Source organism: Hemitrygon akajei, unplaced genomic scaffold (assembly GCF_048418815.1).
Source record: "Hemitrygon akajei unplaced genomic scaffold, sHemAka1.3 Scf000215, whole genome shotgun sequence".
Lineage (NCBI taxonomy): Eukaryota > Metazoa > Chordata > Chondrichthyes > Myliobatiformes > Dasyatidae > Hemitrygon > Hemitrygon akajei.
Window position 1 is genome coordinate 292,323 of NW_027332099.1, and position 72,089 is coordinate 364,411.

The 72,089-nt window shown below is 45.5% G+C and overlaps 2 protein-coding genes and 1 long non-coding RNA gene across 3 annotated transcripts; 1 reads left to right on the forward strand and 2 right to left on the reverse strand.

The window, feature by feature from the left end:
* Positions 1-11,697: 11,697 nt before the first annotated feature.
* On the forward strand, positions 11,698-22,472 carry LOC140724426 (E3 ubiquitin-protein ligase TRIM39-like). The gene is made up of 5 exons (XM_073038874.1): positions 11,698-11,778; positions 13,215-13,237; positions 13,325-13,443; positions 19,947-20,078; positions 20,948-22,472. Exons 1-5 carry the CDS (start codon positions 11,746-11,748, stop codon positions 21,499-21,501), a joined length of 861 nt encoding a protein of 286 aa, XP_072894975.1. The 5' UTR covers positions 11,698-11,745; the 3' UTR covers positions 21,502-22,472.
* On the reverse strand, positions 15,594-36,427 carry LOC140724427 (uncharacterized). The gene is made up of 2 exons (XR_012098130.1): positions 36,193-36,427; positions 15,594-15,920 (listed from the first exon to the last, which is right to left on the reverse strand). It is a non-coding gene; the product is annotated as an uncharacterized lncRNA (long non-coding RNA).
* A 27,777-nt stretch (positions 36,428-64,204) lies between these two features.
* On the reverse strand, positions 64,205-71,832 carry LOC140724425 (endogenous retrovirus group 3 member 1 Env polyprotein-like). Its single transcript, XM_073038873.1, has 2 exons — positions 71,232-71,832; positions 64,205-66,347 (listed from the first exon to the last, which is right to left on the reverse strand). The coding sequence occupies exon 2, from the start codon at positions 65,944-65,946 to the stop codon at positions 64,759-64,761; it is 1,188 nt and encodes a 395-aa protein (XP_072894974.1). The 5' UTR covers positions 65,947-66,347; positions 71,232-71,832; the 3' UTR covers positions 64,205-64,758.
* Positions 71,833-72,089: the final 257 nt, after the last annotated feature.

Consider the following 72,089-nt stretch of genomic DNA (forward strand, 5'->3'; position numbering starts at 1 on the left):
AATTTTCTCCACAAGGTTTCTAATTCGAATGACAAATTTTGGGGCTCTGCGATGCAGGGAACGTTGCGCTAAAGTGGCGCTGAGGTCAAAGATCAGGCATGTTCTGAGTGAAAGGCAGAACAGGCGCAAAAGGCCGAATGGCCTGCTCCTGTTTCCTTTTTCTAAAGTCCGAGTTTATCTTTGTGCCTGGTTCTCCCTTGACCTTCAGCCTGTCCTTTTGCACAGGGGAGCGCTCACAGCACCGGAGTTCCATCGGCAGCCGCTGCGGCCCAGCTCCCGTATGCCAGCAGCAGGAGACAGGGCTGGGAGGAAACTCCGGACAATAGGCCCCGATCCACGGCGGGGAAAGACCGGGCTCCCCCTGTGTGACTGAAACATCTCACGGACTCTCCCCCCGAATCTTCACCTCCGCCATCGGAAGGGTTCAAAACTCCGGCCGCTGTTGCAGCCTTTACCCGGGGAGCTGCTCCCAATCTCGTGTCTCTCACCGGGTCCACTCGTTCCCGATTCCAAACTTCGGTCCGCTCAGCGTCCCGCCCACTGACACTCCTCAGTCAATAGAGGCAAGAGTCTCCCAGTGGTGTCCTCTGATTGGTTGTGAGTGTGTCCGAGGGCGGGCTGCTGCCGGAAGCCGGAGATGTCAGTCACAGTTTGTTCTCAGAATCAAAGCAAGTTCCCCGAGGCTCAAAGTTCAAAGTAAATTTTATTAATTTTTTAAAATATTTAAAATTTTTATTGAACACAAACAAAAACAGAAACACTAAACATATGCTAACAAAGCCAGGGAATCACACAAAAGCAGCAACGAATATATAACTATTAACTTTAAATATACAAATAAACAAGGAAATCCGCTCTAAATATTGTTGGACAGAAGGAACCGTATCTAAGAGGAGTCACAAAACAGGAACATTTACAGAGATAACCCAAAACGTCGACAGATTTGTACAGTCTTTACAGCTCTCTGGTTATGGGAAGTTTTCAGAGTATAAATGTATAGTTTGAAGTCTGAGGTAAAAATCTAAATGAAGGTTTCTTATTGTTGTGTTTGCATTTATGGATATAAAATTTGCTGTAAAATAACAAAAGATTTATGATAAAGAAATGAACCCTATGAAATTTGGTGTTATTAGTAAACCCAATTAAGACATTTTGAAAACAAAAAGTAAAATCCACATTAATATATTGATCTATAAATTGACAAACATCGATGCAATGCTCCTCAGACAGGATGAAGAGGTCAATACTCCCCAATGCCATTAGGCTTTACAATTCAACTGCCAGGACTTAAGAACTTTTTTTAAAGCTATTATTAATGCTTTTTTGAGTTAGTGATTTAGATGCATATCATATTATTACTGAGTTAAGTATTGTATGTAATGAGTTTTTGCTACAACAAGTGTATGGGACATTGGAAAAAATGTTGAATTTCCCCATGGGGATGAATAAAGTATCTATCTATCTATCTCTCTATCTATCTATCAAAATGTTTTAACATATTTACAATCCCAAAACAGATGAAATAAATCCTCTGGATGTAAACGACAAAAAGAACAGTTAGTTTCAATATCAGAATTAACCCTTGTCAAATAAACATTGGTTGGATAATATCTATGTCTAATTTTAAATAAGCCCCAAATACTCCTCCACCTCAGATTCCCCAAGTGACTAATCCAAAAACTGACAGAGTACGTATAAGTCACCACCTACAACTCCTACAAACATACAGAGCAAAGATACAGAATGGTAACTATATCTGGATCACTGAAAGATCAACCAGAGTGCAGAAGACAACAAACTTCGCCAATGCAAATAAACAACGAGAACATGAAATAACCGCAGCGGCTGCCGATAGATGTCCGGTGCACTCAGCGCTCCCTGTTCAATCTGACAGTACAAGAAACAGTGAGGCGCAAAGGTAAACTCGTGTTTCAGAAAATAAGAAATAGAGAAAGCGTGGACATTCGGCCCCTTGTGCCTCTTCTGCCCTTCACTCAGAACATGCTTGACTTTTGACCTCAGCACCACTTTCCTGCAACTTCCCATCACCGCTGAGCCCCAGGATATGTCCATTCAATTTAGAAACCTTGTGGAGATAATTGCAATGATTCACTGCACTCTGGGTGAGGAAATTTCTCCTCATCTCAGTCCTGCTGAGTTGTCCTCGCATTTTGAGTCTGTGACCGTTGGTTCCACACCTTATAGGAAACATCATTCCAGCCCTTACAATATCCTGTGAGATTGTATTTCTCTAATTCTAAGACAGGAATGTGATCTGTCTCAGACAAACCACCTCTTATTTCACTCATTTTGAGACAGTCCCAGTACGATGATTTGTTGTGGGAGCATCTCTATGGACAGCAGTTGAGTGCAGTTATCCTGTGTTGTTCCACAGCCTGATGGCTGAGGGGTAGTAACTGTTCCTGACCCTGGTGGGGCGAGTCCTGAGGCTCTTGTACCTTCTACCTGATTACAGCAGTGAGAAAAGAGCCTGCCTGTGTGGTGAGCCTGATCACAGCCGCCTGTATCACCGTCCCTTCTGGCCTGCCCTATCCGGGACCAAAGGGATTGTGGAGAGTAAATGTGGTACTCTGTCGAGTATCACTGTGATCCGTCCCCTCTGGCCTGCCCTATCCGGGACCAAAGGCATTCTGGAGAGTAAATGTGGTACTCTGTCGAGTATCACTGTGATTCGTCCCCTCTGGCCTGCCCTATCCGGGACCAAAGGGATTTTGGAGAGTAAATGTGGAACTCTGTCGAGTATCACTGTGATCCGTCCCCTCTGGCCTGCCCAATCCGGGACCAAAGGGATTGTGGAGATTAAATGTGGTACTCTGTCGAGTATCACTGTGATCCGTCCCCTCTGGTCTGCCCTATCCGGGACCAAAGGGATTTTGGAGAGTAAATGTGGAACTCTGTCGAGTATCACTGTGATCCGTCCCCTCTGGTCTGCCCTATCCGGGATCAAACGGATTGTGGAGAGTAAATGTGGTACTCTGTCGAGTATCACTGTGATTCGTCCCCTCTGGGCTGCCCTATCCGGGATCAAACGGATTGTGGAGAGTAAATGTGGTACTCTGTCGAGTATCACTGTGATCCGTCCCCTCTGGCCTGCCCTATCCGGGACCAAAGGGATTGTGGAGAGTAAATGTGGTACTCTGTCGAGTATCACTGTGATCCGTCCCCTCTGGGCTGCCTCTGATTATTCTTGTTTGTGATTGCTGTGCGACAATCTCTGGCCCAAATTCCCCTCTTTCTACAAACCCCTTTTCTCTCCTTAGCCGAGTGTCCTCTTCATCTGCACCGTCCGCACGATCCTGCCACCGGTTCTGGGTTCTTCGTCGGGACCCGAACTCCATCTCCTCACTACCGGTTCTATGTGCACACTCTCGCTTTTCCCCAGTCCCTTTAAAGAGACAATTGCGCTCCATATTCATCAGCATTTATGTCACCCTTGGGCCAGGTCTGACACAACAAATTGAGATTAGTGAACTTAAAGGAGTGGGCAGGCTTGGGTCTGAGACAGTTTAGAAAAGTCTGCACTGCCAGCTGGACATACTGATCTGTCCAGGGGTTTGCCGGCATTGGACACTCACGTATCCTTAAAACGAGCAATAAAGTACGCAAGGGATTCTCCTTTTTTCTGTAGTTATCGGGCAAATTCACCAAAGTCCACATGCAATCGGGCTGTCATTCAAATGGGTTCCTTTACCTCAGCGACCCACCGTGCCATGGCTTGTATTACATCAGCCCCTCTGGTGGCTCCTGGTCACCTTCGGGCATCTGCCTGGAAAAGGGGAAACCAATCCCTGTCCCTGCCTGAGTGTTTCCATATATAACAGTGAGGAGTGGCACAAGTCCGCGGACAGGGTCTGGAAAGGGGAACCCACTCCCTGTCCCTGTCCGAGAGGTTCCATATATAATGCTGAGGAGTGGTACAAGTCCCCGGTCAGGGTCTGGAAAGGGGAACCCACTCCGTGTCCCTGTCCGAGAGGTTCCATATATAACCCTAGGAGTGGCACAAGTCCCCGGGCAGGGTCTGGAAAGGGGAACCCTCTCCCTGTCGCTGTCTGAGAGGTTCCATATGTAACCCGAAGGAGAGCCCGCAAGTCCCCGGGCAGGTTCTGTAAAGGGGAACCCACTCCCTGTCCCTGTCCGAGAGGTTCCATATATAACTCTGAGGAGTTCAGACAAGTCCCCGGGCAGGGTCTGGAAAGGGGAACCCACTCCCTTTTTCAATGAATTCAGGTAAAGCCCCTGGTCCAGACGGTTATACTGCTGAATGTTTAAAATCCTTTTCTTCTATACTCGCTCCTTGGCTTTGTAAAATTTTTAATGATGCGTTAACTGTAGGTAACTAACCACAATTTTTTTATGATGCCTCCATTTCTCCAATTCTTAAAAAAGTAAAGACCCCACTGAATGTGCATCCTATCGGCAAATATCCTTGCTGAATACGGATTCTAAGATTGTTACCAAAATTTTGGCATCTAGATTAGAAAATGTATTACCTCAAATTATCTCTGAAGATCAGAACGGATTTATTAAGAACTGTTATTCATCTTTTAACATTAGAAAATTAATTAATATAATTTATACTTCTTCATCTAAAATACCAGAATGTCATTTCCTTAGATGCTGAAAAAGCGTTCGATAGAGTTGAATGGCTATATTAATTTAATACGTTGCAGAATTTTAATTTTAGCTTGAAATTTATATCATGGATTAAATTAATGTATTGTAACCTTTGGATGCGGTTCTAACCAATAATCAAAGATCTTTTTTTATCAGTTGTCCCGTGGTACGAGGCAAGTCTGACCTTTAAGTCCTCTATTATTTGACATTGATTTGGAACCTTTAGCCGTTGCCATTCGTGAATCACCTAATATTTTTGGAATTACCCGTAGGGAAGGGACTTATAAGTTATCATTGTATGCTGATGATTTGTTACTATACATATCTGACCCTGAGAGATCTATTCCTGCTATTTCATCCTTGTTTGCTCAGTTTAGTAGCTTTTCTGGCTACAAACTGAATTTTAATAAGAGTGAATCATTTCCATTAAATATGCAAGTTTCAATCTATAAACACTTACCATTTAAAGTTGTCACTGATCATTTTACTTATTTGGGTATTAAAATTACCAGAAAACATAAAGGTTTATTTAAAGTTAATTTTTTACCTTTAATTGAACAAATCAAGCAAATTGTTACCAGGTGGTCCCCATGATCTCTGTCATTGGTTGGTCGAATTAATACTATCAAGATGATAGTATTACCCAAATTTTTATATTTATTCCAAACATTACCAATTTTTATTCCTAAATCTTTTTTTGATATTATTCTCTCGTATGTGTGGCAGAATAAAAATTCTAGATTAAGTAAAAAATATTTACAGAATCCTAAGAAGGAAGGTGGTTTTGCTTTGCCAAACTTGAGATTTTACTATTGGCCAGTTAATATTCAATATTTAATATTTTGGACACAAGAATTGGTCATAGTGCCCTGTCCACAATGGGTAAATTTGGAGTGTAAATCTGTACAAGACTTCTCATTGTTTTCTATTTTAGGATCTTCTCTTCCTTTTGCTTTATCTAAACCGAATAAACAAATAACTAATCTTATAGTTAAACATACATTAAGAATATGGTTTCAATTTCGTAAATTCTTTGGCTTGAATAATCAAACCCTATTATATCTAACTTCTTTTTCCAGCCCTCTTTTATGGAACAAGCCTTTGTGTTATGGAAAACAAAATGTATAACATGTTTTTGTGATCTATTTTTAGATAACAGTTTTATGTCCTTTGAACAGCTACCCAGCCTAAAACTCATTTTTTTTATATACTAGCAAGTTAGAAATTTCCTGAATGTTAGTATTTTCTGAAATTATGTCCAAATGGATATTACAGAAAAAAATTCTAGCTCTGAATCCTTGCCAGAAGGGTTAAGTAGCCATCATTTATCATATGATCATGAAAATACAGCCAGGAGTATCAGAAATAATTAAGAAGGAATGGGAAAAAGAACTTCACTGTCTTATACCCACAGAGCAGTGGGAGAAATTTTTACAATCAGTCAATTCTTCTTCTATTTGTGCTAAACATGCCTAATACAATTTAAGGTTGTTCATAGGGCTCACATGTCCAAGGATAAACTCGCTCAATTTTTTTCTTATGTTAATCCAACCTGTGACAGATGTCGTTCTGAAGTCGCTTCATTGACCCACATGTTCTGGTCTTGGCCCTGTTTGCAAAATTATTGGAAAGATATTTTTGGTAGTATTTCAACAGTTCTGAATATCAAATTGCAACCGCGTCCTATTACTGCAATTTTCGGTTTACCAATGGTGGATAATAGTCGTTTATCCCCCCCTCAGCCCGGCGGATGATTGCATTTATTACATTAATGGATAGAAGATCTATCCTATTGAACTGGAAATAAATTAATCCTCCAACTATATTTCAGTGATTTTCTCAAACTATTTCTTGTTCGAGTTTAGAAAAAAATTACAAGTGTTGTCTTTGACCCTTCAGCTAAATGTGCAGAAACTTGGAGACCATTTAATCAACATTTTCCTATAAGCTAAACTGACTTTTCTTAAACCTTACTTTTATTATCCTTAATTATTTGGATGGAGGTGCTGAGTTATTGACGCTACTGTGTAAAATTGATATAATGCAATGGCCCATGTCAGTTAGGATTTTTTTTTTCATTTTTTGAGGGGGGAGTTCTTATTTCTCCATTTTTGTAACCACTATGAGTTTGGGAGATTATTATCATCTATTTGTATTTATACCTTAACCTATTAATTATGTACTCTCAAGCTCGATGTATTCATGTTTCATTTATTTTTGTTTAAAATCAATAAAAAGATTTAAAAAGAAAGGACTATTCTGAGGAAAGGGTGGAATAGGCGCAACGGGCCGAATGGCCAGGCACGCTCCTGTTACTTATTTTCTAAAGCACGAGTTTACCTTTGCGCCTTGTTCACCCTTGGTTTTCAGCCGTTCGGATTGCACAGGGGAGCGGTGAGAGCTCCGGAGATTCATCGGCAGCCGCTGCGGGGCAGCTCCCGTCTCCCAGCAGGAAGGGACGGGTCTGGGAGAGAACTCCAGACAACAGGCCCCGATCCTCGGCGGGGAAAGGCCGAGCGCCCTCCGTGTAGCTGAAACATCTCACGGAATCTCCGCCGGTCTCTTCAGCTCTGCCTTCGGAAGGATTCACGACCCGCCGGTGGTGCAGCCGAAACCCGAGGCTCAGCTCCCGGTCTCCGGCCTCACTCGGTCCCGGTTCCAAACACAGGCCCGGCCGGGCGCTCAGCGTCCCGCCCACTGACTCCCCTCAGCCAATGAGAGCATCCCTCTCCCAGCACCGGTCGCTGATTGGCTGTGAGTGTGTGAGGACGGGCTGCTACTGGGAGCTGGAGATGTCAGTCACAGTTTGTTCTCAGAATTAAAGCAAGTTTCCCGAAACTCAAATTTCAAAATAAATTTTATTTTCAGAGTCCAGATAAGTCACCACATACAACCCCGAGAAGCATTTTCCTGCAGGCATACTTAGAAAAAGTATAGAATAGTAACCACAACAGAAGCAGGCAGTGAAAGATCAGCCAGAGTGCTGATCTGTGCAAATGCAAATACAAAAATAATGATAAAGAACAAGAACATAAAATAACCGCAGCGGCTGCTGATGGATCTCCGGAGCTCTCACCGCTCCCCTGTGCAATCCGACAGGCTGAAGGCCAAGGGAGAACAAGGCGCAAAGGTAACCTCGTGATTTAGAAAATAAGAAACAGGAACAGACGTTGCCATTCGGCCCGTTGCGCTGTTCTGTCCCTCACTCAGAACATGGCTGATCTTTGCCCTCAGCACCACTTTCCTGCATCGCCGAGCCCCGAAATATGTCGGTTTAATTTAGAAAACCTGTGGAGAAAACTCCAAATATTCACTGCACTGTGGGTGGGGAAATTTCTCCTCATCTCAGTCCTGCTGAGGTGACCTCGGATTTTGAGTCTGAGATCCCCGGTTCCACTGCCCAGCCAGGAGAAACATCATTCCTGCCCCTACCCTGTAAATACCCTGTGAGACTGTGTCTGTCTCAATCAGGAAACTTCTCCATGTGAACCTTGTGTTAATGAAATTGGTGACAGTTCTTTCAGACCAGCAGCTTTGACCACAAGAACACCAGACAGTGGTCAGCACGGAATGTCCTGCAGTTACTGCAGGAGAAAGACTGGATGGACACAGTGGAGTGGTTCCCTGAGCAGACAGTCCAGACCATCTGGCAGAATGCCTCATCACCAGATCTCACCAACGGGCAGCAAGACCTCGCCTGTCTGGCGGCGAGAGGGGCCCTCCCAGTCTGATCCTTGCTGCATGCCCGGATATCACTCCCACAGCGCGCTGCCCCGAGATTACTGCAGTGGAGACGAGAGGGCCCCTCCCAGTCTGATCCTTGCTGCATGCCCGGAGATCACTCCCACAACGCGCTGCCCCGAGATTACTGCAGTGGAGACGAGAGAGCCCCTCCCAGTCTGATCCTTGCTGCATGCCCGGAGATCACTCCCACAGCGCGCTGTCCCGAGATTACTGCCGTGGAGACGAGACGGTCACTCACCTCTTTGCGGACTGTGGGCTGGCGAAGATATGTGGAGAAAGATGCAAGAGCCTGTGTCACAGCAGCTGCGTGACAGAAGGCTCACTGATCCTCGGGCTGTTCCCAGGACGCGCAGGAAAACGGACAGCAAGTGCTCCTGGAATATCATCAACTCGGGGAAAGACGCTCGAAACTTGTTGGCCTGCCATCACACCGAGATGTCCGGAGAGCAGCGGTTCCCAACCAGGGGTCCACGGTTACTGGTACTGGTGTTTAGCACAAAATGCTGGGAACCCCTGTCGTACAGGAATGCTGCCGACTGACACATTCCAGACTACAGGAACACCATTGGAACTATCGGGTCTATCTACTGCTAGACTGGGAGAGGCCGTGTTGGCTGAGAAAGCCTCTCAATTATTGTTCACCACCCCAGGGGGCACATGGGCGACAACAGACAACAGAATACCCAATAGAGAATGAATGTAAATTCTTTGGATAAAGGTATTGGCACGTTTTATCATTCTGAATAAAGAGTATAAAGTTTATTTTGATACAAAAAAAGTATCAACATCTGATCTGTATCCAGAGTGAAGGAGACCAGGGCTTCTATTGGAGACAGGACAGACATGGGTCAAGTCATGAAGTTTTTCTCACGAAGGGCTGTTGAAATCAGGACCTTACCGAAAAATTAACATTTTCCACCCTATGACGTAGAAAGTCCAGTCCTGTGCTTTTTCCTGCAACCACAGGTCGGTCATCACCACTGCATCTCTCCCCTCACAGCACAATATTCTCTCCACACCCCCAGTTTAATGGCATGTTTTCACTGTTTACTTATTCACCGTTTTACACTCCACTCTGACTCTCTTCGACCTGGAGAAAGATAAAAAAACGAGCTGCTGGAGGAACTCAGGGGGTCGGGCAGCATCTGTGGAGGGAAATGGACAATCGGCATTTCGGGTTGAGACAGTTCAGATGAAGGATCTCGATCCGGAAAGGTCCTTCCGATCGGAGCGATGGGGCCTTTGGGCATTCAGCTAACGTTTTTTGTCGCTCTAGGTGTTTACGAGAATGGGGTTGCTGGGCATATGGCCAACTCACCTACGCTCGTCGCCGGGCTTAGACAGTCCATTGGGCGTTTTCTTATCTTTTCCCTGATTAATTTGTTTTTGATCCCACAGTAACATGGAAATAGCTAGAATTTCCACTGAACATATCCAGCAGCAGAATGTTCATTCCCTGAGTCTGCAGCGCGTGTAGTGGACTATCGCGGTACTGCAGGGGATCAGCAACTCCCCGAAAGTGAAAGCATTCTGAATCAGGAAGTGCTGGGAGTTAAAATGGCTTCGAAAAGACAGGTCGAGAGTTTGAGCGAGGAGGCAATTTGTCCCGTCTGCCTGGATTTCTTCACCGATCCGGTTATACTGGAGTGCGGACACAACTTCTGTCGCTCTTGTATCACACTGTGTTGGGAAAGGGAGGAGAGAAACTCCTGCCCGGAATGTAGAGAGGAGTTTGCTGACCAAACCCTCAGGGTGAATCGGGCCTTAGCAAATCTGGCTGAAAAAGCTCGAAATCTAAACCTGAATCCGAAAGGGAAGGAAAGTAAACTTCACTGCGAGGAACATGAGGAAGAACTGAAGCTGTTTTGCGAAACGGACAAGACACTGATCTGTGTGATCTGTAGAGACGCGCAGGAACACAGAGAGCACCGCTTCATGCCGATTAAAGAAGCTGTTAAAATCTACAAGGTAAAAACTAACGTTAGTTCAATACTTAAAATATTTCCTTTGTCCTACATATCATCGCACGAGCCTCTATAACTAACACATCACTCTCTGCAACTTTCGCCATCTCCAACGGGATTCTAGCATCTCTCCGTCCCACAACCCACCTCCTCACCCCGCAACTCTCCGCTCTCTATACGGATCGCTCCCCGTACTGTATCGCCCTGATCCACTCGCTCCTCCCCACTGATCTCCCTCCTGGCACCGACACCTGCAAGCGGGACAAGTGCTACACCTGACTCCTAACCTCCTCCCTCGTCACCATTCAGGGCCGCAAACAGCCCAGTTCCTCCTGTTTCTCCCATGCTCGATTGTCCTCTCGTATTAGATTCCTTCTTCTCCAGCCCTTTACTTCTTCCACCTGTCCCCTCCCAGCTTCTCACTTCATCACCCTCCCCCACGTTCCCCCTCACGTTGTCTCACCCGTCACCTGTCAGCTGGTTCTCATCCCCAACCTTTTTATTCTGGCTTCTGTCCCATTCCTTCCCAGTCCTAATGAAGGGTCTCATCCCGGAACACCGACTGTTTATTTCCCCTGAATAGATGCTGCCTGACTCACTGAGTTCCTCCGGGCATTTTGTGTGATAATCGGGTTTGATCACCTGTTTCTTTTGATGCATCTTTGTTTCTATTTCCTTCACTCTCTGACTTCCAGGATCAGCTAAAATCTTCCTTAGACTCTCTCACAAAAAAGAAATCAGACTTCCAGGAAAAGGAGCAGCAACAGAAAGAGAAGATTTCCGGAGTTCGGGTGAGGCTTCATGAGCGGAATTTCTGATATTACTGTCGAATTTTGCTCCATTTAATGCAGAATAGCAGAGTATCGCAGCTCCAGTGACCTGGGTTCGATCCTGACCTCTGCTGCTGTCTGTGTGGAGTTTGCATGCTCTCCCTGTGGTCATGACAGTTTCAGACACATTCCAAGGACATGCTGGATGAATGGTTAATTACAATTAACCCTGTAAAGGTGGGGAGGGTGTGTGTGAATCAGATGGGAGTTTATGGGTCAATAAGTGAGAATAGGTTTCAGGAAAACGTGAGGGAATGGTGTTGACGGGAATGCACTCAGAAGTAGCATGGACTCCAATAGACCGAACTTAACGACAAAAGGAAACAGAGCACAGCAATGCAGTATATTAATCTTCACCTTTCATTCGACAGGAACAGTCACACAGCCTTCAGTCCCACATCACATCCCAGTTTGCTGAACTGCGCCAGATTATCACTGAGAAAGAGCAGAGCTTACTCAGGGATCTCAGGGAAGAAGAGAAGAGGATTCTCAACCCAATGGAGAAAAATCTTCGGGAGATTCAAGAGAATATAAGGTTTATTCAGGAGGAAATCACTAAATTAAAGGAACAGATGTATCAAAAAGACAGTGTGATGTTTCTCAAGGTGAGGGATTATATTTCAATTTGTTTCTGTCAAAGGGCACTAAATGAACAGAGGTATATTTGAAATAAACACAGCACAGCGGCCACTTCTAACAAATCAATTGTCGCTGCTGGCGACCTCACACAAGTTGTTATATTTGCATGATGCGCCCTCCCATCACTCCAATAATGACATTTCAAAATGTCCAAGATACGCTTTCAGTCGTTCATTAGCAAAATACAATCTTGAAGCGATGAAACTTCAGGGTAATTCATTGTAAAGTAAGCTGCATCACAGCGGTCAAGAACAGAATGACATCCGCCCGTCCCCAGCTCAAAACTGCCCAGAACAAAGTACGGATACATAACTTTTTCCCTTCGTTTTTACCACGTCCCCACTCACAAGACTGGTTATCGTAATAACCACGTAACACAGAATACAATGCAGACAGAAAACAGATGCATTGCTCCTACACACAGCATTTACAAATGTCAGTAAACTGTTTCTCACCAGACAATTGATGCATCTATTCAGGGTTGTTGTTGTCCCAAAACTGGACTTCCACAACTTCTGTACATCCCAGGATAGAATGCAAATTTCTCTGAAATTATTTACTCTGATCATAACACAGAGCTGCTGACTGTGTCCTTAATTCTGCATTAAATATCCCCTAAAACTCTCATTAACTCCCGGTTCCAGTCACTGGCTGTGAGTGTGTCTGGTGCGGTTGGTGTGAGGGTCTCTTTGTCAATCAGTGAGAACAAAGAATTTGACCCACACATCAGACTTATCTTCTATATCCGGTTTCTGCCAGATTAGGGAAACTATTACTGTCTCTTTACTTTTACAGATAACATTCAAATGAACGTTCAATCATTCAAAACATAACCAGGCCATTCGGCCCATTTCCTCCTCTCAATTTCCCCTCTGCACAATCCTCCTGCCACCTACTCACCACAACCAGCAACAGTGTCCCGAAATCTCTGGTCCCTCATGTGTTTATCCAGCCTCCGCATTACAGTCAGTCTCTGCTGTTCCATTTCACCCACTCCTGTGGCACTGAGTTCCACATCCTCTTCACTAAATTTCTAGTGGAATTTGTTAAAATCCATCTGGAATTACATCTCCCCACGAGTCTCCCCATAAATAGAGGTACTTCACCCACCCGCACACAATCACAGACATCACTGATCTTAAATTCCTCCATCCTATCAGCCTGACGTCATATCCAGATGAAAATGCACAGCCTGTCCTGTCTTCCCTGTAAGTTTCATCCTCTCAGTAATGGTCTGACATTCAGAAACTTTCCTTGTAAGTTACCCAGTGGTTCTGTATTGTCCGTGTGTGTGAGTGACTGCGGGAGTGGGAATTTTCAACACCTGGTAATGATTTGGAAGAAATTCAGGATATGGACAGTAAGTCCAAGTCTAATCGGATTTGTGTTTTATTTATTTCAGGAGGAAGCTCGTCGGAACAGAAGGTAGGACAGGCTCTTTACTGAAACCCTGAATGGATTTGTAAAATAGTTCAGAATAGCAATTTATAACCAGCTGTTTAATATTTACAGGATTAATGACGATGTCCAGGAATTGTCAGTGACAGATGAGACCCTACCGGTTGAAAAATTCGATCACCTCTACTTGTTGAACACAGTGCTGAGAGAAACACTTGATGCTATTAATCGAGGTAAAACTTACAAAGATTCATTTCCCCTTGTTTTATGAAGCTCAATTTAGTTCCAATTTGAGGCAAAGATTGTCTGTAATACTGGGCTGAAGGGGAACTGAAGTTTATTCCACATCAACCCCACCGTCTGGGAGGCATCACTGTCACATAGTCAGCTGGAGATGTCAGACCCCTGAACACACCAGCACAGGGTCACAATACAACCAATACACGGGACTGGCAGATGAACCACTGTGTTCCAATCCCAGGCAAATGCACTAACACACCAGGACATGAGTTAGGATCTACCAGAGGAACTGGGAATTAAATACTGACGGTAATATTATAAGGAATAAAAGCAGGTATCAGTGTGGTGACAGGGATTGTCAGGAAAATACACAAGTCCTTCATGTGCCCTGTGAGTGCAGACTCTGATTGACGCAGGTCTTCCCCCTTCCGGATCAGCATCTCTCACTGTTGTTAGAGGCAGAAGAGGGGAGTGGTTGTGATCCGGGACTGAATCGCCAGGGGAACAGACAGGAGAATCTATTGATGTGAACGGGACACCCGAATGGTATGTTGCCTCCTGGGTGCCAGGGTCAGGGATGCCTCGAATCGTGTCCGCAGCATTTTAGAGAAGGAGGGAAAAGAGCCAGATATCTTGGTAAATTTTGGGACAATGACATTGGAAGTAAAAGAAAAGGGGTCCTGAAAATAGAATTTGGAGAGCTTGGTAAAAAGCTCAGAAGCAGCACCCCCAGGGTTGTAATTCCTGGATTGCTGCCTGTGCCACGTGCTGGTGAGGGTAGAAACAGGATAATTTGGCAGATAAACATGGCTGAGAAGATGGTGCTGGGGACAGGGATTCAGGTTCTTGGATCATTGGGATCTGTTCTGGTGGAGGAATGACCTGCTCAAAAGGGACCCGAGGGAGAACAATATTCTCACAGAGAGGTTTGATAGAGCTGTTGGGGAGGGTCTGAACTAATTTGGTGGTGGGGGGGGGGGGGTGCTCGGGAACTGGAGTGAAGGGATAGGACTGATGGTAAAATGCAATGATAGCATGCAGTCAGACTGTCAGATAGGGCGGACAGATGCGAAGAGAAAATTCCAGCCGGCAGGGTTAGTATCAGAACATTGGGGATGCAGAATTAAAAAGGGTAGCAGATACAGTACACAAAGTGTTATATCTCAAAGCATGGAGTATGAGAAATAAGGTGGATGATCTTGTTGCACTATTACAGATTGTCAGGTATGATGTTGTGGCCATCACGGAAACGTGGCTGAAGGATGGTTGTAGTTGGGAGCTGAATGTCCAAGGTTACACAATGTATCGGAGGAAGGAAGGAAGGCCGATGGGGTGGTGTGGCTCTGTTGGTAAATCAGCAGCAAGATGCGACATAGGATTGGAAGATGTTGAATCTTGTGGGTTGAGGTAAGGAACTGCAAAAGTAAAAATGACACTGACAGCAGTCATATACAGGCCTCCCAACAGTCAGTGGGTTGAGGCCCACAGATTACAACTAGAAATAGAAAAGGCTGATGAAAAGGACAATGTTATGATAATCATGGGAGATTTCAACATGCAGGGCAATTGGGAAAATCAGGTTGGTAAAGGATCTCAAGAGAGTGAGTTTGTCGAATGCAATGTGATGGCTTTCTGGAGCAGTTTGCCGTTGAGCCTACTCGCGGAACAGCTCTACTGGATTGGCTGTTATGTATTGAACCAGAGCTGAGTAGTTAAAAGAACCCTTAGGAGGCAGTGCTCACAACGTGACTGAGTTCAACTTGAAATTTGATAAGGAGAAAGTGAAGTCTGACATTGTAGTATTTCAGAGAAGTAAAAGAAATTACAGTGGTCTGAGAGAGAAGTTGGCCAAAGCAAATTGGAAGGAGATGCTGGCAGGGATCAGAGCAGAGCAGAAATGGTGTCAGTTTCTGGGAAAATGAGGAAGGTGAAGGATAGATGTATTCCAAAAATAAATAAATACTAAAATGGCAAAATAGTAAAACCGTGGCTGACAAGGGAAGACAAGTTAATGCAAAAGCAAAAGAGAGGGCATACAACTAAACAAAAATTAGTAGGAAGACAAAGGATTGGGAAGCTTTTAAATATCTACAGAGAGAAACTAAAAGGATGATTGGGTGGGAAAAAATAAACAAGAAATTGATTTGAATTGAATTGACTTTATTACATACATGTTCATATACATGAGGATTAAAAATCTTTACGTTACGTCTCCATGTAAATGTGCAATGTGCAATTTATAGTAATTTATGATGAATTATATGTATAACATGCTGGTCAATATAACATAGAAATACAGTTGTGTCAGCACGAGTTAATCAGTCTGCTGGCCTGTTTGAAGAAGCTGTCCCGGAGCCTGTTGCTCCTGGCTTTTAATCTGTGGTACCGTATCCCGGATGGTAGCAGCTGGTACAGTTTGTGGTTGGGGTGACTCTGGTCTCCAATGATCCTTCAGGCCCTTTTTACACACCTGTCATTGTAAAACAAGTTAGCAAACAATATCAAATTGTTTTTCAAGTATTGTAAAAAAATAAAACAGAGATGAGAGTGGATATAGGACCAGTAGAAAATGAGGCTGGATAAATAATAACGCGGGATAAAGAGATGGCAGCTAAACCAAATATTTTGCACCAGTCTTCACCGTGGAGGACACTAGCAGTGTGCCCGGTGTTGAATGGTGCGAGGGAAGAGAAGTGAGTGCAGTTACTGTTACAAGGGAGAAGGTGGAGGACACTCGCACTGTGCCCGGTGTTGAAGGGTGCGAGGAAAGAGAAGTGAGTGCAGTTACTGTTACAAAGGAGAAGGTGGAGGACACTCGCACTGTGCCCGGTGTTGAAGAGTGCGAGGGAAGAGAAGTGAGTGCAGTTACTGTTACAAAGGAGAAGGTGGAGGACACTCGCACTGTGCCCGGTGTTGAATGGTGCGAGGAAAGAGAAGTGAGTGCAGTTACTGTTACAAAGGAGAAGGTGGAGGACACTCGCACTGTGCCCGGTGTTGAAGAGTGCGAGGGAAGAGAAGTGAGTGCAGTTACTGTTACAAAGGAGAAGGTGGAGGACACTCGCACTGTGCCCGGTGTTGAAGAGTGCGAGGGAAGAGAAGTGAGTGCAGTTACTGTTACAAAGGAGAAGGTGCTCAGTGGCTGGAGTTTATGCGTGATGTGAGGAATGTGCAAGACAGGTATATTCCAAAAAAGAAGAAATTTTCAAATGGAAAAAGGATGCAACCGTGGCTGACAAGAGAAGTGAAAGCCAAAGTAAAAGCAAAGGAGAGGGCATTCAAGGAAGCAAAAATTAGTGGGAAGACAGAGGATTGGGAAGTTTTTAAAAGCTTACAAAAGGAAACTAAGAAGGCCATTAAGAGGGAAAAGATGAACTATAAAAGGAAGCTAGCAAATAACATCAAAGAAGATACTAAAAGCTTTTTCAAGTATATAAAGAGTAAAAAACAGGTGAGACTGGATATAGGACAGATAGAAAATGATGCTGGAGAAATTGTAATGGGAGATAAGGAGATGGCTGAGGAACTGAATGAGTATTTGCATCAGTCCTCACTGAGGAAGATATCAGCAGTATTCCGGACACTCAAGGGTGTCAGGGAAGAGAAGTGTGCGCAGTCACAATTACGACAGAGAAAGTTCTCAGGAAGCTGAATAGTCTAAGGGTAGATAAATCTCCAGGTCCAGATGGAATGCACCCTTGTGTTTTGAAGGAAGTAGCTGTGGAGATCGCGGAGCAATGATCTTTCAAAAGTCAATAGATTCTGGCATGGTTCCGGAGGAGTGGAAGATTGCAAATGCCACTCTGGTATTTAAGAAGGGGGCAAGGAAGCAAAAAGTGAATTATAGACCTGTTAGCTTGAGAAATGGTTGGGAAGTTTCTGGAGTCAATTGTCAAGGATGAGGCTACCGAGTACCTGGAGGCATATGACAAGATAGGCCAAACTCAGCATGGTTTCCTTAAAGGAAAATCCTGCCTGACAAACCCATTGAAATTTTTTGAGGAGATTACAAGTAGGCTAGACAAGGGAGATGCAGTGGATGTTGTGTATTTGGATTTTCAGAAGGCCTTTGACAAGGTGCCGCACATGAGGCTGCTAAACAAGATAAGAGCCCATGGAATTACGGGAAAGTTACATATGTGGATAGAGCGTTGGCTGATTGGCAGGAAACAGAGAGTGGGAATAAAGGGATCCCATTCTGGTTGGCAGCCAGTTACCAGTGGTGTTCCACAGGGGTCCGTGTTGGGGCCGCATCTTTTTACGTTGTATATCAACGATTTGGATGATGGAATAGATGGCTTTGTAGCTAAGTTTGCTGATGATACAAAGACAAGTGGAGGGGACGGTAGTGCTGAGGAAACAGAGAGTTTGCAGAGAGACTTGGATAGATTATGAGAATGGTCAAAGAAGTGGCAAATGAAATACAATGTTGAAAAGTGTATGGTCATGCACGTTGGTAGAAGAAATAAATCGGCAGACTATTATTTAAATGTAGAGAGAATTCAAAGTTCTGAGATGCAATGGGACTTGGGAGTACTCGTGCAGGATACCCTTAAGGTTAACCTCCAGGTTGAGTTGGTGGTGAAGAAGGTGAATGCAATGCTGACATTAATTTCTAGAGGAATATAGTATAGGAGCAGGGATGTGATGTTGAGGCTCTATAAGGAACTGGTAAGACCTTTCTTGGAATACTGTGTGCAGTTTTGGACTCCTTCTTTAAGAAAGGATGTTCTGACATTGGAGAGGGTTCAGAGAAGATTCGCTAGAATGATTCCGGGAATGAGAGGGTTAACATACGAGGAACATTTGACCGCTCTTGGACTGTACTCCATGGAGTTTAAAAGAATGAGGGGGAACCTCACAGAAACATGTCGAATGTTAAAAGGCATAGACAGAGTGGATGTGGCAAAGTTGTTTCCCATGATGGTGGAGTCTAGTACGAGGGAGCATGACTTAAAGATTGAAGGGCGCCCATTCAGAACGGAGATGCGAAGAATTTTTTTTAGCCAGAGGGTGGTGAATCTGTGAATTTCTTGCGGCAGTGGAGGCCAGGTCATTGGGTGTATTTAAAGCAGAGATTGATAGGTATATGAGTAGCCAGGGCATCAAAGGTCATGGTGAAAAGGTGGGGGGTGGGACTAAATGGGAGAATGGATCAGCTCATGATTAAATGGTGGAGCTGATTCGAAGGGCCGAATGGCCGGCTTCTGCTGCTTTGTCTTATGGTCTTATTTGAATGCACCAGTATACGGAATAAGGATCTTGTAGCACAGGTAGAGTTTGGCAGGTACAAACTTAGGCAGGTACGACTTTGGTCGAAGGAATAAAAGCATAGACAATTCTGTAAACAGGGTGAAATTCAAAAATCTGAGTTGCAAAGGGACATGGGTGTCATTGTGCAGGATTCCCTGAAGGTTAACTTGCAGTTTGTGTCAGTGATAAGTTTGGCAAACTCAATGTGTGCTTTCATTTCGAGAGAATTAGAGTACAAGAGCAAGGATGTAATTCTGAGGTTTTAATAAGGCATTGGTCAGACCACACTTGGAGTATTGTGAGCAGTTTTGGGTCCCTTCTATTGGAAAACATGTGCTGGCATTGGAGGGGGTCCAGAAGATTCACAAGAATAATTCCGGGAATGAAAGAGTTAACATATGAGGAGTGTTTGATGGTTCTGGGCCTGTACTCACGCGAGTTTAGAAGAATAGCTGATTTATTATCCCTCTCAACCCTATTCTCCTGCCTCCTTCCCATAACTTTTGAGACTCTGACTAATCAAGAAGTTTACTTATTAACTTCTGCTTTAAAAATCAAACGGGAGAAAATCTGCAGATGCTGGTAATCCAAGCTACACAGGTCCTGATGAAGGGTCTCACCAGATCTTTCTGACTCCTGTCTGGAGAGAGTTGATGTTGGGAGGATGTGGGTGGGTCGAGAACGGTAAGCACAGGCTCCGACTATAGGGATGTCCATTTAGGACAGAGATGACGAGGAATTCCTTTATCCACAGGATAGTGAATCTGCCACAGGCAACTGTGGATGCCAAATAATTGAGTATATTTAAAGCAGAGTAACACACACAAATTGTTGGGGGAACAGCAGGCCGGGAAGTTTCTATGGATAAGAATAAACAGTCCACGGTTTAGACTGAAACACTTCATCAGGACCTGTGTTGCTTAAGGGTTCCTGCAAATTCATCCCCTGTACTAATGAGGGGCTGCGAGGGATGGGGTTCTGGGAAAGGGGACAAAGCCATCCTCATCTCCCATCTTTGCCCCCTCCAGCTTCACATTACGTCTACACACACAGTTCGCCCACAGGCTTTGCACCCCTCCCCCTCCTGGTTCAATCTGCCTTTCATCTCTCCCCTACTGGTTCCCATTATCACCTCCTTTACTGTCTCAAACCATCACACTCCCCCACTTCACACTCACAAATGAAGGTGAACATTGAATGAAGGGCCTGTTCCTGTGCTGTACTGCTCTATGTTCTCTGTTCCCAGTTTCGGAGAATGAGAGGAGATCTCATGGAAACACAAAATTCTTTCAGGGGTTAACAGGCAGGAGTGAGGGAGGATGTTTCCCCTGTCCAGCGGAAAACCCTTGTGGAGACATCTGCTTTTGTCGAATCAAAGGTTCGTGTCGGCCACCCGACCGCGCCTGAGGCCCGAGTCTCCCCCCGCCCCCCCGATCCCCGGGGCCGCGCTGCCCGAGTCTCCCCCCCCCCCGATCCACGGGGCCGCGCTGACCGAGTCTCCCCCCACCCCGATCCCCGGGGCCGCGCTGCCCGAGTCTCCCCCCCGATCCACGGGGCCGCGCTGCTCGAGTCTCCCCCCACCCCGATCCCCGGGGCCGCGCTGCCCGAGTCTTCCCCCCGATCCACGGGGCCGCGCTGCCCGAGTCTCCCCTCGATCCCCGGGGCCGCGCTGCCCGAGTCTCCCCCCCCCGATCCCCGGGGCCGCGCTGCCCGAGTCTCCCCCCCGATCCCCGGGGCCGCGCTGCCCGTGTCTCCCCCCCGATCCCCGGGGCCACGCTGCCCGAGTCTCCCCCCGATCCCCGGGGCCGCGCTGTCCGTGTCTCCCCCCGATCCCCGGGGCCGCGCTGCCCGAGTCTCCCCCCCGATCCCCGGGGCCGCGCTGCCCGAGTCTCCCCCCGATCATCGGGGCCGCGCTGCCTGAGTCTCCCCCCCGATCCCCGGGGCCGCGCGGCCCGAGTCTCCCCCCGATCCCCGGGGCCGCGCCGCCCGAGTCTCACCCCCGATCCCCGGGGCCGCGCAGTCCGAGTCTCCCCCCCCGATCCCCGGGGCCGCGCCGCCCGAGTCTCCCCCCGATCCCCGTGGCCGCGCCGCCCGAGTATCCCCACGATCCCCGTGGCCGCGCCGCCCGAGTCTCCCCCTGATCCCCGGGGCCGCGCTGCACGAGTCTCCCCCCGATCCCCGGGGCCGCGCTGCCCGAGTCTCCCCCCGGTCCCCGGGGACTCTCTAATTCTCTGTTTCTCCCCCCAGTCTCTGTCACCCTGGATGTGGAAACGGCGAATCCGTGGCTCGAGGTGTCTGAGGATCTGAAGAGTGTGAGACGGACCGGGATCCGGAGGGATCTCCCTGACACCGGGAAGAGATTCACAAACTGGTTTTGTGTGCTGGGATCGGAGGGATTCACATCGGGGAGACATTACTGGGAGGCGGAGGTGACGGAGAATCGGAACTGGTGTCTGGGAGTCGCCGCAGAGTCTGTGGAGAGGAAGAGACGGGTCAGTCTGAGTCCGGAGTCCGGATTCTGGTTCATCGGGCGGGTTGGTGACGTGTTACATCGGGATTGTGACGTGTTCGGTGGTCTCCCCTCCCCCGAGTCCCGTCTCCCTGTCGGTCCCATCCCCGGGAGGGTGGGAGTTTATCTCAGTTACGAGTCCGGGACAGTTTCATTTTACAACGCGGAGACCAAGTCCCACCTCCACACCTTCACTGGGAATAAATTCACGGGGAAACTTTATCCTTTCTTCTGGTCTCGGTATGGAAACCAGTGGCTGAGAATCTGCTCCGGTTCGGCTCCGGGTCTGTAAACGGGTCGGGTCCCGGGACCGGCGTCAGGAGTAAAGTCCCTGTAAATATAAATGTGCGGAGAGTGCAGCTAAATACGTGACTAAGGAGATGGTGCAGGAGGGAGGGCTTCATGTTTCTGGACAATTGGGCTTTGTTCCCCGGAAGGTAGGGCCTGTTCCGACGGGACGGTTTGCCCCTGAACTGGAGGGGGAACTAACATCCTTTGCAGAGGGAGGGGAACCAGAGTGTTAGAGCAGATAGTGAGGTGGAGGAGGATAAAGGTCATGCGAGGACTGCATGTATAGACAGAAATCAAAGGTTTGTACATTAGGTTGTAAATTAATTTTCAGAGCTTTAGAAATTGTAGAAAATAAAGATTTTCAAAAAGATTTTGATGAAGAACATGACCAGAACATATGTGAAAAATTGGCTACTTCAGTTTTACACCTATCGCAATAATTGTCTATGTTAGGAAATATTTTGGATAGTCTCTCCTTTGTGAAATTGTAACAGTGAACAATTTTAAATTGAATTAAACACTGATTGGTTCATATTAAAGAAGAATTGACCATCTTCATTAACAAAGGTCATATTAAGTTCTCTCTCCCAAACTTATTTAATCTTTAGTGATTAAGGGGATCTGTTTTTTTTTCCAGATTTATTTATTTTTATTATTTATTTTGTGATGGTCGATTGATGACATTTGAAGAGTTAATTAGTAAATATTCTCTCTCTCATACACACTTACTGCAATATCTTCAGGTTAGAGATTTTTACAAAAATAATTATCTCAGTTTCCATATATGCAAGAATCTGATTTGTTGGATACTATATTGAATATGAATCCTTCAGTAAGAGAATTTGTAATTCTCATTGTAGAATTTATAATTTATTTTTAATACATTAATACAAAAAGATAACCTCCCACCTAAGGTTTATACATGATAGAAATATTCGTTGTTTCAGACGTGATAGAGGGGGAGGGATGAAAGGGGGAGGAGTGGCATTACTAGTCAGGGAAAATATCACAGCTGTGTGTAGACAGGACAGCCCGGAGGGCTTGTCTACAGAGGCCATATGGGTGGAGCTGAGGAACGGGAAAGTTGTGACCACACTAATAGGGGTGTATTATAGACCGCCCAATAGTCAGAGAGAATTGGAGGAGCAAATCTGTATAAAGATAGTAGACCAATGTAAGAAACAGGAAGTTGTAATAGTAGGGGATTTTAACTTTCCACATATTGACTGGGACTCCCAAACTGTAATAGGGCTAGAGTTTGTGAAATGTTTTCAGGAAAGTTTTCTAAATCAATATATAGAGGTACTTACGAGAGCGGATGCAATACTTGATCTCCTATTAGGAAACCAGACAGGTCAGGTGACAGAAGTATGTGTGGGCGAACATTTTGGGTCCAGTGACCATAATGTCATTAGTTTCAAGTTAATTATGGATAAGGATGGGTCTGGTCCTCGAGTTGAGGTTCTAAATTGGAGAAAGGCCAATTTTGTGGAAATTAAAAAGGATCTAGGAAGAGTGGATTGGGATAAGTTTTTTTTTTCCCTGACAAGGATGTGTTCAGGAAGTGGAAGGCCTCCAAATGTGAAATTTTGAGGGTGCAGAGTTTGCATGTTCCTGCCAGGATTAAAGACAAAGTTAACAGGCATAGGGAACCTTGGTTTTCAAGGGATATTGGCGATCTGGTTAAGAAAAAGAGAGAAGTGTATAGCAGGTAGAGGCAACAAAGAGCAAATGAGTTACTTAAAGCGTATAGAACACGTAAGAAAATACTAAAGAAGGAAATCAGGAAGGAAAAAAAGACATGAGGTGGCTTTGGCAGATAATGTGAAGGAAAACCTGAAGGGTTTCTACAAGTATATTAAGAGTAAAAGGACAGTAAGGGACAAAATTGGTCCCCTAGAAGATCAGAGTGGTCGTCTATGTGTGGAGCCTTATGAGATGGCGGAGATCTTAAAACAGTTTTTTTGCATCAGTATTTACTCAGGAAACTGGCAGTAGTGTCATGGAACATTTGTAGATTAAAGAGGAGGAGGTGCTTGAATCCTTACAGCGAATAAATGTAGATAAATCCCCCGGGTCTGACTTGATATTTCCTCGGACCCTGAGAGAGACTAGAGCCGTGACAGAAATATTTAAAATGTCCTCAGCCACGGGTGCAGTGCCGGAGGATTGGAGGGTAGCTCATGTTATTCCATTGTTTAAAAAAGGCTCCAATAGTAAACCAGGTAATTACAGGCCAGTGAGCCTGACATCAGTAGTATGTAAATTATTGTAAGATGTTCTGAGAGATCGGATTTACAAGTATTTGGACAGCCAAGGGCTGATTAAGGATAGTCAGTATGGCTTTGTGCATGGTAAATCTCGTAAAAGGATAGTAAGGACTGTAGTTAGGCCTTTGACAAGGTCCCACATGGGAGGTTAGTTCAGAAAGTTCAGACATGAGGTATCCATGGAGAGGTTGGAGAGATTGAAAGAGTGCAGAGATTTACTAGGATGTTGCCAGGTCTTCAGGAGTTGAGTTGCAGGGAAAGATTGAACAGGTTAGGACTTTATTCCTTGAAGCGTAGAAGAATGAGGGGAGATTTGATAGAGGTTTACAAAATTATGGGGGATATAGTCAGTAAATGCGAGTAGGTTCTTTCCATTTAGATTAGGAACGATACATACGAGAGGACATGGTTTTAGGGTGAAAGGGGAAAGCTTTAGGGGGAACATTAGGAGGATCTTCTTCACTCAGAGAGTGGTGGGAGTGTGGAACGAGCTGCCAACTGATGTGGTAAATGCAGGCTCACTCTTAAGATTTAAGAATAAATTGGATAGATACATGGATGGGAGAGGTCTTGAGGGTTACGGAGTGGGTGCAGGTCAATGGGACGAGCGGAATAAAGTTTCCGCACAGACTAGAAGCGCCAAATGGCCTGTTTTCTGTGCTGTAGTGTTCTATGGTTCTATGGAGTGAAATAAACACGAGATGAGAATTATCGATCGATTAATTTTAACTCGTTCACCGCATCCGTCAACCAAACAGAAACACCAGGGATACAGCAGCAGCCGTGGGCGGCGGGTCCTGAGCTCCCCTGGGTCCTAGAGTCCATCCGTAATGAGACAGGTTAAATGGGACAAGTGCTGACCGGAAAAGACAGTGAAGATTGTTCATTAAGTTCAGCTGCCATTTCTTTGTCCCCCATTACTACTTCACCAGCATCATTTTCCAGTGGTCCAGTATCAACTCTCATCTCCCTTTCACTCTTCATGTAACTGAAAACTAAACTTTTAGCATCCTGATTTATATTATTGGCCAGTTTGCCCTCATATTTCATCTTGACCATTCTTATGGCTTTTTTCGTTGCCTTTTGTTGGATTATAAGAGCATCCCAATAATCCAACATCCCACTCACCTTTGCTACCTTAAATGCCATTTCCTTAGGTTTAACACAATTATTACATGCCTTTTCCAGCTAAAACTGTGAATTAATTTAAAGTCAGTCCCATAATTTAATAAAGTTTTTATCTGAAAACTATCTACCCTCGCAAAGATTGTACTGAAGGTTGCATTTGATTTTTCGTCAGCCTTGTACGCTTCACATTGAAATAGTATGTGTTTCGACAGTTTCATAATGACAAAATGTACAACACTCAGAATGAAGTTTTCCAGTTAGTTACAAGTCATAATTAAGCATCGTGTGGACATTTCTTTGTCAGGTCAATATCATTCCTTCCCTTGTTTTAAGCCTTTCTTCTATAAACCCGACAGGTTTTTGTATTCTGTAAAGGTGTCTGTCCTTATGTCCATTATCCTACGTCTTGCCATAAGCCCCTAATTCTTAACACTACCAACCCTTTAGCTTCTAATTTGCTAAGTGGAAGGTCTATATCCACAGCTTAACATTTAACAACTTTTAGTGCTAAACAGTCAACCCCATCACTTCCCTCAACAGTGTGATGTGCAGGTCCCATAATGTGCAGACACATAAATCAAACTTTATATATGAAATACCATTTGAGGAGTTTTCAACAGTCAATCTGACCTACTGCCAGAATGACCTGTTTAAGACTCATCAAAACCGAAATGTATAATGAGCAAATTATAAGGACCAATTTCCTCCACCCACTGTAAGCCTATACTGTTGGCAAAGAATTCTTCTTTCTATGCTGATAAATGACATAAGTCATTTCGTTATCATTACCTGCAATTCAGGCACACAAAAACAGCCACACCAACATCCCCAGTTAACTTATCTTTTGATTCATCTGTAAAAATGGTTACTGTATGATAATAAATTTCATTAGTTGTTTGTAAACCACGTAATGTGTTTTAACGACTGAAAGCTTAAAATCCTCATCAATCTGCCCACTGTTTGACCTATTAATTGTAAATTGCAATTAATACCTCTAATCTATAAAGCTACATCATCTGTATATTGTGATTTACCCAGGGTATCCCACTTTCCCATCTCAGAGAAAATATTAAACCAACAGACTCTCAGGCAGAACCGAATCCGATCGTGTAACCTAAAATCAACTGAAGTCATTGGAAAAAACAAGGTGGGGTTACGGACAAAGTTACAGTGGGACATATTGTACCAGCCACCCAAAACTTAAAACACTCTTCTTGTGATGTCCCCAACCGTCCTCCAGCACAGCATTAACAAGATGATCATTTCTTTGCCCCTGCAAATTAATCTAGTATGTTGACATCAACTTGAACCTCTGTTACTTTGAGGGCAATTGTCCCATTGCAATCAGTAAAGCCAAAACAGGAGACAACATTACTGCACTTGAAAACAATCTTAAAGTCTGTAATTGTATCACATGCAAACAGTTTTAATTTGAAGATGAAGCTGATCCATAAGCTACACAGACATAATCAAGAACTGATCAAATTAAACAAATATATTTGGTCAACAAAGATTTTCAAGTTGCACCCAAGAATACCCACATAGATATCTGAGGAGATTTAAAGCTCCTTTACATTTATCAATTATTTTACTGATAGGTGTTTCCACGTCAGCTTATTATCCATCCACATACTGAGAAATCTTACCACCGACACTTCCTCAAGATATTAATCATATAATTTAAAATCAAGTGCAAGCCTATTAATGTTGTTTGTAAACCACGTAATGTGTTTTAACGACTGAAAGCTTAAAATCCTCATCAATCTGCCCACTGTTTGACCTATTAATTGTAAATTGCAATTAATACCTCTAATCTATAAAGCTACATCATCTGTATATTGTGATTTACCCAGGGTATTCCACTTTCCCATCTCAGAGAAAATATTAAATCATAATATTAAATAATGAAGGGCTACAAATACTGCCTTGTGGGATCCCATTTTCTATTTCATAGAAACACAAACATAACATGCCGACCGATACTTGGACAGTCCATCCAAAAAACATCAAAAAAATTATACAATGTCCCCCTTACTCCTAATTTAATCAAAAGTCCTTTCTTCCATATCATTTCCCTTTTCAGTATCAAGAAATACTGCTATTACAACATCTTTATTTAATTGTGCTTTCCGAATATCATCTTCCAAACCTAAAACTGAATCTAATAACATTTCACCCTTCCAAAATCCACTCTAATAAAACACTTTATCACCACTCTTTCCAAAATATTACTCAAGCGCTTGATTACCATACATTCCATAAGTTTACATAAATGAGACATTCACGATATAGGCCCTTAACTAGAAGGATCAAATGGGGATCTGCCAGGTTTCAGAATAGACACTACTATTTCCATTTTCCATGAGGAAAGTAGATGCACAATTCAAACATTTAACATTTTCACAGAAGAGAATTATATACAATTACAATTTCAAATATCACTCTTTCCTGGGGACACCTGACCTGCATTATTAATAGACTTCTTAAATTCATACAAAGAAATCTCTCCATCAGTGATGCTATCATTGCTACAGCTGACTTCCAGTACATCAGGGTATACACTGAAAAACATATCCTTACATTGTTTAACTTCTTCACTTTAATTATCCTGATTGTGAATCTCAGCAAATGACCCAGCCAGTAACACAACCTTCCCTGTTTCAGTAACAATCATTTTGCCCTCATTAATCAACACTGGAATATTATGATCCCCACAAATCCCCCCATTTTCTAAATCATATCCCAAACATTTCCAAGTTTGATATCCCTTCCAATATTATCTCCATATAACCTCCAGTAAATCACCTCCTTCCTCACCCGGCCTTTGCCCTTTTATTGTTAATAATGTCACTCGGAGACTGATGCACCATCACATAAAAACTCACATTTCTCCCAATTTGCTTCCTGTCCCGTTATAAATCCAAATCCAAACTCATAAAGACAGGAAGGCTGACTGACGTTCACATAAACTAATCACCCTCTGAGTTCCGATTTGAGTGACAGGCACTGCAGCCAATGACAGCTGGGGTCAGTGTTAAGTCTGAGCTACGATAGGTTGGAGGAAATCGGCCCATGACCAGCCCCTCCTCTTCCGCTCCATCGCCATGGCGGAGATCAGCACATCGCTTCTGTCGGTGTCGCCGGCCTCGGCGCCCACAAGGACGGGTGTGATTCCCCTTCGCGCCTCGGTGGGTCTGTTTTGGTGACGTCTGTGGTGGCTGACGAAACAGGCTTTGACAGAGAGCGAGCGAGGACCAATGACTACAACTCCCAGAAGGCCCCACTGATGACGTTGTGGTGTTGTTCAGGGGTAAGGTATAACAGCAAAATGGAGGAAAATGTAATGCATTACGTTTTCTGTACTGTGTCGTGCCTTCAATGAAAAATTAAATTAAAAGAGAGATTCCAACGAGAAATAGATAGAACATAGGACAATACAGCACAGTACAGGCCCTTCAGCCCACAATGTACTGCCGACCCTTAAACTCTGCCTCCCTAAACTTAAATTCCTCCATATACCTGTCTCATCGTCTCTGAAACTTCACTAGTGTATCTGCCTCCACCACTGACTCGGGCAGTGCATTTCACACACCAACCACTCTCTGAGTATAAAATATTTCTCTCCTTACCTTAAAGCCATGTCCTCTTGTATTGAGCAGTGGTGCTCAACTATACCTCTATCATTTCTCCTCTCATCCTCCTTCTGTCCAGTGAGTAAAGCCCTAGCTCCCTTAATCTCTGATTATAATCCATACTCTCTAAACCAGGCAGCATTCTGTTAAATCTCCTCTGTACCCTTTCCAATGCTTCCACATCCTTCTTATAGTGAGGTGACCAGAACTGGACAGAGTACTCCAAGTGTGGACCAACAAGAGTTTCATAGAGCTGCATCATTACATCGCGACTCTTAAACTCTGTCCCTCAACTTATGAAAGATAACACCCCATAAGCTTTCTTAACTACTCTGTCTACCTGTGAGGCAACTTTCAGGGATCTGTGGACATGAGCCCCAGATCCCTCTGCTCCTCCACACTTCCAAGTATCCTGCTATTTACTTTGTACTCTGCCTTGGAGTTTGTCCTTCCAAAGTGTACCACCTCACTCTTCTCCAGGTTGAACACTATCTGCCACTTTTCAGCCCACTCCTGCATCCTATCAATGTCTCTCTGCAATCTTTGATAATCCTCTGCAATATCCACAACACCACCAACCTTTGTGTCTTCTGCAAACTTGCCAACCCATCCTTCTACCCCCACATCCAGGTTGTTAATAAAAATCACGAAAAGTAGGTGTCCCAGAACTGATCCTCGTGGGACACCACTAGTCACAACCCTCCAATCTGAATGTACTCCCTCCAGTACAACTCTCTGCTTTCTGCAGGCAAGCCAATTCTGAATCCACCTGGTCAAACATCCCTGGATCCCATGCCTTCTGTCTTTCTGAATTAGCCTACCGTGTGGAACCTTATCAAATGCATTACTAAATCCATGTAGATTACATCCACTGCACAACCCTCATCTATGTGCCTGGTCACCTCCTAAAAGATCAGGCTTGTTAGACACGATCTGCCCTTCAGAAAGCCATGCTGACTGTCACTGATTAGACCATGATTCTCTAAATGCCAATAGATCCTATCTTTGTGAATCTTTTCCAACAGCTTTCCCACCACAGATGTAAGGCTCAATGGTCTATAATTATCCAGACTATCCCTACTACCCTTTTTGAACAAGTTGACAACATTCGCCTCCCTCCAATCCTCCGGTACCATTTTCCTGGACAATGAGGACATAATGATCTTAGCCAGAGGCTCAGCAATCTATTTCCTCGCCTCGGATGCAGAACTGGGAAGTGGCAGATGGAGTTCAACACAGATAAAGAGATTCATTTCTGCAGGTCAAATTTGAACACAGAATATAATATTAATGGTAAGACTCTTGGCAGTGTGGAGGGTCAGAGAGATCTTGGGGTCCATGTCCATACGATACTCAAAGCTGCTGTGGAGGTTGGCAGTATTGTTAGGAAGGTGTCTGGTGTGATGGCCTTCGTCAACCGTGGGATTGAGTTCAAGAGCTGTGAGGTGATGTTGAAGCTATATTTCTCCTAACCTGTACATAAGTAATTGTAATAAGATGATGAAAGGCTTTGACCATGTGGATAGCCAGAGGTATTTTCCCAGGCTTGAAGTGACTAACACGAGGGGACGTAGTTTTAAGCTGCTTGGAATTCGGTACTGAGGGAATGTCAGGGGTAAGTTTCTTACACAGAGAGTGGTGGGTGCATGGAATGGGCTGCCTGCAGCGACAGTGGCGGTGGATACAATAGGATATTTTAAGAGACTCTTAGATAGGTTCATGGAGCTTAGAAACATAGAGGGATATACGATCAGGAAATCCTAGGCAGTCTCTCGAGTAGGTTACATGGTCGGTACAACATTGTGGGCTGAAGCGTCTGTAATGTGCTGTAGATTTCTGTGTTCTGTGTCAAAGACAGGCAGAGGGATTAGTTTAAATGGACAGGAGGACAGCATGGAAAGGTTGGGCCGAAGGGCCTGTGTTAGTGCCGTAAGGGAGGGGTTCCGTCCCAACCATCGACTCTATTCCCCTCAACAGATGCTGCCTGACTTGACAACGTTCTTGAAAAGTTACATTCAGTTCCCCTTAGCATTCTGTACAAAGGATGTTTTGTGCTGGAAGAGTGCAGATGAGATTCATCATGATTGAGGGGGCTTGTGTTCATAAGTCCTTAAGACATAGGAACAGAATTAGGCCATTCAGCCCATTGAGTCAGCCACCTTTCCATCATGGCTGATCCCAGATCGCACTCAATTCCAGATATCTGACTTCCTGCCATATCCTTTGATGCCCTAACCGATCAGGAAACGATCAACTTCCGCCTTGAATATACCCACTCACTCGGCCTCCACCGCAGTCTGTGGCAGAGCATTCCACAGATCCAATACACCTTGGCTAATAAAAAAAATAAGCTGCTTACCTCTGTTTGAAAAGGTGGCCCCTCAACTTTGTGGCTGTGCCCCACCACAGGAAATACCTTCTCCACATCCACCTTATCCAGTCCTTTCAACATTCGGTAGGTTTCAATGAGATGCCCCACATTTTTCTGAGTCCCAGTGGGCACAGGGTCAAAGCTGCCAAGTGCTCCTCATATTTTAACCCCTTCATTCCCGAAATCGTCTTTCTGAACCTTCTCTGGACTCTCTCCAATGACAACACATCCTGTCTGAGATGTGGGGCCCCACACTGTTGACAATACTCCAAGTGCGGCCTGACTAGTGTCTTATAAAGCCTCAGCATTATCTCTTTGCTGTTATATTCATGGGGCGAGATTGGACTGTGTTGATCTACAGGGGGATCTTGGAATCCAAGTTCATAACTCTCAGATAGTGGTTCCATTGTCAGGCAGTTATGTTGCAGTTGTATAAATCTCTAGTTTAATCACATCTGGAGAATTGCATTCGAATACAGGAATAATGCGGAGGTTTTGGATGGTGAGTGGAAGACGCTTAACAGGATGCTGCCCGGATAAAGTGAGACTGGACAATCTCGGGTAATTTTCTCTGGAGTGGCAGAGGCTGAGGGAGGTCTGACAGATGTTCACAGGAATGTGAGAGACACAGACAGAGTGGACAGCGGGATTTTTTCTGTTAAGGAGGAAATCTCTAATGCGAAAGGGCATGTACTTCAGGAGAAAGGGGGAACACATCCTCATTGGTCCTTTTTGCACTATTGAAGTATTTTGTAATTTAGTGCATTTTGTACCTTTTCTCTGCATAGCTGCTGTTGAAAAACAAAACAATTATTAAAAGACAGTGATGTTAAAAACCTGACTCAGGATGTTTAAAGGAGATTTGCATTTCAAGTTTTGTTTTTCATTCCCATAGTGGTGGGTGTCTGGAGTGAATATCGGGTAGTGGTGGAGGCAGATGTGATAGAGGCTATTAGATACCACGTGAATGTGAGGAGAATGGAGGGATGTGTTCCTTGTGTAGGCAGAAGGGATTGGTTTAGTAAGGCATGACGTGACCAGTTCAATTGGTTCAGAACAACACAGTGAGCAGAAGGGCCTGTTCAAGGACAAGTACAGCAAGCAGAGCAGGTAAACTGGATAAAGTGATCCCACTCAGAGAACAGACTGTGACGTCAGTGGATATATGCCGGCATCACAGTTCTCTCACCAAAGATACTTCACTGCTGGATAAAATGAAGTTTGTGATGTTTATAACCGATGTGGTGAATTGTACTGCTCAGACATCTCATCCTACTGAGGAAATTAAAATTATTGTGAAAGCTGCAGAAAGGTATCTTGGTGTAACTGGTGTTATGTGGGAAGCTGGAAATGTAGTTTTGTTGGGTGGGGTATCTGTATCCCAGTCTACTTGGGAACATACATAATAGGATTAAAATATTGCAATGAAATGCGAGAACTCTGATTTACAATGGTCAAGACTTTAAGAAGTTTATTTCTGATTTTCAGATTCTTCCGATGTCATATCTGTTTGGGAAACCTGCACATTTTAGGTTTTTATTCCTGTGCAAGATTATATTGTCGTTAGGCTTGACAGGTAAGTTGGTAGAGGGGTGATGTTGCCAGTTTTATAAGGAAAGGGGCAGGGTATAGAGTTGTGAATGGGAGTAAAATGTATGACGCACTTGTAGTAGAAATTCTTGATTCAACAGGTATGTATATAATTTTCTTGTGTGCAAATATTAACGTTTTGAATCATATTTGGAGGTTTGGCCATGCACTTTGCTCATGGAAAATGGTTGTTGTAGTACCCATTCTAATACCTGGAGCTCCCTGTCTGATCCTCCTTGTTATAGGTCAATATCATTGACGTCTCATTTATGTAAAGTTCTGGAATGTATGGTAATCAAACATTTGAATTATATTTTCTATAAAAGAGGTGATCTCACATTTTATCAGATGGGAATTCAGAAGGGTTAAATAACATTTGAATCAGTTTTGGGTTTGGAAGATCATATTAGGAAAGTACAGTTAAATAAAGATGTTGTAATAGCAATATTTTTGATATTGAAAAGGCAAATAATATTTATTGAAGGATGGACTTTTGTTTAATTTTTGGAAATGCAATTGAGGGGGCTATTGTGCAAATTTTTCTGACTGTTTTTATTTGGACGAGACGTAAAGGTATGGGTGGGCAAGTATGACATTGGATCAATTTTTATGTTTGGAAGATGATATTAGGAAAGCACAGTTAAATATAGATATTGTAACAGCAGTATTTTTACTATTCAAAAAGGCAGATGGTATTTATAGAAGGAAAGAATTTTTAAGAAATTGTGGAAATGAGGATGGAGGGGGTGATTTTCGAACTTTCCCTGAGTTTTTTTTTAATTGGACGTATTGTGTCAGGTATGAGTGTGCAAGTTATAGTCAGGTCGTTAAGAGATAGAGATTTGGATCCCACGTGGCAGTATTTATTCCTGCATATTATAATTAATGATACTTTTTCTGAAATAGGTTTTGGAGTGTGTTAATCAGTAGGTGCAGATGATGGTTTATGGATTAGAGATAGAAATTTTGTTTTTGCTGTCCTTGTATAAAGGATGTATTCTGTTACATACCCGTGGGTATCTTGTACTTGTCACGTGACAGTGGTGTTGAAGATATGCTGGACCTAAGGTAGTGGTCATGTGATGGTGGAGTGACGTCATTTTCCCGCCAGTAGAGGTCATGTGACAGTTTTTTTTTACGGGGTATAAAAGGAGGACCCCTCCCTGTGAGGAGGGTCAGTTCGTGGCTGTATTTGCCACGTTGACTCCATGCCACTGCGTGGTCCAATATTATGACACAGTTTGGTTGAAAGGTGGAGTTTTATTTAATGCCTAAAGTTTAAAAGGTCATTGCCGGAAGTTTCTTTATAATACTGCCAGTTAAAAATCAGTGGAGAGTAAAGATTGGAGTTCGGGAGCTAAAAGATTGAGGAAAGTCGATTTCAACGGTGAAACAGGTTCGACCGTGTTTGATCCCCATTTGGAAGGAATTCGTTGGCTGTGCCCATGTTAACCCCTGCAAATAATAGCAAAAAGAGTTGGGTGACTGGAGATGATCTGGTCAAGCTCCTTAAAAGGTGTCGGTGGTAAGATTTCCAGGCATGTGGATGGATAATAAGCTGACATGGAAGCACCCGATCAGAAAATAATTGATAAATATAAAGAAACATTAAATATTCTTGGTTATCTCTGTGGGTATTCTGGGGTGTTACATGAAAATATTTGTTGACCAGTCTCGTTTGTTTAATTGGATCTGTTCTTGATTATAGTTGTGGTTTATAGATCAGCTTCAGCTTCAACTTTATTATGTTTGGGTTGATTCAAGCACAGGCTTTGAGATTGTGTTGTGGTGCAGTCAGGTCGTCCCCTGTTTCAGCTTTACTGGTTTAAATTGTGGAGTTTGAATTTAATGTTAACATACTGGATTAATTTAAGGGGGAAGAAATGATTAATCTGTTCAAGGTGTGTTGGAGGACTGTTGGGAACTTCACAAGAAGAGTGTTTTTAGTTTGTGTGCCTGGGTTTTTATCACACCGGGAATATGGGTTGGTTCACTATATATTCAGGAAGTTACTGAGATAGTTTAACCACTTTTACAGAAGGATGAAAATGTAATTGAACTGGGAATGTTGGTGTTGCTGTGTTATGCGTGAATTATAGGTAATGATTTCGAAATGACCTACCATCCATTTATCATGATCTACAGCAGAACTGGTCGCCATCATTTCGTGCTTACAGTGGGTGCAGGGAATCTGTCCATGTAAAGTTGTCATTTGTTCAGATTCCCTTTCGGTTTTCAAAAGTCTCAAAACAGGTCATTCTCACAGCAAGTGAGATTTACTCATCAAACATTATTTCACATACAGAGGATTGGACTCGGGGTTTGAGGGACTACAGAAGGACTTAGACAGCTTCGGAGACTGAACAATGAAGTGGCAGATGGAACACACTGTCGGGAAATGTACGCTCATGCTCTTTGGTCTCAGAAATAAAAGGGTTGGTTATTTTCTAAATGGAGAAAAATGCAGAAACTGAGATGCAAAGGGAAGTGGGAGTCCGTGTGCAGGGTGAGTTTGCAGGAGTGGGGAAAGCAAATGTGATTTCACTATTCATTAGAAGAGGATGAGAATATAAAGACACAGATGTAATGCTGAGTCTTTATAAAGCATTGGTGAGGCCTCACCTGGAGTACTGAAGCAGTGTTGGGCCCTTATCCTGGAAAGATGTGCTGAAACTGGAAAGGGTTCAATGGCTCATGAAAATGATTCCAGGATTAAACGGCTTGTAATGTGAAGAGCGTCTGATGGCTCTGGGCCAGTTTTCACTGGAATTCAGAAGACTGACGGGTAACCTAATTGAATGTTGAAAGACCCTGACAGAGTGGATGTGGAGAGGATGTTTTCTTTGGTGGGCGGGTCTAAGACCAGAGAACGTAGGCTCGGAATAGAGGGTTCTCCTTTTGGGACCGAAATGAGGAGGAATTTCTGTGGCAGAGAGGACTGAATCTGTGGAAATTGTTGCCCCAGGCAGCTACAGAGGCCAAGTCATTATGTATATTTAAGACAGAGGTTGATAAGACCCTTGATCGGTCAGGGCATGAAGGGATACGGGGCGGTGTGGAGGGGGTGAGGCAGGAGACTGCGAAAGAGGGGTAAAATGGATCAGCCATGATGAAATGACGGAGCAGGCGTGATCGGCAAAATGGTCCTGTGGGGTCTAATACAAGAATGATGAACTCCTCTGAAGTTATCCGGGGTCCTGGTGAGAGAGTACACAGGTCTGCTCCCCTCTCAGAGTCAGTCTGTGGGATAAAAGGAATGAAGAGGTTTCCCAGATTGATTCTGGGGTTGTGCTGGTGTCCTCAGAGAGATTACACTGACTGGGCCTGTCTCAAAATGAGAGAAATAAGAGGTGGTCAGACTGAGACAGACACCGTCTCACAGGGTACTGACAGGGTCGGGGCAGGAATGATGTTTCCCCTGACTGGGGTGTGGAACCAGGGGTCACAGACTCAAAATCCGAGGTCAGCTCATCAGGATGAGGGGAGTTTTTCTCAACCACAGTGTGGCGAAACTTTGGAATTTTCTCCACTAGGTTTAGGAATTTAAAGAAAAATTTAGGGGCCCAGCGATATGGGAACGTTGCAGGAAAGTGGAGCTGATGTCAAAGATCGGGCGTAATCGCAGGAAAGGACAGAACAAGCGTAAAGGACCGAATGGCCACTCCTACTCCTGTTTCTTATCTTCTAAAGCACGGGTTTACCTTTGCGCTTTGTTCTCCTTTGTCCGTCAGCCGTTCGGATTGCTCCGGAGATCCATCGGCAGCCGCTGCGAGACAGCTCCAGACAGTAGGCCCTGATCCACGGCGGGGAAAGGGCGTGTGCCCTCCGTGTAGCTGAAACATCTCATAGTCTCTTCACCTCTGCTATCGGAAGGATTCAAACCCCCGGCCAGTGTTGCAGACTTTACTCGAGATGCAACTCGCGATCTGCCGCCTCTCCCCGGATCCATGTTCGGCCCGCTCCGAGAGCTCAGCGTCCCGCCCACCTACACTCACCCGCCAATGAGTACATGCGTCTCCCAGCGACCCGCCCACCTACACTCCTTCGCCAATGAGAACATGTTGCTCCGAGCTCAGCGTCCCGCCCACCTACACTCCTCCGCCAATGAGAACATGCTGCTCCCTGCGCTCAGCCTCCCGCCCACCTACACTCATCCACCATTGAGAACATGCTGCTCCCAGCGCTCAGCCTCCCGCCCACCTACACTCATCCACCAATGAGAACTTGTGTCTTCCAGTGCTCAGCGTCCCGCCCACCTACACTCATCCACCATTGAGAACATGCTGCTCCCAGCGCTCAGCCTCCCGCCCACCTACACTCATCCACCAATGAGAACTTGTGTCTTCCAGTGCTCAGCGTCCCGCCCATCTACACTCCTCCGCCAATGAAAACATGCTGCTCTCAGCGGTGTTCACTGATTGGCCGATTGTGTTGATGACGCTGTCGGGAGCCGGAGATGTCAGTCTCCATTTGTTCCCAGAATCAGGGGAGGTTCCCTGAAACTCAAAGTGCAAAGTAAATGTTATTATCAAAGCACATCCTATAACCCCGAGATTCATTTACCTGCGGAATACTCAGAAAATCCATAGAATGGTGACATCAGTGAAATATCAACCAGAAGACAACAAACTGTGCAAATGCAAATATAAATAAATTCCGATAAATAATGGGAGATGAAATAACAAGATATAAATTCGCTAAATTGCGATCATTGGTTGTGGGAGCATCTCAATGGATGGACAAGGCAGTGTAATTATCCTCTGTTGTTCACGATCCTGATCACTGGGGAAGGGATCTGTCCCAGGGGAAGGCAGCCGCTGTCCCTGAACCTGGTGGTGCGTCCTGAGGTTCTTGTACCGTCCATGTGATGGCAGCAGAGAGACAAGAGCTTGGACATCGATGGGTTCACCACCGTCAGTCAGCTGGAGTGGGTGGGTCAGAGTAATTGGAAAGTCTCCGGGATTTGCCATGTAACATCACGGGCTCTTTGTGGCGCTGTGGAACATGGCCACTGATCTGGGCAGGAATCTTTCTGCATGGACTGAACACTGCACGGCACTTCCAATGAAAGAAAATTCCATCAGCGCCGCACCGACTGCGATCTGCGTGGGAGTGTTTCAGATACTGTGCAACCGCGCACACGCGCAGCACAGCGACAACAGGGAGTAACACCAATGAGGGAATGAAATTGTGCTACGTCACAGGCTGACGTTTATGGTCAGTCCAGAGGCCACAAGTCCTACAGATTCGCGACGCTCTTGGTAAAGAAATTCCTCCTCATCTCCTCTCTAAAAGGACGTCGCTCTATATTGAGCCTCTGTCCTCTGGGTCCCCACAGGAAACATCCTCTCCACATCGATTCCATCGAGACATTTCAACACCTGATGGGTTTTCAATGAGGTCCGCATCATTCTTCTGAATTCCAGTGAGAGAGGCCCAGAGTCATCGAATACTCCTCATATGACAAGACTTTCATTCCCGGTATCATTTTTGTGAGCAACACACACAAAATGCCGGAGGAACTCAGCAGGCCAGGCAGCATCTGTGGAGAAAAGGAACAGTCGTCCTTTCGGGTCGAAACCCTTCGGCAGGACTGAAGATTTTAAAAAATCTCAGAGTAGTTCTAAAAGGTCGGAGGAGCGGGGAGTGACACAGCGTGATTGGTGTAATCGGGAGGGGGGATGAGGTGTGAAGTTGATTGGTGAAGACATTGGGAGAAAAATCGGGAGTGGAACACCAGAGGGAGGCAAGGAGATAACATGAGAGACGAAAAAGGGAATGGGAAATGGTGAATGAGGGACATCACCAGAACTTTGAGAAATCGTTGTTCATGCCACCAGATTGCAGTCTGTCCAAAACGGAATATAAGGCGTTGTTTCTCCAGTGTAAGTGTGGCGTGATTATGACAGTGGGGGAGGCCATGGATTGACGTATCAGAATGAGAATGGAAAGTGGAAATCAGGTCATCTTTTACTCGCTTAGCTATTCATAGTGACAGAATTTTTGAGCGGGGTGCCCAAACTTTTGCATGCCGCTGTAGGTAGGGAGAGACTGAACCGTGGGGGATTGGGGATATGACAGAGTCGGGGTATGCTATGTGTTCATTGGGGAGGAACAAGCTGGAACAATGGGTCTACCTGGACACGGGGGTTTAGGATTTTGCGGAGGAGGCAGAAACAGGAGCTTCGGGGTCCGGGAAGTATTGTCAAGTCAAATCAAGTCACTTTTATTGTCATTTCAATCATAACTGCTGTGTACAGTACATAGTGAAAATGAGACGACGTTTTTCAGGACCATGGTGTTACTGTGTCATGTCACAAAAACTGGACTGAACTATGTAAAAAAAAAAACAAGACAGATAGAAAAAAGAAACCACTACACTAGACTACAGACCTACCCAGGACTGTATAAAGTGCACAAAAACAGTGCAGGCATTACAATAAATCATAAACAGGACAGTAGGGCAGTAAGGTGTCAGTCCAGGCTCTGGCTATTGAGGAGTCTGATAGCTGGGGGAAGAAACTGTTACATAGTCTGGTCGTGAGAGCCCGAAAGCTTTGGTGCCTTTTCCCGGAAGGCAGGAGGGAGAAGAGTTTGCATGAGGGGTGGGTGGGGCCCTTCATAATGCTGTTTCCTTTGCGGATGCAGCGTGTAGTGTGAATGTCTGTAATGGCGGGAAGAGAGACCCCGATGATCTTCTCAGCTGACCTCACTATCCGTTGCAGGGTCTTGCGATCCGAGATGGTGCAATTTCCGAACTAGGCAGTGATGCAACTGCTCAGGATGCTCTCAATACAACCCCTGTAGAATGTGATGAAAATGGGGGGGAGGGGTAGGAGATGGACTTTCCTTAGCATCCGCAGAAAGTAGAGACGCTGCTGGGCTTTCTTTGCTATGGAGCTGGTGTTGAGGGATCCGGTGAGATTCTCCGTCAGGTGAACACCAAGAAATTTGGTGCTCTTAACGATCTCTACCGAGGAGCCGTCGATGTTCAGCGGGGAGTGATCGCTCTGTGCCCTCCTGAAGTCAACAACCATCTCTTTTGTTTTTGTTCACATTCAGAGACAAGTTGTTGGCTCTGCACCAGTCCGTTAGCTGCTGCACTTCCTCTCTGTAAGCTGACTTGTCGTTCTTGCTGATGAGACCCACCAAGGTTGTGTCATCGGCGAACTTGATGATGTGGTTCGAGCTGTGTGTTGCAGCACAGTCGTGGGTCAGCAGAGTGAACAGCAGTGGACTGAACACGCAACCCTGGGGAGCCCCCGTGCTCAGTGTGATGACGTTGGAGATGCTGTTCCCGATGCGGACTGACTGAGGTCTCCCAGTCAGGAAGTCTAGGAGCCAGTTGCAGAGGGAGGTGTTCAGGCCCAGCAGGCTCAGCTACTGTATGAGGTTGGTGGTGGTGCTGGGAGATCCCCAGAGTCAAAAAGGTTGGTGATGGTGTGGGAGACGATGTCCTGGTGATCCTTACTGGGGTCCTGTTCGAGGGGTCAGTAAGAGGAGGTGTCTGAGAGTCGGCGATAGGCCTCAGCAAGGTAGGGGTCAGTCCGACAGACAACTACAGCACCTCCCCTATCTGCTGGTTTGATGGTGAGGTTAGGATCAGTGCGGTGGGAGTGGAGAGTCCAACGTTCGGAAGGGGTGAGGCTGGAATTGGAGAGAGGACGTTGAAATCTAGACGGTTAATGTCCCATCAACAGACTTAGTGGGGTCCTGTTCAAATTCCTGTGGCTCCTTTGAGCCCCTTCCGAGGTCAGCACATCTTTTCTTAGATATGGGGCCGGAAACTGCTCACAATGCTCCAAGTGAGGCGTCTTTTTAAAGTCTCACCAATGCATCCTTGCTTTTCCTCTCGAAGTGAATGCCAACATCACAGAGAACTTCCTCAACATCGACTCAACCTGCAAATTGTCCTTCAGGGAATCCTACACGAGGATTCAGAAGGCCCTTTAATTTTTAATGTTTTTAAATATTTTTTCCAGTTACAAAACAGTCTGCCCTTTTATTTCTTCTACCAAAGTACACGACCATGCCGTCCCCGAAATTCAGTCCTTCATCCATTGATGTCTTCTGTAAATCTTTCTACAGGAAAGAAACAGCAATTTGTGTCCGGGAATTCTCAAACACAACACACCTCTGTCCGGATATTTAAGGAGTGACCAGATATTTCCATTGAAGCACCGATATATCAGTTGTTGATCCTTGGGGATGAAGTAGTTTCTCATCTCAGCCGGAAACGTGACTGAAATATTTTCGATGTCTCTCAGTGAAATCCACTGGAACCGGGCGTTGAGAACACAAGTAACAGAAGTAAGGTTGTTTACAAGAAGGGGATGAGCGGTCTCCATTTTCTAAGGAAGCCGAGATCCTTGAATGTGTCAGGCAGGATGCTGGAGATGTTTTACCAGTCTGTTGTAGCGACTGCAGTTTTCTTTGCCGCTTTACGTTGGGGGAGCAGCATCGATGCAAAATAAACTCATCAGAAAGGTTGGAACCGTCCTTGGCCACAACCGGGGCTCTTTCGAGTGAGTGGTGGAGAGGAGTGGTGTCACTAAACAAATGGGCACCCATTAGGGACAATCGGGCGCATCCTCTCCATGAGCGACTGCACAGGCAACGGAGCACCCTTTCGAACAGACTCACTCAGCACCGCTTTCACAAGGACCGTTACGGAAGCTCTCTCCTATCAGATGTAATAACCACATACAACAGTCCATCTGCTAACCGGCCACCCACAGCTCCAATCTCTTCATTAAATTTGCCGACAGCACCACATTGATTGGCCCAATCTCAAACAATAATGAGGTGGCCTGCAAGGAAGAAGTCATCTCTCTGACACAATGGTGTCGAGAAAACAACCTCTCCTTCAATGTCGGAAAATCAAGGGAGCTGGTTGTGGATTACAGGAGGAATGGAGACGGGCTAACCCCCATTGACAACAATGGATCTGGGGTTGAGAGGGTAAACAGCTTTAAGTTCCTCAGGATCCTCATCACCGAGGATCTCACGTGGTCTGTACACACAAGCTGTGCGGTGAAAAAGGCACAACAGCACCTCTTTCACCTCAGACCGTTGAGGAAGTTTGGTATGGGCCCCCAAATCCAAAGATCTTTCTACAGGAGCATAATTGAGAGCATCCTGACTGGCTGCATCACTGCCTGGTATGGGAACTTTACCTCCCTTAATCGAAGGATTCTGCAGAGAGTGGTGCGGACAGCCCAGCGCAGTTGTGAACTTCCCATAATTCAGGAAATTTTCAGAGACAGGTGTGTAAAAAGGGTCCGCAGGATCATGGGGCACCCGAGTCACGGTAATCATGATCTATTCCAGCAGCTACCATCGGGGCAACGCTACCGCAGCATAAAAGCCAGGACCAACAGGCTCCGGGACAGCTTCTTCCACCAGGAATCAGACTGCTTAACTCACGCTGATCTGAGTGCATTTCTATGTTACCTTGACTGTTCTGTTTATTATAAATTACTATGAAATACTACGATTGCACATTTAGACGGAGGCATAACGTAAACAGTTTTACTCCACATGTATGGGAAGGATGTAAAAAATAAAGTCAATTCAATACATCTTTCTGCGACAGATCATAGTTCAATAGTCTCTGCAATATTGTTTCATACATTATTATTGCACATTGGTACAGTAATACTGTGTATGTTATTATTCTCTATTTTTAGTAAAGTCTTCACACTGCTAAGTGCGATTTTAAATATTGCTGCTGTAACGAAAGAATTTCCCACTCGGGATCAATAAAGTATTTATTATTATTATTATTATTATTATTATTATTATTATTATTATTATTATTATTATTATTATTATTATCCAGCCCTATATCTCTTTCAGCGACTTCACCGCTCTTGACTTTAGGCCTCCCCCTTTCCCGTTTTCACCTATCACCTCATGTTGCCCCACAATCTGACTCCCTCCCTTCCTTTCCAGTCCTGAAGAAGGGTGTCGGTCTGAAACGCCGACTGTTCACTCCTCTCCATAGTCGCCGCCTGCCCCCCTGAGTTCCTCCAGCATCTTGTCTGTGTTGCTTTGGGTTTCCGTATCTGCAGATTCTCGCCTGATAAATCATTGCGCATGCGTGGTCGGCGCCACCAATCCCGAGTATCGCGCATGCGCTGAGTAGCCCGGAGGCCGAAAACGACCGGACAAAGGTAAGAGCGGATTCCGGGCGGGTTCTAATTCACCGGCGTCTGAAACGCGACCGAAGGACAATTACTGTGATTTCCAGCAACACTGGTGCTGCACCCCACGACGGTCCTAGTCCTCTCCCGCTGTCGCAGCCCCACGATCCGTACCCGGCCCCAAAGCATGCTTACCGGCGCATGCGCATTCTTGGGCCTTTCGATGCGGCCAGGGAGGTCTCTCTCTCCCTCTCCCTCTCTCTCTTCCTCTCCCTCTCTCTCTTCCTCTCCCTCTCCCCTCCCCCTCTCTCCCTCTCCCTCTCCCTCTCCCCCTCCCCGTCCCCCTCTCTCTCCCCCTCCCTCTCTTGTTTTACAGCGGTTGGAACCCAGCTTAAAGGTGCATTACCGTCACTTTCTGCTCCGGAGTATGCGATGGACTCACATTCTAAATCCCTTCATCCAATCGGACACATACACAGAACCTAACCTACACTTTATCCTCCCCATCCTAGTACCCTATTTCTGTCTATCCATCATATCCTATAAAAAACCCCTGTACCCCTTAAGAAAGCTAAAAATACCCTGACCTGTGTTCTCTCACCCATGCCCAGCAACTCTTTTAATGTGAATTCCTGCACCCCCAGTTCCCTTAGATTAATTCTCATCATCTCTCTCTGTATCCCATACTTCCTGCAACTCAGAACTACATGCTCTACTGACTCCTCTTCCTGCCATTCCTCACACAGTCCTGCCTGGTGTTTCCCTATCAATTTCAGTGTTTGGTTTAGTGCACAGTGCCCCAGCCTTAACCTAGTCCACACAATTTCCTCTATTCTGTATCTACTTCCTACCCTAGTACCTGCAACACTTTTTTGTATTTGATATAAATGCCTCCCTTTCCCCTCCCTGTCCCATCTTTCTTGCCACATTTGGTTATTTTTTTTCCCAGATTACACACTTAACCTCTGCTTTACTAATACTAATTTGCATTTCTATATTTTCTTTCTTTATTGCCCTCTTTGCCAACTCATCCACCCTTTCATTGCCCTTCACCCCTACATGAGCTGGAACCCATAGAAATTTAACCTGACCTCCCTGATTTGCAACTCTTGTGACTGACTGAAGGACTTCATGAAGTACATCTTGCCAGCTGTTTGAGTGAGAAGACCTTAAACTTGCTAGTACTGAAGTTGAATCTGAGCATATCAACGCTTTGACTAGTTTAGTTTTCTCCACCCAACGCAACACAACCAACACTGCCATCATCTCCACTGTACACACCGCTAACTTATCAGATGTTCTTCTGCTGATTGAAATTGCTTTTGCTGGTATTGCCACCCCAAACCCTGTCACTCCTGTCTCAGGTTCCTTAGCACCATCTGTATAGACCTGAGTATAATCATTATACATTTCCATCACATAACAGTTAAATGCACTTACCAAATCAGTTTTATACTTTCCTTTCCTTTTTACCTCTAACAAATGTTATACCAGCTTCCATGGAGCTACAACCAGATAAACTACTGAAGGACTTATCCTTAGATCAAACACTCCACATGATCTAGCAATATCATTCCCTACCCGACTAATGTTTTCCCTCTGAAACCTCCCATTTTCCCAGGACTCCTGCAACACTCCTTTAGCAGGGTGGGAATCATTGTGTCCCTGCAAATTAACGCAGTAGTTTGCCATCAATTGCATCCTTCTTAATTCCAAAGGCATTGTTCCCATTTCTACCTGCAGGGCTGATACTGGTGATGTTTTAAAAGCCCCACTGCACACTCTCAAAACCTGAGCCTGAATCACATCCAGTTTCCTTATAAGAGACCTAGCTGCTGATCCATATGCTACACTTCCATAATCCAACACAGATCTTACTAAAGCCACATACATTCTCTTTAATGCTGAACAACTTGCTCCCCATTCCCTACCAGTCAAACATCTCATCACGTTTATTACTTTTTTACATTTCTCCTCAACTTTACTGATATGGTCTGCCCATGTTAATCGTGAATCAAATATAACTCCCAGAAATTTAAATGATCCAACCCTTTCTAAATCAATCCCATACATCCTTAACTTCTTCCCTACTTCAATTCTTTTCCTAGTGAAAAATACAGTTTGAGTTTTTTCCACTGAAAATCTACATCCCCAATCATAACCCCACTCTACCACTTCATCAATTGCTCCTTGTAGTTTCCTGATTATATGCTCCGTGTTCCTGCTTCTTTTCCACAAGGCCCCATCATCCGCAAACAGTGACCTACCTATATCCACTGGTACCTTTGTGAAGACATCATTGATCATAATGATGAAAAGTAAGGGGCTAATCACACTACCCTGAGGTGTGCCATTTCCCACTATGTACTGTTTTGATAATTCTGATCCAATCTGAACTTGAATTTGTCTACCAAACAAAAAATCTTTAATCCAATTGAAAACTCTCCCCCCAACCCCCATCTTGTGCAGTTTAATTCATAATCCTTCCTTCCACATCATATCATAGGCTTTTTCAATTTTCATAGGCTACTGCTTCTTTATTTGCCTGGGCCTTTCTTATTTCAGTCTCTAACCTTATCACTGAGTCCATGGAATTCCTTCCCTTCCGAAAACCTCTCTGATAACTTGCCAGCATTCCTCTCTTCTCAAGATCATATGATAACCTTTCAGTTATCATCCTTTCCATTACCTTACATATATTTGATGTTAGTGCTATTGGCCTGTAGCTAGTGGGTTTTGACGGATCCTTGCCAGGTTTCCTTATTGGAATTACTACTGCTTCTTTCTATGCACTTGGCAATCTTCCGTCCTCCCACACTCTGTTGTAAAAATGCAGTAACTTCAAGAGCGCTCCTTCTCCTAGATTTTTTAGCATAAAGTAGCATATTAGATCTTTCCCTGGTCTCGATCTCTTTATTGCTCTCACCATTTCTGCCAAAGTAAATGGATCATCAATTATATCATATGTTTCTTCCTTCCTGTTTAACACACCTGGGTATTGACTCATTGTTCTTTCCCTTCTCCTTCTCCCTTCTTCAGACAAATTTTCTGAACTATGTATCTTTACAAATGACTTGGCCATGATCTCAGCCTTATCCCTGCTGGAGACTGCTGTTTCATCCTCAGACATCATTACTGGATACTGCCAATCCCTTCTATCTCCCCCCATCCTCTTAATCATTCCTCATACCTCTCCCACAGGCGTTGTTCTTATTTTGTTGCAAAAACTCCTCCAACTTGCCCTTTTAGCTTGACGTATAGTTCTTCTCACCACTGCCTGTGCCTTCTTATATTGAATCAAATGCTGCATATTATGGGTTCTTTTAACTAGCCTGAATGCTCTATTTCTGTTTTTTACAGCCTGACAACATTCCTCTGTCCACCATGGCACTATTTTTCTATTCATCCCATTTTTACTCCTGGGTATAGATCCTTCTGCTGCCATAATAATTGCTGAAGTCACCTGACTGTTGAATTCATCTATATCTCCAGAAATGTCAATCTTTGTCAATGCTTTTTCACTTAACTTCTGGAACTTACCCCAATCTGCTTTTCCAAGCACCCACTTTGGGACTCCCCCACCTGGTCTTATTTCAACTATTTCACCCACTGAACATAAAACTGGGTAGTGATCACTGCCTACTGTTGAAGCAGTCCAAACTCCCCAGTTACTGATGCCAGCCAAGACATTAGACACTAACGTAATATCTAATACCGACTCAGTTCCTGTTGTTATGTTTATCTTTGTTACTCTACCATCATTCATACATACCAAATCCCTTTCTTCCATCAAATCTTCAATTATCGTTCCACTTGAATCTGTAATTGGATCCCCCATATTGTGCTGCGAGCTTTGAAATCTGAACACCACACTACTTTATGTCTATTTTGTCCTTGTATCCTTAGTAGGCTGTCCAAATCCAACCTTTTACATGGATTGTAGTAGCTAATTATAACCACTCCCTCCCCTCTCTCCCATATTTCCACCACTATGTATTCCTGATCGACTCTTTTTTCCAGTACTCTATACAGTGTACCTTGCTTGATTAACATAGCACAACCTCCTCCTCCCCCTAGATTTCTATCTTTCCTTATCATTGTATACCCATGTACCACAAAGTCTGAAGCTGGTTTCAACCAAGTTTCCTGAATACACACTACATCTGGTTTTACAACCATTTCCTTAATAAATTCCTTAAAATCCTGGCCATTGGCCAGTAAACTCCTTGCATTCCATTGCAAAAGAATCACCATAATGAGTACTAACCAACCTATGACACTTCCTGGCTTGACTGATTAGTGAGGTTCTCCCTCACTTCTTCCCATGTCAGTCCTACTAACCCTAAATGGTTTACTGCTGCTTTGACCACCAGCTGAATTTTGTCACTTTTTGACTTCACCTCTGCCGTACTAATAATGACTCCTGCAATGAATATTACTAGAGCTTTTTTTTTCCACATTAATCCTGTCATTTACTCTTTGCTGCATCTCTTGCATCCCTATTGCTCTCTGGTCATTAGGAGCATTATTCTGTGCTCTTGACATTCTTACAGCTTCTGCATAAGTGATCTTTCTTTTCACTCTTATTTCTTGAATTTTATTCTCCCGTCTCATAACCTCACACCCATTATACACCACCTTATGTGCTCCTCCACAATTACAGCATTTTGGTTGCACTCCTGTTCCGCACTTTCCATACTCATGATCATCCCCACATCTGGCACATCTCCTCTGCCTTTTACAGTTTTTAGCTATGTGTCCAAACCTTTGACAATTATAGCACCTCAATGGCTTTGGCACATATACCCTTACTGGGTAACTCATGAAACCCAGTAACACTTTCCTTGGCACTCTTTCTTCTTCAAATTCAATCAATACTGTTTCACTTTCCTTTTTCATTCCCTCCTTTGTTGTTTTCAGTCTTAGAACATTAATTACTTTCCCCCCTTTGATATTCCTCTTCAACTCCTCCATGTTTATACTCATTGGTACACCCATGTTCACTCCTTTACAACCACCATTTCGTGCTTCCACCCTCCCTGTATATTCCACCTTGCATTTTCCTATCTTTTTTAGCTTGAGTGCTTTCTCAAGTTGTTCCTCATTCGCACATCTTACCAATAGATTGCCATCATTAAGGACTTTTGCAAATACTATTTCCCCTATCTTATTTGCCAGAGTTGTTGTTAGCACAAATGGGTTAATTTTCTTCATGTGTTCTTGCACCTCCTCATTAAACCTAATTATGACAACACCTCCTCTCTGAACTTGTTCATCTTCCTCACTTTCAGAACTCTCTCCACTGTCATTTCTTATTCTTTTATTCCATTTGTCTCAGTTTTCATTCATCCATCCCCTCACTATCTCCTTATTCCCTTTATTTCTCCCTTCACAATAATCCATTTCTCCCCAGCTGCCTACCTCTGATCCGAAATCCCTATCCCGCTTCTTCTCCACTCTCTTTCCTTCAGCCCCTCCTCTCACCTTGTCTGCCATTACCAGACCCAGGCAACCCCCTCCCAGCAATTCCCGCTCCAAATCCGTATCCCACTTCTTCTCCACTCTCTTTCCCTCAGCCCCTCCTCTCACCTTGTCTGCCATTACCAGACCCAGGCAACCCCCTCCCAGCAATTCCCGCTCCTTCCCCACTCTCTTTCCCTCAACAAGTTCCAAACCACATTCACACATGCACCACCACCTTCCAAACTCTCAGCCCAGCCCACAACCAACCCAACAACACCGGGAGGTTTCTCTTCATGAGGGTTTCTGGGTAAAGAGGCAGCCATGGGCGGTATTGCCGGTGTTGTTCCGTACAGTCAAAGGAAGTGCGAGCGGATGTATCTCCCAAACGTTGCCGAGCTCCACTATATAAATCCGAGGATTATGAATCTGAACGAAAATATAGTTCCCAGTTAAGCTCGGTTGAAGAGTTTACCTTCCAGTCAGTGAAAATGTCAATTAGTGCTGTATGGAAATAAAACCTTTCATCAGATTTAGTTTTCTCTGGGTCAATAACGATATGAAACACCTTTACCTCGATGACAAGTGACTTCTGGCTTTCAGATCACAAAGGTGCCGCACTCCAATGAGAATAACCACTGCCCTCCACTATATATTCATTGGCATTGCCATCGATGGGTTCATCACTGTCAACAGGTGGGGGGGGGGGGGGCATCCAAGTAATTAGTAAATCTCCAGGATCGTACATGCAGTAACAAGTGACCTTTGTAGTATTGTGGAACATGACCAGAACTTGAAATAATCCCAAAGGAGAGAGACAAATTGAGCCAAGTCACAGGTTGATTGAAGTCAGAAACAGCCCATTCTCATAAAGACAGGGATATAGTCAGATAATTTGATGGTCAGTCAGAATGTCTGATCCGTGCCTTGTTAGAAGATGAGTGCATATGGAAACAGAAATCTACAATATATTACAGGACCTTCGGCCCAGAGTGTTGTGCCGTCCATATAACCTATTCTGGAAACTGCCTCGTATTTCCCAACTGCATTGCTCCATGAAATTATCTGAATCTCTCAAAAGACTGTATGGTATCTGCCTGTACTGTCATCGCTGGCTGTGTATTCCATACACCTGCTACTCTCTGTGTGAGAAATCTACCTCTGACATCCCCTTCGACTCTACTTCCAAGCACCTTAAAACAATGCCCCTTGTGTTTGCCAATTCAGCCCCAGGAAAAAGCCTCTGGCTGTCCACACGATCAATGCCTCTCATCATCTTATACACATCTATCAGGTCACCTCTCATCCTTCGTCACTCTAAAGTTCACTCAACCTATTCTCATAAGGCATGTTCTCCAATCCATCAACGTCCTTGTAAATCTCCTCTGCACTCTTTCTATAGTATCCACATCCTTCCTGTAATGAGGTAATAGAATGCTCTAAGTGGGGTATAAATCAGGTCTTATATAGCTGCAACATTACCTCACCACTCTTGAACTCAGTTCCATGGTTGATGAAGGCCTTCTTAACAACAATGTCAATCAATGCTGCAGCTTTAAGTGTAAAATTGACATGGACCCCAAGATCTAGCTGATCCTCCACACTGCCAAGAGTCCTAACATAATATTACATTCTGTCTTCAAATCTGATGTACTGAAATAAACCACAGCACACTTAGCTGGGTTGAACTCCATCTGCCAGTTCTGCATCCTATCGATGTCCTGCTGTAACCTCTGGAGAACTGTCCAGACTGCTCACAACACCCTCAGCTTTTGTGTCATCAGCAAACTTACTGACCCACCCTTCTACTTCCTCATCAAGACCATTTATAAAGATCACAAAGAGAAGGAGTCTCAGAACACATCCCTGTGGAACACCACTGGTCACCGTCCTCCATGCAGAATACGAACCATCTACAGCCACCTTTTGGCTTCTGTGGGCAAGCCAATTCTGGATCCACAAAGCAAGGTCTACTTGGATCCTTGCGTTATTACTTTCTGAATGAGCCATGCATGAGGAATCTTATCAAAAGTCTTACTGAAAGCCATGTACACTACATCCAATGCTCTACCTTCATCAGTGTGTTTTGTTACATCCTCAAAGAAATCAATCAGGTTTATAAGGCACGATCTGCCCTAGACAGAGCCACGCTGACTATCCCACATCAGATTATGCTTCTCCAAATGCTCAGAAATGCTGCCTCTCAGGAGCTTCTCCAACAGCGTGCCCTCCTCTGAAGTAAGAACCACTGGTCTGTAATTTCCTGGCTTATCCGGCTTACCTGAAATGGGAACAATGTCTCCTCATCCTCTGGTACTTTTCCCCTCCCTACTGATGGTGCAAAGATCGTCACCAGACGTCCAGCATTTTCCTCCCTCACTTCCCACGGTAGCCTAGGGTATATCTCAAGATGAGTACCCCCAACTTGAGTTGAAATTGGTAAAATTGTGATGCCAGAGCTCTCATTCAGAGGAGAACATATCGAAGCATGTAAAATTATGAAAGGAATAGATAAGATAGAGGTAGGAAAGTTGTTTCCACTGGTGGATGAGGCTAGAACTAGAGGATGTCGCCTCAAGATTTGGGGGAAATTGGGATGGAGATGAGGAGGAACTGTTTTTCCCAAAGGGTGGTGAATCTGGATTTCTCTGCTCAATGAAGGAGCGGAGACTACCTCAGTGAATATATTTAAGGCCAGGTTGGATAGATTTTGGCATAGTAGGGGAATTAAGGGTTATGGGGAAAAGGCAGGTAGGTGGAGATGTCCATCGCCAGATCAGCCATGTTCTTATTAAATGGCGGAGCAGGCTCGACGAGCCAAATGGCCGACTCCGGCTCCTATTTCTTATGTTCCTATGTTCTCACCACAGACTATAATCTCTCCTGAAATACTGTCCTTCAACCATTGATGTATTTTGCAAATATTTTTACAGGTTTGAAATGACAGAACACTTGTGCACGGGAATCTCAAACACAACAACACATCAGTTTTGCTGACTCTGGATATTTAAGGAGTGACCAAATATTTTCTTTGCATCACCAACACATCTGTTGTCAATCCATGGAGATGAAGCATTATCTCATACCATCTGGTAATGTGTTTTGTCTCTGAAATCAAGTTTTCTGTTGTAACTCAGTGAAATCCACTGGAACCGGGGTGCTGTGAACACACCAGCATTTGTTCACTGGAGATCAGTTCTTCAACTGCATTCAAAACTTCAAAACTACAAGGGATTCAAAACTTCTGACTTTCTGAATTGCCAGAGAATTGATCGTAGTCAGGTATCATTCTCCTTCTCTCAGTGTGGTAAGGGATTCACTCACAGCCTCCCCGCAAACACGCCAGTGAGTTCACCGTGGGGAGATATCATTCTCCTTCTCTCAGTGTGGGAAGGGATTCACTCACAGCCTACCCACAGACACACCAGTGAGTTCACCGTGGGGAGAGGCCATTCACCTGCTCTGTGTGAGGGAGGGGAACTACTCAGTCATCCAGCCTGAAGATACATCAGCAAGTTCACACCAGAGTGAGATGCTCCACCTATTCTGCAAGTGGGAAGCAATTCGTTCCATTGTCGATGCTGAAGATATATCCTAAAGTTCACCAGTGAGAGGACATTGACCTGCTTGGATGGTGGGAAGACATTCACACGCTCAAACAGACCACAGTGACACCAATGAGTTCACACCAGGGAGAAGCCATTCACCTGCTCCGAATAGGGGAACGGGTTCACTCAATCATCTCAACTGAATGAACAGCAGCGAGTTCACATTGAGAAGAGGCCGTTCACCTGCTCAGACTGTGGGAAGAGATTCACTCACTCGTCCAACCTACATAGACACCAGCGAGTTCACACTGGGGAGAGGCCATTCACCTGCTCAGACTGTGGGAAGGGATTCACTCACTCGTCCAACCTACATAGACACCAGCGAGTTCACACTGGGGAGAGGCCATTCACCTGCTCAGACTGTGGGAAGGCATTCACTCAGTCAAATCACCAGCTGCAACATCAGTTAGTTCACACTAGGGAGATGCCATTCACAAGCTCAGACTGTGAGAAGGGATTCACCCAGTCATCTCAACTGAAGTCACATCAGCGAGTCCACACTGGGGAGAAGCTGTTCACTTGCTCTGAATGTGGGAAAGGATTCGCTCGGTCATCTGTACTGAAGGTACATCAGCGAGTTCACACTGGGGGGAGGCCGTTCACCTGCTCAGACTGTGGGAAGGGATTTGCTCACTCGTCCAACCTGCACAGACACCGGCGAATTCACACTGGGGAGAAGCCGTTCACTTGCTCTGAATGTGGGAAGGTATTTGCTCAGTCATCTGAACTGAAGTCCCATCAGCGAGTTCATACTGGGGAGAAGCCGTTCACCTGCTCTGAATGTGGGAAAGGATTTGTTCGGTCATCTGAACTGAAGTTACATCAGCGAGTTCACACTAGTGAGAGGCCGTGCACCTGCTCTGAGTGTGGGAAGGGATTCACTCACTTGTCCAACCTACACAGACACCAGCGAGTCCACACTGGGGAGAAGCCGTTCACTTGCTCTGAATGTGGGAAAGGATTTGCTCGGTCATCTCAACTGAAGTCACATCAGCGGGTTCATACTGGGGGGAAGCCATTCACCTGCTCTGAATGTGGGAAAGGATTTGTTCGGTCATCTGAACTGAAGGTACATCAGCGAGTTCACACTGGGGAGAGGCCGTTCACCTGCTCTGAGTGTGGGAAGGGATTTGTTCGGTCATCTGAACTGAAGTCCCATCAGCGAGTTCATACTGGGGAGAAGCCGTTCACCTGCTCTGAATGTGGGAAAGGATTTGTTCGGTCATCTGAACTGAAGGTACATCAGCGAGTTCACACTGGGGAGAGGCCGTTCACCTGCTCTGACTGTGGGAAGGGATTCACTCACTCGTCCAACCTACACAGCCACCAGCGAGTTCACACTGGGGAGAAGCCGTTCACATGCTCTGAATGTGGGAAACGATTCGCCCAGTCAGCTCAACTGAAGTTACATCAGAGAGTCCACACCGGGGAGAAGCCATTCACTTGCTCAGAATGTGGGAAAGGATTCATTCGTTCATCTCAACTCTTGAGACACCAGCAAATTCACACTGGGGAGAAACCATTCATCTGTTCAGAATGTGGGAAGGGATTCACTGATTCAGTTCATCTGAAAGAACATCAGTTTGTTCACACTGTGGAGAGGCCGTTCACCTGCTCAGACTGTGGGAAAGGATTCACTCGGCGTTTTAGTCTATTATCGCACCAGTTAGATCACAGTGAGGAGAAACCATTCACATGCTCTGAATGTGGGAAGGGATTCGCTCAGTCATCTCAACTGAAGTTACATCAGCGAGTCCACACTGGGGAGAGGCCATTCATCTGCTCTGAATGTGGGAAAGGATTCAGTCATTCTTCTCAGCTCTTGAGACACCAGCTAATTCACACTGGGGAGAAGCCATTCATCTGCCCAGAATGTGGGAAGGGATTCACTGATTCAGCTCAGCTGAAAGAACATCAGCTTGTTCACACTGGGGAGAAATCATTCTGAGGAAATGCGGATATATAAAAAATCATTTTGAACCCAAGTAACCTCTAGCTAAAAGAATAATTGGGACTGAACAGGAATTTTTGAACAAAAGTAAACTCTGTCTTCAGCAGTTAAGAAAGTAAACGGCTTATACTGGTTTCCATTTAATTGTCAGAGGGACATTGAGAATTTGATAATGTATATTGTACCCGTGTTTGAGTAAGCACTCATCGATAAGGACAGCAATGACCATCTGTCTGGAATGAAGTCAGGACCTTGCAAAGGGAATAGCTGATAAGGACTGGACTGTATATCCATCTATATTCAAGCCTTGAGTTAGTGCACTCTGTTATCTAAGACCTTAAGTTTTGCACTAACAGACTTGGTTCTAATAGCAGCTTGCAACAGTGACGTATGGGACTTACTATGTATAAATATACTGCTGTAACCTGACTGAGAGAGTCCACTTGTCAGATGGTTGGCAGCACTGACATGCCTTCCCTTTGATAACTGGGTCTCAAACTCTTGCAAGAGAATCCAATAAACTGTGGTGCCGAGAGGAAACTGGTCTCCCGAGTTTTATTCAGATTCGACTTTAACATTGGGCGTCACGAACAGGATCCCAATACAGAGAGTGCGAAGCAGACAGACTGAGTAAGCGGCCGGACCACTCCGGGGACTGCGGAGACCGACCGGGCGCCCAACGGGTATTTCACCTTTTGTCGCTCTCCGGTAGTTCCTTTGGAGGCACGGTTCCTCGCCGAGGGCTGCTTGCATACCTTGACAGGATCGGGAAAGTATCTGTCGGAAGACTTGTAGAAAGTAGGCAAATTTTATTAATTGAGCAGGAGGCGGTACCGGGTTAATTTTACTAACTGGGCAGGAGACAGACGTGCTGGGTAAATTTATCAATTCAGCAGGCGGTGCCTGCAGGGTAAATTTATCTGATTGTTAATCGAGCAGGAGGCTTTGTGCTGGTTAAATTACTTAGAGGGCATGGAGTCGAGTGATACGAGTGAGCCGAGAGCAGCCCTACACAAAGCGTGTGAGAGTTTTCCAGACAAGGAAAAAGATTTGTGAATGTTGACCGCAGCGCTGAATAAAAAGATTGGGGGGAAAAATGTGGCCACTGAGCGGGAGCCTGCGATATCACCTCTTGAGAACAAGCAGTAAATTTGATATCGAAGAAGAAGTGGAAATTGTTGAAAAGGCAATGGAAGGATAAGGCAGATGCAAAGTGGAACAGTACATGATTAGCAAGTTGGAGGAGTGATGCGTGTGACAAAGGGAGAGAGGTACATACTGTAGAAGGTTGAGAGACGCTAAAGGCGGAGTGTGAATGGGCGTCGAAAGCGAGAGCAGGAAAAACAACGTCAGCAAACCAAGGCCGGCCTAGATAGGAGAGAAGGGCAGGAACGTCAGTCTAAAGTTCGAACTGACAGGGAAACAAGGGATCCCGAACCCATGTCTGGGATACCGACCCTGTTTGAGGACGGTGACCGTGATGAGGAGTGGGCACCCACCGTACTCCCCCCACCTTACCAGGGGCCGAGTGCACCCAGTGCTCCCGAACCCCAATCCTCCCAGTACTCAGATACGGTGGCCACTCGCGTAAAACAGCGGCAGCGGGGAAGGGGAGGCTGTCTATATCCTCAGATTCAGAAAGGGAATACCGAGGATTATTCCGAGACCGGGAGGGAAGAATCCACTGAAACCCCAGAGTTAATGGCTCCACACAGACAATTGCCCACCCGAATGCTGCCTAATCCATGAGCAGCGGAGGAGGGACAGCTCTCAGTGATTCCTGTGTACGCACCCTGGAAGCCTCAAAAGATGACTGGAGAGGCTAAAGGAAAAGAGGGCAGTGCATTACTGGCCGAAGTTCCAGGTTTCCTTCGGCGACAGACAGGATTGGTGCTTCCCCATACCTGGGTTCAAGCTAAAGAGCGTGGGTTTCTTACCAACTCCCTGACGAAACAGGCCTCTAGCACCAAGGTAGACTGGCCGGACTTGGCTGCGGGCCAACTCCGATACTGGAAGGAGTCAGAGGTGAAGACGGGACATCTTGTAAGACACTCTTAATATTGACCGAACCCAAGACGTTGTACCACATCTCCGGACAATTTCAGTCCATGAAGTCGGCCGCAACAAATTCACCCCCCTGTTTGGATCACCGTGAACGAAGGACAGACTCTCCCACCCCTTCCGCATTACCCCCTCAAGCCGGAGGCAACGTTTTATGAGGATGGAAGGTCTCTGGTAATCCAGCGAGGGGACGATGTTCTGGCTATGTGATAATGACGGACAGTGACGTAAGCCTCTTTCAAAACAGCTGTGTCCGTCCAGAAGGCTGAGCTGTTCACTCTGACTCGTGCCTGTATCCTAGCAACAGATTTAAATGAGAATTTTTACACAGACTCCCGTTATGCACAGACTACGGAGCTTTGAGGGTTTCCTGACTTGTTTTGACTACCCCATTTTAACGTACCTTTGCAAACAATTACTCAGCACTCTACAGCTACCTCGAGTTCTGGCTATTACGGAATGTGCAGCCCATACTGGGGAATCTGTTGAGATATCTATTGGTAATTCCAGGGCTGATACAGCAGCTAGACAGACAGCCTCGAATCCCACACGTTTAGACACCTCGGGAACCCAGCAAGCTCCTATTAGACAAAATCTAAGGACGGGCATGCCAGACATGGGGGAGATACGTACGTTTCAGGAGGACGCCCCTGAAGGAGAGCGCGAACTATGGTCCCACATGGTTTGCCACCTTGAACCTCAGAACAATTTATGGATGACCTCTGCAGGTCAGGTCTGTGTTCCCTCTGTGTTCTTACCTATTTTGATAGATTATGTACATAATTGTACACGCCTGGGCAAGGAGGGAATGGTTGAATGGTTAATACATTGTTACAATCTTGCTGGCACCCAGATTTCCAGAAGGCAGCTGCAAATCGTGCACACGCCCAGCTAATCCACAGCCGCTTCCAGGACAGCGGCGACACGAGGCGCATGTGGAAGGGCATCCAGGACATCACCAATTACAGGACAACATCACCTGCAGGCCAGCTAGCAGATGTTCTCACTGACATCTTCAACATCTCCCTGAGCAGCGCCACCGTTCCAACGTGCTTCAAGGCCGCCACCATCGTCCCCGTGCCGAAGAAGTCTTCAGTGTCCTGCCTGAATGACTACCGTCCCGTTGCACTCACATCCATCATCATGAAGTGTTTCGAGAGGCTCGTCATGAGGCATATCAAGACCCTGCTGCCCCCCTCACTGGACCCCCTGCAGTTTGCGTGCCGTCCCAACCGCTCAACAGATGCTGCCATTGCTACCTCCCTCCACCTGGCCCTAACCCACCTGGACAAAAAAAGACACATGTGTTCAGATGCTGTTCATAGACATCAGTTCAGCATTCAACACAATGATCCCTCAGAAGCTGATTGGAAAGCTGAGCCTACTGGGCCTGAACACCTCCCTCTGCAACTGGATCCTAGACTTCCTGACTGGGAGACCTCAGTCAGTCCGCATCGGGAACAGCATCTCCAACATCATCACACTGAGCACGGGGGCTCCCCAGGGCTGCGTGCTCAGTCCACTGCTGTTCACTCTGCTGACCCACGACTGTGCTGCAACACACAGCTCGAACCATATCATCAAGTTCGCCGATGACACAACCGTGGTGGGTCTCATCAGCAAGAACAACGAGTCAGCTTACAGAGAGGAAGTGCAGCTAACGGACTGGTGCAGAGCCAACAACCTGTCTCTTAATGTGAACAAAAACAAAAGAGATGGTTGTTGACTTCAGGAGGGCACGGAGCGACCACTCCCCGCTGAACATCGACGGCTCCTCGGTAGAGATCGTAAAGAGCACCAAATTTCTTGGTGTTCACCTGACGGAGAATCTCACCGGATCCCTCAACACCGGCTCCATAGCAAAGAAAACCTGGCAACGTCTCTACTTTCTGCGAATGCTGAGTAAAGTCCGTCTCCCACCCCCCCATCCTCATCACATTCTACAGGGGTTGTATTGAGAGTATCCTGAGCAGCTGCATCACTGCCTGGTTCGGAAATTGCACCATCTCGGATCGCAAGACCCTGCAGCGGATAGTGAGATCAGCTGAGAGGATCATCGGGGTCTCTCTTCCCGCCATCACGGACGTTTACACTACATGCTGAATCCGCAAAGCAAACAGCATTATGAACGACCCCTTGTATGCACCCCTCATACAAACTCTTCTCCCTCCTGCCGTCTGGGAAAAGGCTCCGAAGCATTCGGGCTCTCACGACCAGATGATATAACAGTTTCTTCCCCCAAGCCATCAGTCTCCACAACACCCGAAGCCTGGACTGACACCTTACTGCCCTATTGTCCTGTTTATTATTTAATGTAATGCCTGCACTGTTTTTGTGCACTTTATGCAGTCCTGTGTAGGTATGTAGTCTAGTGTAGCCTTCTTTGTGTTGTCTTTTACGTAGTTCAGTCTAGTTTTTGTACTGTGTGATGTAACACCATGGTCCTGAAAAACGTTGCTCATTTTTACTATGTACTGTACCAGCAGTTATGGTCGAAATGACAATAAAAATGACTTGACTTGACTTGAAGAGCGAGCCAAAGCATGTTTAATTTGTAAAAGAATGAATGCTGGAAAGAGAGTGCGTTGTGTTTCCGGAACTGCCCCCTTGCCTGGCGGGCCTTTTTCTTGTTTACAACTTGGTTTTATAGAATTTCCTAGAGTACATTGTTATAAGTATTGCTTAGTGACAGTAGATGCTGTAACTGATTTGGTGGGAATATCCATGGAACCGACTGTTCTTTGTTCCGCCAGTTCTATAAATTGTCATGTTTCTGAGTGTTAGACAGAAAGCTCGTTGCGAGCTGCCGGAGAGAGAGAGAGAGAGATACTCAGTCTTCCTGATGATCGGCTCCGAGTCCTTTCTCGCCGGCTGAATTCGAGCAAATAAACGGGTGAAAGATTAAATAAAGACTTGTTTGTGGTGTAGTTATTTGTTCTGGTAAATTTCAGTTTACACTCACATCCAAGAATTCCATCCGGACCATCGGGACAAGCCTGGAGGATCGCCTGGAGGCTCCCGCTGAAGGGGGGGGTGGGGGGGTTCGGTACTATCATGGACCCGTCTGGCAATTCCCCATCTTGCTATTACCTCCTTAATTGGGCATTAATCCCCTCCTCTGATTGCCGATCATTCTCAGTTCCACTAATTACAGAACACATGGTTCTCATTAGCAAAAATAGGGTAAAACTCGGGCGTCACAGCCATGCTTTGCCAGTTCGTTGGTCGACTCTAGTGTGAGTAAACCTCGTTTCCTGATTCCTCAGGACTGCCAGTTCTAAGCTCCGCATCATTCCCTGGATACTCTACGTAAACACTGTCTCCGTGTAAAGACTCTGCTGGATACCGGTTCCCCGTTCGCCACGGTGCTAACGCCTCACAACTCTGCCTCCGCGCCTCTGTCCTGCGCTAGGGTTCATCCTCAGCCTCGTCCTTGCAACCATAGCAGGGAGATGAAATAAACAACAACACTAAAATAAACACAATAACAACGTTACCCAAGGAGCTGATTATTGGTTTCAGGAGGAAGAAACCAGAGGTTCAGACAGCAGACTACATCGGCGGTGAAGAAAGTCAGGAACTTTCTGTGCATCTGGTTTTCGGTGCGGTGTATTTGGTAGAATCAAGAGCTTCGATGAGATCAATCACTTCTCCTACCCCCGAGAATACAACGTTATTTAGCGATGCTTGATTGTACAGAGAAGCTTCACTCACCAACTTAATTTCTGATAAGAACTCCACGGAGTCAGACTGCTGAACATGTCCATTTACAGGTCAAACGAGAGTTTCGTTTGCCAGACATTTTAAACCAGTTTTCGTAAAGAGCCGCGCGCTTCCTAAGCGAAACAACATTACAAATATTATTTACATATAATAGAATCAAACCGTTCGGCAATAAAACTGTAGTGATAACCAATAAATGTTCTTGATTTGATAAGTCATTCAATCCTGGAACCATTTTAGTAACCGCCTTTGAACCCTCTCCAGTTTCAGCACATCCTTCCAAAGATAAGCGGCTCTTATCTTAGAATTACCATGGTTCTAGATTGGGTATAAGCACCAAACCTCAGTGGAAGACAAGCCTGCTTGCATTCATAACACCCCATCGAAGTCAGCTGCTAAGCATGTCCATTTATGGGTCAGACGATGGTATCGTTATTAAACTTCCGTTTATGTAAGGGACAACGCTTTTCCAGAACGGAAAGACATTCGAAAAGCGCCAATGCAATGGATGTTACGATCATTCTAGCTCACTTTACCCGTCACGGGTTTTCCATGTTCTCGACATATTGCTCAGGTTCTCAACGAGAAAGTCCACTCGTGTGCTAGAAACCGCTATTTGTGAATTGTAATGGACCTGTAGCAATGGAAGAAAAATCACACCAGCATCACGTGGGTGGTTGGCATTTTTCAATGCAGTCTCTGCTCACGTGAAGATCTCATTAGCTAGTCTTCATTCGTTGGCACATCTGCCCAAATTAATAACAAGTTATTAACGTTCTCCCACCAGGTTGCATGAAAGTATGGTTAACTTCCTGGAAATCTGAATGATATCACCATTTATTTGAACTCACAACAAACTTTACAATCGAACATGCCTTTTACCTACAGAGCCGACCACTTAATATGAGCAGATGTTTGAGTCCATACGTCAATTGCTCCCTGAATTTCCTCTGTGTCAGAGTGTAGATACACGTGTTGGTGCAGGTGGAGAGAAACTGCAACATCAACCCAAACGGTTGCAGGATATACGTCGGGGTGTTCAAATATCTGTCAGTGTAAGAGTAATTCTGGACTTGCCAGTTCATAGTATATACAATATAGGGGATCCACAACAATATGAAATTGGCAGAAAGAGCGAACAACAAAATTATTGACCTTCTCCGGTTCTCCACCTCTGGATCATTCTTTTTCTCTCTGCTGTTCCTGAGCCCCCGGCGAACTCTGTTTGCCGCGATAATATGACTGACCGTTAAAGCATTAAAAAGTAGAATCAATCCGACCAGCAATAAAGGTGTAGTTATAGTGTTAAACAACTGGAATGCTTTCAACGCTGGTACTGTTAGGTAATCCATTGTCAAAATGCATCGCTAGGGAGAACGGAAAATCGGAAGAGTCAGTATTACAGTTGAACATAGGGGACTATGGAGCCTTGAGGGAGGAGCTGGCCAAAGTTGACTGGAAGGATACCCTAGCAAGGATGACAATGGAACAACAATGGCAGCTATTTCTGGGAATAATACAGAAGTTGCAGGATCAGTTCATTCCAAAGAGGAAGAAAGATACTAAGGGGAGTAAGGGGCGAACGAGGCTGACAAGGGAAGTCAAGTACAGTATAAAATTAAAAGAGAAGAAGTATAACATAACATAGATGAGTGGGAAGCCAGAAAATTGGGAAACTTTTAAAGAGCAACAGAGGATAACCAAAAAGGCAATGCAGGTAGCAACGATGAGGTACGAAGGTAAGCTAGCCAAGAATATAAAGGAGGATAGTAAAAGCTTCTTTAGTTATATGAAGAGGAAAACCAATAGTTAAGACCAATGTTGGGCCGTTGAAGACAGAAATGGGTGAATATATGCTGGGGAACAAGGAAATGGCAGACGAGTTGAACAGGTACTTTGGATCAGTCTTCACTAGGGAAGACACAAACAGTTCTAACAGCGGTCAGAGGACCTAGGGTAATGGAGGTACTGAAGGAAATACAGATTGGGCAGAAAATGGTGTTGGGTACACTGATGGGACTGAAGGCTGATCAGTTCCCGGGGCCTGGTGGTACTTCAGTTCCCAGGGTACTTAAAGAGATGGCTCTGGAAATCGTGGTCGCATGGGTAATCATTTCCCAATGTTCTATAGATTTAGGATCAGTTCCTGAGGATTGGAGGGCAGCTAATTTTATCCCAGTTTTTAAGAAAGGAGAGAGAGGGAAAACAAGGAATTATAGACCAGTTAGCCTGACATTTGTGGTGGGGAAGATACAGGAGACAATTATAAAAGATGAAATAGCGGTACATTTGGATAGTAGTAACAGGATCGGTCCGAGTTAGCATGGATTCACATTGGGTTAGTAAATGTGCATCTGACTCGCCCCGCGCCGTCTTGTGGGAAAGTATGCCGCTGAATTTGGTGAGCGGAATGGGAATAGATGGACATATCCGCAGACGAATGTGCGGACGGCATTCCGGAGGTGTTCTTTGGCATCTGGCGGGAAGAATGAGGTTCTGACTCTCTTGGACGGTGCTTTGCCCCTCCCCACACACACACTATCTTAACGTCCCGGACTGCCGGTCGATGGGACAATCCGCGCGGGAATAACAGTTGGTAGATCAGGCGGTGAATCTGCAGAGCTGGAGCCCGGACTGGAAACTCTGCTGCCGCCTCTGGCGACTACTCAGGATGCGGCGCCTTTAATCAACTGAAGCATCGAAGTGACGTGATATTTCACCGTGCTGATCGCCTGCTCTCTGAATTTCGACTGTGTCACCGCATAAATAAATGTGTTCGTGCAGCAGCTGAAATCCATCAGGAAAAAACCCGAAGAAGTGAAAGATTCATTCAGAATCATTGAAATCGATTCCTGTTTCTGATATCTGATAATGTATGAAATTTACAACCATTGTCATCCACAGGAGGATGAAGCTACCGGAGATGGTGAAGACTAAAACCACAGACCTCCGCCTGCTCTCCATCTCCGGGTCACTGCTGCTCCCCCCTTTGCTCTGACCCTTCAGCCCCTTACGGACCCGACTGGCCACTAAAATGTGCCTGACTGTCAGAGCATTGTGCAGCAAGATCCCAGCGAAAGGGAGGAACGGAGTTAAAACCGTATCCAGCCAGTCATATCCAACACACCAGGGGTCAGTGTATGGGGAGAAAGGGGTAAAATAAGAACGGACGGAATTATATCGAAATGAATTAGATAGATAGATAGATAGATAGATACTTTATTCATCCCCATGGGGAAATTCAACTTTTTTTCCAATGTCCCATACACTTGTTGTAGCAAAACTAATTACATACAATACTTAACTCAGTAAAAAATATGATATGCATCTAAATCACTATCTCAAAAAGCATTAATAATAGCTTTTAAAAAGTTCTTAAGTCCTGGCGGTAGAATTGTAAAGCCTAATGGCATTGGGGAGTATTGACCTCTTCATCCTGTCTGAGGAGCATTGTATCGATAGTAACCTGTCGCTGAAACTGCTTCTCTGTCTCTGGATGGTGCTATGTAGAGGATGTTCAGAGTTATCCATAATTGACCGTAGAATGGAATTAGAATGGAAACATAAAAGTGCTGGGTTTATGGGAGAAAGAAGGAGGGAAGGAATTATATCGCCATGACTTACTATACTTAATTATTCCTTTTGTCCTGTTGCAAATCATGCTTCCGGATCGTGTAGGTTTTTTCATTATGAAACGGTTGAACACAGGTGAAGCATATCAGGAAAGAAATCAGGCAGGCTTCATTGCAATTTTGTGGGGCTTGACTGATTTCATTGATCCGCTTTCTTAATCAGGGGTGTAACCTTAATTGAATTCGTAGTATTGTGTTTCATTACGTATAATCGATAGGATTTTTGGGGGGTAATTTAACTTTCATTAGAAGACAGAAGCAGTGAGGATTTTATTTCCCAAATTCTCTACACCACAGTCCAATCCAGTCGATAACAGGAATCGCCTTTAAGTTGGAGTGTCCACCGCCGTTAATCGAAAGCCTTTTTTAAAATTTAGCCAATCATTCAAGGAGAAGGTGGGGATTGATGTGATTCACATTGGGTTAGTAAATGAACATCTGACTCGACACGCGCCGTCTTGTGGGAATGTCTGACAGTGAAGTTTGTGAGCGGAATGGGAATAGGTGGACATATCCGCAGACGAATGTGCGGGCGACATTGCGGAATAGTTCTTTGTCTGGCATCTGGCGGGAAGAATGAGGTTCTGACTCTCTTGGGCCGTGCTTTGCCCCTCCCCACACACACACTATCTTAACGTCCCGGACTGTCGGTCGATGGGAAAATCCGCCCGGGAATAACACCTGGGAGATCAGGCGGTGACTCTGCAGTGCTGGAGCCCGGTCTGGAAACTCTGAAATTGAGTCTTTTTCCTGAGACCTGATAACATATGACATTTACAACCATTGTCATCCACAGGAGGATGAAACTGCCGGAGAGGGCGAAGAGTAAAACCACAGACCTCCTCCTGCTCTCCATCTCCGGGTCACTGCGGTTCTCCCCCTTGCTCTGACCCTTCAGCCCCTTACGGATCCGACTGGCCACTAAAATGTGTCTGACTGTCAGAGCGTTGAGCAGCAGGATCCCAGCGAAAGGGAGGAAAGGAGTTAAAACCGTATCCAGCCAGTCATATCCCACCCACCAGGGGTCAGTGAAATAATTGTCCTTGGCAATACAGAGCCACGGTACATTGTCGATGATCACCGCCGATTCCCATGTGAAGTGTCAGAAATAACTCACACCATGAGTCTCAGCAAACTGCAAAGCGGCAAAGCTTTATTTTTCACGAGTCTGCAGAGTCGGACCCAAAACTGCTCCAGCAGTATTGAGCCCAGAGCATTACATTTCATTTCCTTTTATACAGTTTCAAGTAGGTTATCACGTGTCCCTCAGTTGCTGTATCATTCCTACAATTATTCATAGTCAGCTCCACTCTCCCCCTCCCCACAGGCTTGTACATTTCGGGGGTCACATACACATTTTCTCATATCCTCTGTCCTTGGAGTTAGCCATCCGCAGAGCCATGTCTGCCAAGTTTTCAAACACTTATCGGCCTTGGAGTTAGCCACAAGAGTACAGCTTATCTCCATCTGTTTCATCCACCTCCGCTCTCAGCTCCTAGCTTAATGACTCCTTTTTAGTTCTTCATGATTACCACAAGGTACAGATTGTACCTATACAGTTTTGCAAGAATCTTATATCCTTATTTAGCAATGTGTCAGCATATGTTTTGTAAGCTTAGATCTTAGCACAGTCTAACCTTAACCCTTTCTCTTCTTACAATTCCACCCTTTTTCTTTTTAGAGTGTGCTAAGGATTTGTCCAGGGATTCCACTCTTCCAGTTCTCTGCCTCGTTGCAACAGCATTTTAGCCGGGTCAGCTGGGTTCCCTGGCTGCATTACCTGTACTACTACTCGCGTTATTAATGCTCTCAAGCAGGGTATTAAGCATGGTAATATGATTATCATTATGAGTATTCCGCCTAATATTAACAGGGCTATTCGCCACCAGCTTCCTCCCAGCAGACTATCCAGCCAACTCAGGTTCCCTAAGGATCTCCAAGTTTGTACTGGCACATGGGCCAACTTCCGAATTTTGTCGGATATTTTCAACACTGCCTTTCCATTATCATTTATCTTTAGGCAACAGTTTGTCAGATTGAACTTTCCACAGACCCCTCCCTCGGAGGCCAATAGGTAATCCAATGCTAATCGATTTTGGTATATGGCTGTTCTCATCTGGCTTTGCTGCTCAGCCAGCAATTCCAGAGCCAATGCGGTTTGGTTGGTGATCACCTCTACTACAGCTTGTAGGCGTATTATTCGATTTAACATATATACCGGGGTTCGGTAACCCCATGACCCATCCTGGGCCCAAGTTGCTGGTCCGTAATATTCAATGATGCGTGCTGGAGGCCACTCGTCGCCCCATTCTCCCACCTTTATCTCCCGCTTCTCCCTTCTCAGTGAGTCAAATAACTTGATTCCCAATTCCCTATCTTCATCCTGGGGTAGGAGGAAGAACTCTGGCCTTATAAGGCCTAAGAAACAAACTCCTCCCCATCCTTTCGGCAATTTGGTGTATGCCTGATTCCCACAAATCCAGAACAGACCTTCTGGGACAAATCCTCCTTTCCTTGCTTTCCGCCAGGCTTTCCAAACACTGGGAATTCCTTCGTACGGGTTATGCCCACTGCAATTCCAGATTCCCGAATTGTTTCCCATAGCCGTACAATTGTCCTTTGCCCCTTTAGTTATGTACCAAGTCGGCTCCTCGGGCCACCAAGTGGCATTATTTTTTGTTTTAGCCAACTTTATACTCTGACATGGGCTTTCTCCTACTTTCACCTTCCCTTTTCTTTCTACACATACTTGTCCTTCCGGATAGTTTGTTAACTTCCATTCTTGCGTCCTCCCAGTCCTTTTCTTATCCCAATCATGAGCCAATAGCTCCCACACACTCAAACTCTCACCTATCCATGGCCATTGCTCGCTCATGTGGGGTCCCCCACAAACCCAACAGTCACTTACATTTCCCTTCTATTTTTCCCATATACAGAATTAAATATATTACAGTCAATAATGTAACAGTCCACATTGAGTTCATTTTTGTTGCCTTTTCAGTTTCACCACCAACGGTTCTTCACTGGGAACACAGGTCCACTCCGTGTGTCCCTCAGGCTTAACTGGTCCCTTTATTCTGGATGCGTGGGTCCACCCTTTCTCTTTTGTTCGTACGGCCGCCTCGGTGGTTAACAGGACCTGGAAAGGGCCTTCCCACTGTGGTTGTAACTTCTCCGGCTTCCAGGTCCGTACCAGAACCCAATCTCCAGGCACGATCTGATGTAAAGCAAAGTCGAGCGGCGGAGTCTGGGCCAAGAGACCCTTCTTCCGCAGTTCTGCAAAGGAACGAGATAGTGCCAGTAAATAGTTCCTTATAAAAATATCACCCCCTTGTAGCGTGGGGTACCCTTCTACCTTATTCCAATACGGGAGTCCAAACAGCATTTCATAGGGGGAGATTCCTATATCCTTCCTGGGTGCTGTTCGGATTCTTAACAGGGCGATGGGGAGACACTTAGTCCAGGGTAACTTGGTTTCTAGCATTAATTTGGTCAATTGCGCCTTTAAGGTACTGTTCATCCTTTCCACCCGTCCCGAACTCTGGGGATGCCACGGGGTATGGTATTTCCATTGGATACTCAATGCATCACAAATCAACTGGTGCGTCTTGGAGGCAAAGTGTGTCCCTCTGTCCGAGTCTATGGACCCCATGATCCCATATCTGGGGATTATGTTTTCTAGTAGTATTCGGGCTACTGTAGGCGCATCGGCCTTTGTGGTCGGGTATGCTTCCACCCAGTGGGTAAAATGATCCACTATTACTAACAGGTACTTCCATCTCTGCACTGAGGGTAGTTCGGTAAAGTCGATCTGGACTCTATGGAACGGTCTCATGGCCAGTGGCTGGCCACCTCTTGGAGTGGATCGCATCACTTTCTTGTTTATCCGCTGGCACGTCGGACATCCAGTTATCTCTTGCTGGGCCAGTGTGTATATTCCTTTGCATACATAGTCCCTCAGAATTGTGTCGCACATGGCCTGTACTCCCCAGTGGGTTTGATGGTGCAACTGTTGGAGGATGTTGCGGGTTACTTCCTTATTTAGTACCTGTCTCCCATCCGGGACCGTCCATTTACCATCAGTGTCTTTTCGGGCTCCTAGTTGGTTCATGCTATCAATCTCTATTTGGGTAAACATAGGTTGTTTAGTAAGTCCTTCCCTCACTGGTATCAAGGTCAGGAGTTGGATCGGGTCTTCAACGGCTGCTCGTTTGGCCTCCCCATCGGCTAGACGGTTCCCTACTGCTTCAGGTGTTGATCCTTTTTGGTGTCCGGGTACATGTACTACCGCAATCTCATTTGGTAGGGCCAGGGCTTCCAATGTCATACTTATCATTTGCTCGTGTGCCAGTCCCTTTCCTCTGGCCGTTATCAGTCCTCTTTCTTTCCATATCTTCCCAAAGGTATGTACTATCCCATAGGCGTACTTAGAGTCAGTGTATATTGTTCCGATCCTCTTCTCCAATATCCTCAGAGCCCTCTGGAGTGCGTATAATTCGCATGACTGGGCCGACCAGTTTCCCGGTAATCTCCCGGACTCCACTATTCTTTCAGTCTCTCCGTCAATGATGGCATATCCGCTGTGCCGTACTCCATCAATACATCGTGAGGATCCATCTATATACAATTCCTGTCCTTCTCCCAGGGGAACTTCCTGTAAGTCCTCCCGGCTCTTTGTTTGCAAGTCCAGCAATTCAATACAGTCGTGTTCTGACTCCTTTTCTTCTAGTCCTCCATAGAGGAACTGGGCTGGGTTGCAACTGGAATCCTTTGCGAAGTTTAGGTCTTCTCCGGTCATCAGTATAGTTTCGTACTTTAGAATGCGGGAGTCAGTGAGCCACCGATGTGCCTTCTGGGCTAGTAGGGTGCTGACCGAGTGGGGAGAATGCACTGTGATCTTCCCTCCAAAGGTTAGTTTCCGGGCTTCCTCTACCAATACCGCTGTCGCTGCCACTGCTTGGATACAGGTGGGCCATCCACGCGATACCGGGTCTAACATTTTTGACAGGAAAGCCACGGGTTGCCGCTTTCCTCCTCTTAGTTGGGTGAGTACCCCTTGGGCCATTCCTTCGGCATTGTTGACGTACAGCTGGAATGGTTTTTCCAGGGCTGGCAAGACTAACACCGGAGCACGGATTAATTGCCCCTTGATATAGTTGAATTTTTGCTCCTCTTCCTTTGTCCATTTTACTGTTTGCTCATCTTGCCCGAGTTTATCATACAGAAATCTCACCAGGGGAGTATAATTCTCAATCCAGATTCGACAATACCCCACTAACCCCAGGAACTGTCGTATCTCCTTCTTGGTACGAGGTAGCGACATCCCTGTTATTCCAGCTATCCTTTCTGGGGTAATGCTTCGCTGTCCCTTACTGACCCGGTGTCCCAGATACCTTACTTCCTTTTCCACGAATTGTAACTTTTTCTTGGAGACCCGTAGCCCCTTTTTCCCTAGGAAGTTCAGTAATCTGATGGTATCTTCCTGCACCCCTTTCTGTGTTGGCCCGGATAGTAATAAATCATCCACATACTGTAGCAGTTGGTTCTCTGGAGCACATTGGAATTCCGCTAGTACTTGCTCCAAGACCTGCCCGAATAGGTTAGGTGACTCAGTGAATCCTTGCGGCAGGACCGTCCATCTGAGTTGTCTTTTCCGCCCTGTTGTAGGATTTTCCCATTCAAACGCAAACATGTCCCGACTGCTTTCTTCTAGCGGGCAACTCCAGAAAGCATCCTTTAGATCTATTACACTGAACCATTCATGGTCAGGGGAGATTTTACTCATCAGGGTGTACGGGTTGGGTACTACCGGGTATCGGGTCTGGACTACTGCATTTAGACCCCGCAGGTCTTGTACCATCCGATAAGTCCCGTCCGGTTTTCGCACCGGGAGGATGGGAGTATTATATGGCGACATACATTCTTCCAGCAGTCCATCTGCGATCAGCCCTTCAATTACCGGCTGCAGCCCTTTTCTTCCTTCCAGCGCAATGGGATACTGCTTCCTCCTTACTGGGCGACCGTCCGGTAGCAAGGTGATCTGTAGAGGGCTGATGTTCAATCCTCCCCTATTTCCCTCTCTATACCACACCTCGGGCTCTATTTTCTGGTCGTCCTCTTCTTTTAATGCGAATAATTTTACTATTATTTCTCCATTGTTCGGCACTGTTCCAATGCCCAGTTGCACTTGCAGGTCCCTTCCTAATAGGTTGAATCCTGCCGAGGGCAGCAGGAGAAGGTCTTGCCTTGTTGCCCTATCTTCATATCCGACTTCCACATTGTCCACAATGGACACTTGTATCGTTTTTCCTCCGATACCGGATACCTTCATTACTCTTGTTCCTGTTCGGGCGCCGGGAGGTATCTGGATTACACTGGATCTTTCAGCACCCGAATCTACCATAAAGGTTGTATCTGACCCTTGGGGACCTAATTTCAGATTTACCAGGGGTTCCTGTCGATAGTTTCTTCTCCCCAAGGGTAGGAACCCCCGACCCCCCTAGTCTTCGTCCTCCATCATGGCATATGACCTGACCTCTCGCCGATACTTAGGACATTCCCGTTTAAAATGTCCTTCCTCGTTACAGTGGAAGCATCTTAGAGTCCTTCGCGTTTTCCTTCCTGGTTCTTGGCCATTGCCTCGGTCCGACCACGTTCCCCTCTTTTCCCTGTTTTCTGTGGTTACTTGCTGTACTGTCTGAACCATTATCCTAGCGGTCTTTTTCTGTTTCTCCTCGTCTCTTCTTACAAACACCTTCTGTGCTTCTCGCAGTAATTCGCTCAAGGGTTTTGAATTCCAGTCCTCTATCTTCTCTAGTTTCTTCCGAATGTCTGGCCAGGCTTTCGATACAAATTCTACCCTAATTAGCTGTTGTCCCACCTCTGTCTCCGGGTCTACCCCCGCATATTGTTGCATATTTTTTCGAATTCTATCCAGGAAGTCAGTTGGGGTCTCATCGGGGTTTTGATGACTTCCAAATGCCTTATTGAAATTATGACCCTTGGGGACCGCTTGTCTTATTCCCTTTATCAGGAATTCCCTCATGTCTCTCATGTTTCCTCGTCCTTCAGGAGTCTGTTTGTTCCAGTTTGGCTCCGTGAGGGGAAACTTAGGTGCCCCTTCGGTAGTCTTTTCTTTCTCCCACATAACTATAGCCGCTTGTCTTATCATTTGTCTCTCTTGGGTTGAGAATAACGTCCCCATGATGGAATACATTTCATCCCAGGTGTATATATTAGGCCCGAGGAACTGATCCAACTGTTCAGCCAGTCCCATCGGAGCTTCCAGGAGGTTCTTCATTTCTTTTTTAAAGGTTCTTACCTCAGTGCTGGTCAGGGGAACATTCACATACCCCGTTCCCCCATCAGGTCCACTCATCGGGACCTCCCTTAAGGGGCATAACTTGGGCTCCTCTTCCTTTTTCACCCGTTGTCGTGTCCGGGAGCGCGTCATAATAAAGGGGGGTCCTGATTGTGGTGGATTCCCTTCCTCCCACTTCTTCCTTTCTTTTTCTAACCACTCATCGTATTCCTCTTTTCGTTTTTCTTCTTCTTCCGCCCATTCTTCCCGTTCTTTTTCCTTTTCAGCCTCCGCCTCCCGTGCCGGATCGTCCGGTTGGAGGGGGGCAGAGGGAGCCGCCTCCGGTTGTTCAGGCCGGGGCACGTAAGGCGGAGGTAAATGATTCAATACTTCCCAAGGAGGTTTCTCCTTGTTCTTTGTTTCCAATTTGTAACTTCTGGCTGAGTCTCCTGGCCCCGAAACCCAGCAAGAGGCGTATTCACTTTCTTCTTCTTTTACATTTGGCTTAGAGTTTACATATATGTTTAAGGCCTGTCTAACCCAATCCTCATCTGACCCAAATGGTGGCCACCATACCGAGGACCCTGTTATTGGCTGTTTGGACCATAATTTGCAATATTCTACCATTCTCTTTTTCTGCTTTCCCTTTGTTCGTCCATATCCCCATCCTGCAAACATTCTACCGAGGGGGCTATCAGGAGGTACCTTCGGGAACAAACCCGAACTCTCCGGCTCCTCTTCCTTTGAGCTTCCCCCTCCCATTATTCCCTTCCCGGCCCGGTTCTTTTTACTCTAGGTGTCGTCACACCTACTTTACCCGGTCACACCCACCTAGATCTCAGTTAGCTAGTCTCACTTACCCGGTGTGCCGTAGAACCGTCTCCTTTCCTCCCTGCTTTGCCGCCTTGCGCTGTCCGGATCTCACTCGCTCAAGCCGTTTCAGACGACGAGCAAGGAATCAGGGACTGCCAAACTCGGCAGGGTGCACCTTCTCCGATGTCCTTCCTCTCGCCCTCCACGACCGGAGTGGGGATCCCGGACGAGACCCCCAGCTGTCAGAAATAACTCACACCATGAGTCTCAGCAAACTGCAAAGCGGCAAAGCTTTATTTTTCACGAGTCTGCAGAGTCGGACCCAAAACTGCTCCAGCAGTATTGAGCCCAGAGCATTACATTTCATTTCCTTTTATACAGTTTCAAGTAGGTTATCACGTGTCCCTCAGTTGCTGTATCATTCCTACAATTATTCATAGTCAGCTCCACTCTCCCCCTCCCCACAGGCTTGTACATTTCGGGGGTCACATACACATTTTCTCATATCCTCTGTCCTTGGAGTTAGCCATCCGCAGAGCCATGTCTGCCAAGTTTTCAAACACTTATCGGCCTTGGAGTTAGCCACAAGAGTACAGCTTATCTCCATCTGTTTCATCCACCTCCGCTCTCAGCTCCTAGCTTAATGACTCCTTTACAGACCTCCTCCTGCTCTCCATCTCCGGGTCACTGCGGTTCTCCCCCTTGCTCTGACCCTTCAGCCCCTTACGGATCCGACTGGCCACTAAAATGTGTCTGACTGTCAGAGCGTTGAGCAGCAGGATCCCAGCGAAAGGGAGGAAAGGAGTTAAAACCGTATCCAGCCAGTCATATCCCACCCACCAGGGGTCAGTGAAATAATTGTCCTTGGCAATACAGAGCCACGGTACATTGTCGATGATCACCGC

Coding starts and splice junctions, on each gene's coding strand:
- LOC140724426 (XM_073038874.1), top strand. CDS start 11,746: ATGTATCAAAAAGACAGTGTGATGTTTCTCAAG. Junction 13,238..13,324: donor GAAGCTCGTCGGAACAGAAG/GTAGGACAGGCT, acceptor TAATATTTACAG/GATTAATGACGATGTCCAGG. Junction 20,079..20,947: donor CTGCTTTTGTCGAATCAAAG/GTTCGTGTCGGC, acceptor TTCTCCCCCCAG/TCTCTGTCACCCTGGATGTG.
- LOC140724425 (XM_073038873.1), bottom strand. CDS start 65,946: ATGAGCGAGCAATGGCCATGGATAGGTGAGAGTTTGAGTGTGTGGGAG.